The sequence below is a fragment of the Pseudomyrmex gracilis genome, unplaced genomic scaffold (assembly GCF_002006095.1).
Source record: "Pseudomyrmex gracilis isolate BER0280 unplaced genomic scaffold, ASM200609v1 scaffold_2, whole genome shotgun sequence".
In the NCBI taxonomy this organism is placed as follows: domain Eukaryota; kingdom Metazoa; phylum Arthropoda; class Insecta; order Hymenoptera; family Formicidae; genus Pseudomyrmex; species Pseudomyrmex gracilis.
In genome coordinates, this window is record NW_018020586.1 from 550,230 (window position 1) to 620,105 (window position 69,876).

Sequence of the window (69,876 nt, forward strand, 5' to 3'; positions counted from 1 at the left end):
ATGCGCGAAAAATAAAATTTATCAAATGAGAGACACGGTAAATGTTGGCAATTGCACATTTTAACGTTATACACATTTACGTCGCGCGAAATGATACGTCATTTATGTACTAAACATAAGTGGATAAGATGTGATCGACGTGCTGATACACGTGACATGTTGAATATAAAAACATTTTTTTTAAATTATTTTAAAAAAGTAAATTTTCTAATTTTATACATCAAAACTCTATGAAGATTTTTCGGACAGAAGTCAAAAAATTTATGATTGTTATTTATGTTGTTCGTTTTTTTTATGAGAGATCTAATTTATGTATTTCGTTTCTTGTTTTGCGCAGTTTTCGTGCATAGTCTAAAAAATTAAAACTTGATGAAGTAAAAAGTAACAGGTTATACACAAAGCTGCTATTGGAGGAAGAAAGTGCGTTGCAATAATATTGAATGTTTAAATTTAATATATCTGTTGTGTTATTTTAAGTGAGCAATTTAACGATAAAAAAAATATACATATACATATATATATATACATATTATGTGCAAAATTGTACATTGTGACAATCCAAATCACTTGGAGCTATATGTGTAAAAAAGTACTAAAACCAGAAAAGGGTGACACTGCAATTTGAAACAAAAACTTGTACAAAGAAGTGAAAAGAGAGAAAAATTAAGTTATATATCTTAATAAGAAGAATGTCTATACGCATTGTGGCAAGTATTAAAGATAAATGCATCCTCGTCTTCTGAAAACAAATTTATTCTTCCTGTAAATCATACGTTACATGTGAAATAGTACGTATAATAAGCACAAGGCGAACTTGTATCGCCGAAAGCAGCATGAGTAATATTGTTTCTCGTAACATTTAACTACTTGTCAGTAAGTATTATCGTTAAGAAATAAATCTATTGTCCTGACAGAAAAAAAAAAAAAAAAAATGACGACTCTGTGTTGAATTTTGATCGTCGGAACTCCTGAAATCCATTCCTCATTTATGTGAGTTCTGGTTTGTTTCATTTTTTTTTTGTTTACGTTTTTTATCGGTATAAAAAAGAAACACACTCTTGTTATACGTGTTGTTTATTATTATACTGTGGCTTACAAATGAAAATAAACGGATTAAGAGTACGTGTAAAAGTTACACACAAAACTACCAATGGTTCTGGTAGATTTGTGTCAACGTTTGTGTTAGTACATGTATAATTATATAAATATATTCACATTATTTTATATATATATATATATACTTATGTATATGTGTGTGTATATATATATATATGTTTCGCATTCATACTAAACAGTTAAACTGTTCTTTATATAAATGGGATTAATTAATTAACATACTAGTGCACCATATAAATAAAAAAACGCATAATATACAACATATATATGTTTTCTTCCAACTTCTCTCATGTAATATAGCGAATAATAAGAGATTTTTATATTTATATAATGAAAAGAGTAATGACTAAAATCACGTGATATATATATGTATATATATATGTTTGTTTTTAACGCGTTATTATAAGTTAATAATTTTATATTTTTCCTTAACAAATTTTACGTTCGTATTTTTTTAATCTTACATTTTCTATTGTACCAGCAAATTTCTCATTATTTAATTGTATCGCAAAGAGAGTTTTTGGTGAATATATATATATATATATGTATATATATTTATTTTTATACGCCAGCAAAACTCTCTTGTTTTCAATTACGTTAACGAGATACACCGCCAACAATATCGTTAAAAAAAAAAACGCAAATTTAAAAAGATGTACTAAAAAAAGTATCTTCTTAGAGGAGAAAGAGCAATAACTTCATATTTATAATAGCACACGATGATAAGAGATATACTGGGTACTGTGTAGATCAATGAAGAAAGATTTACAGCAGTAAGATTCGCAAATGTGATATAATTTCAAAAATACAAAAAACACATTTATTTAAAGCAAAATTGGACGTCAAATTTTGCATTCAATTGGAGAATTTGTTTTCCTATGTATAATTTAGCTTAACATATTGTTACAATGATTAGAGTTTGATTGGAGCATTTGAAGTTTGCACTTGTCGCAGATATTGATAAATTTGAACCAATAATTTTCTTTCTATAACAGATTAATCGAAACCGCGTGATAATGTTTCCTTTGTTATTTTATATTAAATTAAATTTTGAACATGTCCATTGTATTATCGCCAGCGACAATTGTGCATTCTCTTACATTAAGAAACAAAGAAAAGCTTTCGACAGATAAAAGCTAAACACGCACATTATGTATATATTATTATATTTAATTTAGTATTTTGATTATTATAATAATAATAATATTAACAACAATATTATAGCATTTTATGCCCGTAAGAAAAATTTTGTCAGTGAATCCGTTCACGGAACACATCTAAAAAAATCTCTCTCTTTCTCTCTTAAAATTATCAAATGAATATAATATATTATATGAATATATGTATATATATATATATATGTATATATATTCGATTATTTTAACATTATTGCGCTCGCCCAGAACATTTCACATTCAAAGTATCACTCTTTACAAACTAGCTTATTAATCGTTTTTACTGACCACAATTGAGACAAAGAAATTCAAATATGACACTGTCTGAGATTGATAAAGTTGGCTGGTTCCTATCTCACATCACATGTGTGTAAATGTATAAATATAAAAAGCAAGACATATATCCAAATTTATTTCTCGACATTCACGATCAGCCAGTTGTACAATGTTCAGTGCCAACATTTTTGGTTTTGTTCGCTCGCAAACAAAAAAATGTGCAACTGTAAAATGTGAAAGCATCGCGTGTTACATGAACAAAAAAGTAACTTGACATGGACAAGGTAATTGTCTTTACTTCACGCACACAAACACACCCTCTGTATACGTTTTGTTTACACGTCTTCTCTCATTCACCGAACCGATTTAGCTTAAATAATAACGAGAAAAAAAAAAATAATAATAATACAGAAATCAATCCGATCTCTCGACGAAGTGGCGCGTTGAGCGAATTAGAAAGATGTTCTCTAGTTTCCATTGCACGTAAAGCTGGGCTAGACATCGGGTAGAGATCTGTCGATTGGCGTCGTGTATGAGGACGCCCCCGCAGCCGCCTTGTTGTCCGTGTTCAGTTTCTGCCTGGTGAACATTATCTGTTCCATTAGCTCGTGATGGGCCTCTAATCGCTCGATGCAGTGCAAGCATGCGGTCTTTGGCAGCGGGTCGTTCATATTTATCTGCAACACAACCACACAGAACTTGTACAAACAGTTTTTAATTCATGTGAGAGAGTAAAAATCATCAATAAATAACACAATAATTTCGAAATATCAGAGCAGAGACGACATATACCCAATCGGTGTGTCTTACATATCTCATGTAGAGAACAGTGTGTACGTTCTCCGCTTATGCAAGATGAACAACTTAAAGACTGTGAGACTTGTATCAAAAGAAGGAGCGCAAGAGCGTCCGGAAAATTTCAAACATTCATTTGCGAAGCGGGTTTCGCATCGGCTTGAGGGGATGCGAGGATCTTCTCTCAAATGAGATGAAAACTGAGAGTTACTAATGAGATACAGAGAAACGCGGAAAACAAAAATTCAATTGCGGAATCGCTCGATGGCGATTTACCGAGATCGGCAGGTAGGTGTTGATCTTCTCGGCGAGTTTCATCCTCTCGCCCTCCTCGCCGTAGATGTGGATCACGAACCGATTCATCTTACTGCAGAGCCTGCATATGAACCCCGTGATCACGGCCTTATCCGTGCTGCCCATCTTCTCCTCGGTGTGTGCGGTGTGTTATTTTTTTTTTTTTTTTTTTTCTGCACACAGACTGCCGCCTTCCTCGCGTTAAACGTTCGCGCGACGTGTTCTCGCACAAACAGCGACTCGAAACGACGGGGTCTCCTCTCGCGAACCACACGGGGATCACACGGCGGACGATCGGCGGACGTGCGCGATTTCTTCTTTTGAGATCTTCAGAGTTTTGTTTATTACAGACTCCGCCGAACAGCAGCGCGCTCCGAGCAATGCCTCCGAACGTCTCAGGAACGTAGGTCGGCTCCGCGCGCTCCCTCCGGTATATTATTATTATTATTGTTATTATTGTTATTATTATTCCGGGCCACCCCCCCTGCGTTACCCCGCGGCGCGCAGTGTTTTCGAACACGGCGGCAAGCCTCGATTTTTCTTTTATTCGAGCGTCGCGTCGCAAAAAAAAAAAGAAAAAAAAACGAACGCAATCTCTCCCTCTCTCTTTATCGGGTGCAACAAATTTGTACAATCCTGGCGATCGCGATTGAAAAGAAAGCGTTGTCGAAAAGCACAGCCCCGGGGGAGAGACGGAGAAGAATCAGCTGTCTCTCTGTCAACGAATGTCACAACGACACCGCCGTACTTGAGAGAGCCGCGTCTCAATCAAAAAATTTATTTTTCCCCTTCCGGGAAAAAAACTTTCTCTCTATTGGTTATTCGTCAATTAAAACGCGCATAAAAAATTTGTCGCGCAAAACAATTAATAAAAAAAAAAATTGACGCTTTTGTGGAAATAATTAATCACAAATCGACGCGTCTTTTTTTTTCCTCTCTTTCGAGCGAGGAAACAAAGAAGGACGCGCCTTTGTTTCTCGCGCGAGATTCTTATCGCGAGATACAATTCTTATCCGTGAAAAAGAAAAAAAAAGAGATAAAAAACCAATTACGCGTGAAGAGAGTAAGGAAGTACCTTGTGTGTATAACCTAAAAATATAAAAAAACAAAAACGCCGCCGTGCGAGGAGCCGCGCTCTAACGCGGCGACAATCAATTAAACGGCAAACACGAGGGAAGAAACAGTACTCTCAATTTTTATATATATATATATATTTTTTTTTGTTGTTGTTGTTAAAAAACATTTCGTCATATAAAAAGTCACGAGCGCGTACAATACGCACACAATCGGGCGAGGTGTGAGAATGGATTTTTAAATCGCGACGCGCGCACACACAATCGCGCGACTCAGCATGGCGGCGATCAGCTGTCTTCTGTCACGACGCGCATCCGCCGCGTCGAACGTGCGCCGTGTCTGCGCCGTGTCCGATTCAACGCGCCTCGTTCACGGCCGTGCGCGATCGAATAAACGCGCGGCGTCCGTGAAATCCGGGGCCCGAACCGAATTTTCCCGGGGGGGGGCCCGAGAAACGCGCGCGGCGGCGTCACGACACGTGTTTCCGTACCCCGCCTGGTTGTTTTTTTTTTTTTTCTCTTTATTGTTTCTCTGTTTTTTTCTCCGGTGAGAAATTTTTGCGCGACGACGCGCGCCGTTCCTTCCCCCTCTCTCGGCGAAGCGTACGACGAATGGGACGCCTGGCCTGGCCGCACAAAAGCAATATGGTGGTACGGTCTAGGGGTAAATCGGGGCGCACACAACACGGGGTTGTTTGATAATACCGTGTGTCTTCTTCGTTGGGCGACGTGCGTGTTTCGTGATCGCGCGCGAGAGTAATGAACTTGACGTGACCGAGAGCCTCTCGCCAGGCTGGAGAATTCGGGAACCATGTGCGATGTGTGCGTCGACTTTCACGATCTTCTGCTTTCCTGTGAGTAAAATTCCTCGATACACACAGTGGCGTTTTTCTCGCCCGCACAATTCTCTCTTTCTCTTTCTGTCTTTCTCTCTCTCTCTCTCTCTCTTTCTCTCTCTCTTAACCTAACGCACCCGCGTGCTCGCGGCTTCCCTTCGCGAGGAACCGAACGACCCGACCCCCGTGTCCCATCGGGAAGACGTCGTCGGGACGTAATGTCGAAGAGTAGCGCGCGTTTACTCCTCGCTGTGGAGTGGAGCGTCCTATAACCTTAATCGCTCGTCCCCTTTTTTTGTTTGGGACACCTCGACGAGAGGCGTCGAACGCGCAGCGATTTCAGCGCTTTGTATTCGGCGAACGCATACAATCTCTCTCTCTCTCTCTCTCTCTTTTTGTCTCTCTCGCACGTCCACGTTAAATCGCGACTCCAGCACGAGGAAGGATTGCGGGGACAACCTTTGGTCTCATTGTTGAATGGCGGAGTGGAAATCTCGAATCGAACATGTGGCACGACAAGCGCAACAATGTATATAACGTTAGCGATTCCCGGAAACGACTCGCGCGTCGCACGGAAAAAAAAAAAAAAACAAATAAAACAGAGATGCAACGAGAGATTATCCGATGATAAATTTTTTTTACGTAACGAGGAGGTAAATTTTAATTTTGCAATTCTCGTTTGTTTTTGTTTTGTTTTTGTAGTTGACGAACGATCGTCGAAGGAACAAGATGCGTTGGCGACATTGTGCGTAACGGATGTGGACACGACGCTACATTATGTGAACCAATGGGTGCAAAGGTAAACTGATTTGCATTGAAAGAACTTTAACACAATTTGTTTCTTGTCAATCTGTTCGACGACGAAGAAAATCCACACGAAAAAAAAGATTTTAATGTCACGTCGCGTGTCTCGTCTTTTTTTTTGTTTTTCAGACAATGTATGTGCTGTTATCGCGAGATCAAGAACTTCGACCGATTCATAAGGCTGACCCAGAGCGTTGTGCTCTGCACGCTGCAACAGTTGCAAGCTATACAGCAAAATGAGCAGCGAGACGAGGCCGCCAAGGAGGTGTCCAAGGAGGGAAAGGATGAGGATGAGAAGAACGTTAAACGAAAATCGGGGGACAATGCGGATCAGGCGCAAGCGTCGGAAGTCAGCCCGACGAAACAGACCTGGTCGCAACAGGACAGAGAGCGATTGTTTCATCTTCTTTCGAAAATTTTTTTACTCAACTTCCCACTCTACATCGCCATGAAGCACGGCGGCGTGATAAATCCTCTTGCTCCTGTTAAGGTGAGAGAAGACAACGCTTCGCGTATTCGTCCCGCGGATTCACGCGTTATAATGCAAATCAAAATTCGCACTTTTTTGAAACATTTGACAGGACGAAGGCGGTTATTGCGAGCCGCACGATCCGGAAGTACCGGCGCCGCTGATTCGCGCGGTGTCCATATTTTGCCACCAAGGCGGATTTAATTTGATGTCAGCTTGCTTCGACATGGAAAGCACACTGCCCGTTAGCCTCGCGCACTCGATGGTTGCCGTTATTTGCAATCTGAAACTTTGGTTGAACTACGCGAGCGTGATTCAATTGTTTATACCGTTGCGCAGTCGCGTTATGAAGTACATGTGTCGCTTGGGGGACAAGGAACTGCGCACACCTGCCGTCAGAACCATGGCAGGTAAGTGTACAGACGTAAACGATATGAAAAAATGTACGTGTCTGCAAAATTGACTCTGTGGTGGTCTTTTTCTTTTTTTTTATTTCTCTCTCTGTCTGCCTCAATACACATTAGACTTATTTTTCTGTCCAGACTTCATGTGGAGCGCGGTGAAGGATCCGATCGACGCAGTTTTGCCAAGTTTCGATCGGGACGGACTTGATTTGGCATTTAAATATTTCACCAGCACGACCCTGACCATGAGATTGGCCGGTGTCGCGCAGATAAATGCTCACATTACCGCGTCGAACGAGCTCTGCAACAGCGAAACTGTTGCCGAGGTCGAGCAAGTGGGACACGCGCTCGCTGCCTGGCTGACGGAGAACAACATCATAACCCACATATTCGGACCAAATCTACACGTAGAAGTCATTAAGCAGAGTCATATTATATTAAGTTTCTTAGCGATGGAAGGTAGAATCACATCCTCGGACATGGACACCATGTGGCAGGCCGCGCAACTTAAACACTGCGGCCGTCCGGTGTACGATCTGTTGGCGCCCTTGGTCAAACATCTAGCCCCCACACCCGTGCTTCATCTGTACTCCCTTCTGGGCAAATTAGAACCCAAGGACCACACAGAACAAAGTTTGTTTTTAGCGTCAGCCTTGATCAAATTCATTTGGACGTCCGGTCGCTCGGCTTATCCGAGAGGTCTGGTGATGAAAAACAGAGAAATTCTGAGAAGCACCAGCGGAGTGGGCGGGAGTAGTAGTAGCGATCCGAGCGGGATGGACGGCAGCAGCCCGGAAGATGACGAGGAAGAACCCAGCCCGACGTTGTCCGACGGACCGTCGCCTAGAAAGCAAGCTAGAACTGACAGCAGCGACGGCGAAGGTACACTCGATCGTATTATCTCGCATTAGAGTAAATCTTTCACATGGTCTTTAAATTGAATGTGTGCAACATTTGCAGGTCATTACAAAGGGAAAACTCTGACCACCACCACGATCGAGTCGAGTCTCAACGAGATCGAAAGTCTGAATTCCGATAAATTTGAATATAACAGGGAATTGATTAAGGACACGTCGACGAGCGCTGTCCGAGACGAGGTAAAGAATAAACAAAGCGGATCGGACGCTGAAGCCGACACAGAAAAGTCCAATACGGAAGAGACCTTCGTGCACGAAAAGAAAAAGAGGAAAATCCTGCGCAAACGAAAGAGACCGCAAAAACGATCTTTGAGCGCCGTTGAGAAAACATTGGAAGACATCGTTGGCCAAGACGTTAATATGAAATCGAAGGATTTGCTCGCTGATGCGAAAAGCAGAACGGAAGATGTGTTGAACGGCAGCTTGGACGTGGGCGCTTTGGCTTCCTTGGACGAACCAAAAGGTATTGACGCGTTAGATCGCGTCAAGCAACAAGCAATGGCTTTGGATCCAAATGATCAACAAGTTCCCACTACGGCGGCGTTGCTGAGACGGGCCAACAAAAACAAATACAGCATGTCCATAGTAGGATACAACGTGGATCGAGCCGATTCCGCGGACAGTTCGCACGACGACGATAGTGATGTAGCCGGAGTGCTCGCCGCCGCGGACGGTCCGGGTGCGGTTATATCCGAGCTCGCTGGATTGGTGCATGCTACTGGTCCCACGTTTCTGCCCTCGGGGTTGGACGAGATGCTGTCTGACGAAGAGGGCTCGTACAGTAGCAGAATATCGAACAAAAGTGAGAAGAACATGGCCGATTTTGATGGCGAGGAAAGCGGCTGCGAAGAAGAACTGGCCCAGTTGGCTGCGCGTCATCTCACCGCCATCCAAATGCAGGCCTATCATCCTCATCATTCGCACTCGGCCATGACGACTATGAGGAGATCGGTTTGTCAACCGCCACAAGTGCGAGCTGCTCGACAAACCGCCACGAGGTTGAGCTCGCAATTTAACTTGGACACAGTTTGCAAACCGGGCAACACATTATTGTGGGATCTTCTTCAAGACGATAAAATAGGCCAGTTAGGAGAAGGCCTGGCCTTGGAAGCAGAGAAAGCTCTGTGCAATCTTCTTTGCTTCAATGTCGATCGCTTAATTCCAATGAAATTCATAGAAGGCTGTTTAGAGAATTTAGCGACTAATCGCTCTGTAGTAGTTTCTCTAAGACTGTTGCCGAAGCTGCTCGCGAGTTTCCAGCAATTCGGTGCAATGGACGCGCACACAATCACGACCTGGGCTGATCGCGAGCGTGGAATGATGAAGCATTTCTTCAATAATCTCAAGACGTACACTAGCACGGGGCCGAAAAGTAATTTATATTCGCATCAAACGGAAATACAAGTTAGGCTGCAATTTCTGTCGTCGATCTTCTCGCCTTTGGGTTCGCCCGACTGCTTTCGCTTGAGTCTTGAACAAGTAGACATATTGTGGCAGTGTTTGTCGCAAGACCCGATCTGTGCGGACGAGCTCTTCAGTTGGTTGCTCAGTCAAGCAAAATCTACGGAGCAACACGCTTTAGGAATGGACACGCTTAAACATCTGTGCATGCGCAAATTGCCGAGTTTACCACCGGAGACTATCAGCATGACGGGCTTGAGTCTGTTTCAACAATTGTGTAACCTGGCGCGCCTGGCCGCGGCGCATTTAGACAGACCGCTGAGGGACGTAGACTCGGTAGGCATGGACTTTCTGTGGCGAATCGCTCTCAAAGCAAAAAGCACAGATGTTAGTATGGCAGCTATACAATATCTCAATGGTTACTACATGTCGCGACAACTGACGCAAGAAGCAGAATTCGTTTCGCAGTGCATGATGCATCTCGCAGCGGCCAGCGCCGATCTCGAAACAAACGAAGAGGCTAGTTTACGCTGCATACAACGCGCTCTGCTTCTGCTGAGAACACATTTGGAAGCTTTTCGAAAACGATACGCCTATCACTTGCGTCGCTGGGTGCTAGAAGGTAGAGGCGCGGCGAGTCACGTAGCTATGAACACATCCGAAAAGGGCCAACAATTAAGAATCTTCGTGCAACCCGCTGGTATACCGGAAAAGACAAGCTTCACTCTCCTTAACACGGACTATGTGGCGGACCTACGTGCTGAAGTGGCTAAGTGGTGGGACGATACACAGAACGCTCAAGAAAAATCCACAACTTCTGCGAATGCTGCTCAGAACGGTGGATCAGTCTTGGGATCGTTACTTACCGACGGTCCTATCAGAATGATAACTCAAGGTCAAGAGTTGACCATCGAATTCGACGAAAAGACATTGCAAGAGATGGGTTTTAAAGACGGACAATTGGTATTTATTTCACCTGGCGCTAGTAGAAGTAACAGCGGCGGTGGTCGTTGCAGCAAGCGAGACATTGACTCGCCATCGTTATTACCACCTCCGCCTAGAGACTCCTTGCCGACCTTGCTGTTGCTTCGACCGCAGTACTTCGAGCAATTGTTCACGCTCATGAGGACTCTCAGCGCTATGAGAACGACCGTGAAAGGTGGCCAAGAGATTCCTCATACGAAGGCTCAAGTGCTCTCGCGCAGAGTTTGGGACACGCTCACCTTGTTGCCCACAAGTCCGACTCTGCTGCGAGGTTTTCAGAAACTCGGCGAGACATCTCTTCAGGAATTGCTCGATCCAGCGAGTCCGCAGAAACTGATGTACTCTCTTTACATAGTCGAATCCTTAAGCCGACGAGGCACAACGAATCAATCGTCGTCTAATAACACAGCCGCGTCGACTACGACGCACGAGGGTGGCGGAGACGCGGACGACAATCACGATGACAAAGAGAAGGACGTGGCTTGGTCGACCTTATTTGTGCAACACGGCGGACTGCGACATCTGTTCGACATCTTTATGTCAGGCTGTCTGGAGCAGGGAGACGGCAGCGAATGGCAGCAAGACTGCCTGGCCAGTTTGCTGAAGCAGCTTTGTCATCTTGGCGTCGTGAAGGAGGAGAAGAAACGCAACAAAGCAGACAAGCAGCCGTTGCTGGTGCCCAAACTCAGTGAGGCAATGCTGAGAATGATGAATGTCGACACTGTTATGCCGAGAATTACAAGCATTCTGAATGACGCTTCGCTGCCGCTCGATCCGAATCACTACAAAACGGGACTTTTCGGCCGATCTCAGGTGATACATTACGCTATGGCTTTGTTAGTTTGTTGGGTGCATAGCAATCCGGCCGTCAGGCAGTATCTGTTCTCCTCGTCCGAGCCGTTCGGGAAAACCTGGCTGCGCAGATTGTTGCTGGAGGATCCCGAGCCGGCGGTGAGACGCGAAGTCTGTACAGCTTTGTACAGATTGTGTTTAGGAACTACCGGCGAAGACAATTCAGACAATTCGGACCAATTGCCAGGATTAATAGTGCCCATGTTGAACACCTTGTTGGAGCATCTCGTGATCGCCGAAGCTATGCAACCTTCTCATCGCAAGCCGGATTTACCGCTGCACTTGCATCCTGCTCTGGACGACGGAAAAGAACCCTACGGGCCAGCTTGTAAGGACTATTTCTGGCTGGTTTGTCGCCTGGTGGATTCTCTCCCGGACGAAGCGATTCGTGACAGTTCGACGGACGAGACTTCCGGCACAACCATCGATCTCGAAACACTGGCTATTCGCGTGATCGACTCCGTGCTCAACAGAGAACATCTGGAGACGCGGCATAACACAGTGGAAGACGACGCCCTGGTCGGGTTGCTTAATCTCACTTGCAACATAATGACGCACAATCCTCCGTGCAAACAAGGCAAGATCGGACAAAATCTGCTGAATCAGGTATTTGACTTTCTGTTTGCGCTACCGAGTCCGAGAAGCAAGCACATGCCCAAGTGCAAGAGCCAAGCGTCCAGATCGGCTGCTTTCGACCTTCTGATGGAATTGGTGAAGTCGGCGCCCGACAATTACAAGATACTGCACGAAAAGCTGCTCGCCCAACATCGTCCAGGACCGCATTCGCCGTATCCGTGGGACTATTGGCCTCACGAGGACGGACGTTCCGATTGCGGATACGTGGGCTTGACAAATCTGGGCGCGACTTGCTACATGGCCAGTTGCATGCAACATCTGTACATGATGCCGCAGGCGCGCGTCTCCATACTGGGCGCGGATTGCAGCCGAGCGAACAAGCATCAGCTAACTCTGCGAGAACTGCAAAGAATGTTCGCTTATCTGTTGGAGTCGGAGAGAAAAGCATACAATCCTAGAAGCTTTTGTCGCGTGTACACAATGAATCACGAGCCTCTGAACACAGGCGAGCAGAAAGACATGGCCGAGTTTTTCATCGATCTCGTGTCCAAACTGGAAGAGATGACGTCCGATCTGAAGAATCTGGTCAAGACGTTGTTCTGCGGCGTGATATCCAACAACGTTGTTTCCCTCGACTGCGAACACGTTAGCAGAACACTGGAGGAATTCTATACCGTCCGATGTCAGGTGGCAGACATGAGAAATCTTTACGAGAGTTTGGACGAAGTTACGGTTAAGGACACGTTGGAGGGCGATAACATGTACACGTGCTCGCAATGCGGCAAGAAAGCGCGAGCCGAGAAACGAGCGTGCTTCAAGAAGCTGCCGCATATATTGTGCTTCAACACGATGCGCTACACTTTTAACATGGGCACCATGCTGAAAGAGAAAGTCAACACGCACTTTAGTTTCCCACTTAGACTTGACATGTCCGGTTACGTCGAAAAGAAGCTCATGCCGCAACACTATCAGGACGAGAAGAAAGCGGCGTCCGAGAAGAGAAAGGCCGAAACGGACGGACATCCGACGTCCTTGTTGGTGGACGACGAGGAGGAGGAGGAGATGGAACATTATCAGTACGATTTGATCGGCGTGACCGTGCACACGGGAACGGCGGACGGCGGGCATTACTACAGTTTTATCAGAGATCGCACGTCACCCAACAAGGATAAGTGGTTCCTGTTCAACGACGCCGAAGTTAAGCCGTTCGATCCGAATCAGATCGCGGCCGAGTGTTTCGGCGGCGAAATGACCAGCAAAACGTACGATTCGGTGACGGATAAGTTCATGGATTTCAGTTTCGAGAAGACCAACTCGGCGTACATGCTGTTCTACGAGTGGTGCGCCGATCCCGGCGAGCAGACGAAGGAAGAAGAGGCCACTGTCTCGAGTCCTACGGCCGATAATACCGATCAAACCAACAACACCGGTCGATCATCGACCTCGCTGGTGCGCAACAATATGAACAAGTTGCCGCCGTTAGAACTTAACAAGGAGCTCGAGGATTGGATCTGGCAAGACAACATGCACTTTTTACAGGACAAGAACATATTCGAGCACACCTACTTCGGTTTTATGTGGCAGATATGCGGCTACATACCGCAGACGTTGCTCTCCGTGCAGCCGGACATCACGGAAATGTCCGCCGAATTGTCCACGTCGTTCTTCATGGAGACGTTTATTCACGCGAAGGAAAAACCGACTATGGTGCAGTGGGTGGAACTGCTGACGAAGCAGTTCAACGGCTCGGCCGGTGCGTGCGCGAGATTTCTAGAGCGGATGGCTGGCGATTCGTGGTGGCCTATTCAGATTCTAGTCAAGTGTCCCAATCAGATGGTCAGACAGATGTTTCAACGGCTATGTATTCACGTGATTCAACGATTGCGATCTACTCAGGCGCCGCTGTATCTTCTGTGCGACGAGGAGAACGATGTTAACACCGTCGGCACGCGATCTTGCGTCACGCGATTCGTCAGAATGTTACTGTCGCTCATGGAACACGCTAAACAACACCTCAAGCATCTCACCGAGTACTTCACGTTTTTGTACGAGTTCAGCAAAATGGGCGACGATGAGGCTGTCTTTCTGATCAGAGTTCAGGCCATCTCTACTATGGTGAACTTCTATCTCGGACACAAGACGCACGAATTCGTTGACGCGATCAGCGAGGAGGAAGAAGAAGAGGAGATCGTGACCGTGCCTTCGGAGAAACTCCGACCTGCCTCTTTGGACAAGATGATCACGCTGATAGCGTATCTGGTCGAGCGCAGCAGAGGACAGGATCACAGACTGGCTTTGTCGCCGGCGGATCTGAGCGCAGTCGCGGGCGGCAAAGGCTTTCCTTTTCTTTATCAACAGACGCGAGATGTCATAAATCTCGCTCAGACCAGAAACTTGATCCAATCGTTGTGTCGTTGGAACGACAGACTAGCGATACACATCGTTACTATGATATTCCAGGCGATAATGAAACATACTGACGTTTGTCAGCCGTTCTTTAAGCTGCTGACGTTGCTGACGGAAAGCACGGGGTTGAGCGGATTGCCATGCATGACTCAGCTGATTCTAAGTCGAGTGTGGGAAGCAGCTAGAGTCGCTCCGCACGGCGCTCTCGAGTGGTTGGCGCTTGCTGTTACGAGAAGCAAATTGGCCCACGCTTGGGTGCTGCAAGGACTCGACAACTGGCTGCAACACTTTCTTCTCGAGCACTCCAATCAAAGAGTCCGTTCGGCAGCAGCCTTTCTCTTGGTATCTTTAGTTCCGTCTCCGCACTTCAGACAAGGTTACCGCACCTCGCATCGCGTCAATCTGGCTTGCAACTCCTCCAGAGAGCTACAACTGTCGTCGGAAGCTACTCTGATACTGCATCAAATATACACGGCGCTTCTGAGATTGTTGCAACCCGCGCGCAATTTCATCGACATACAGACTCACGGTACAATGAAGCTCACTGCCTACTTCGCTCTACTCACGTATTGCGCGGTCAGCAAGACCGAAAAGTTAATGGTAAGTAAACCATTTTATATTGCTTTTAAGGCAAAACTAATAACGAGAGACAGAGATCAATTTTCATTGATTACGCACGATTGCTCTTTGCAGTTCAGCCAGTATCTCAACGACTTGTGGACGCTTTTCCATCCGAAACTATCGGAACCGAGCATTCCCGTGCATCATAACAAGCAAGCGGTCCTCCTGTTCTGGTACCACGTTTGCTCCGATTGTCCAGAGAACGTCGCGATGATACTTCACAATTCTCATATAACCAAGAATATTGCATTTAATTACATACTGTGAGCACCGTATTTTTATCTCTCTTCAGTTTTTTTTTTTTTTTTTTTTTTTAATATAAAAATGATTTTTTGTATATTGTTTCTAATTTCTTTTTTTCTTGTTAATCGCAGAGCTGATCACGAAGACCAAGATGTGGTGCTGTTTAACAGAGTTATGTTACCCGCTTATTACGGCCTCTTAAGACTTTGCTGTCAACAGTCGCGCAGCTTCACAAGACAGCTGGCTGCGCATCAGAATATTCAATGGGCTTTCAAGAACATTACTCCTCATCCTACACAGTATTCAACGGTAAAAAAAAAAGCTCATTCGCATTTCGTCAAACGTTTATCATTCGAATGTGAAATTTATTATTCCATTAATTTTTGTTCTGTGGAACACAGGCGGTGGAAGAATTGTTTAAACTGATGCAACTGCTGGTTGCGAGACATCCCGATCAAACGGAACAGGAAGAGGCAGATATCGCATCCTTTAGAAGAGGCACATTGTCTTCTTACTTACAAGGACTTGACGGTCGTTCGTGTTGGGCAACTCTCATTTCTGCTTTTCGGTATACTACAATATTGTTGTTCTTCGGTAATTGTAAGGTTTTCATGTGCTTTTGTTTTTTTTTTTACGTGAGGGAAATGCCTACGCATACCCTTGGGGGAGGGTCTCCGCTGCTCCTACTTTGAGGCCGCGTGCAGGACCTCCACCCCGATCAGTCACGACCCGTGCTAACTTCAATGTAACAAATTATCTATGTTTCTTTTTTTTTTCAGAATTCTCATCGAGTCGGATGACGATCGTTTGTACGTCGTTTACAACGGCGGTTTGAATATGGCCCTCGAAGCGTTTCACATGTTGCATATCATGTATCACGAGGCAACAGCGTGTCACGTTGCCGGCGATCTCACAGAGTTGATCGCCATCATTGTCGAACTCGTGCGCTGTGTTCGCACGGCGCGAGACGGACCGGACGCCAGAAACATTATAATCAACTCCAAAGAATGGCCTGACGCATTGCGAAAACTTGCGACGCTGTTGAACACGTACAATCCACCGGACATGAGAAACTTGGCTATAGATCTTTTGAAGGAATTCGTCATGCTCGTTCCTTCCGAAGCAATAATGGCGTTAGCCCCATTACTCTCACACTGCCACGCGGCTCTTCAGGAGTCCCATGCGGCTGTCCCGCCTGGACCTTATCTTCCGCGAAGGTCCACTCCGCCCGGAAAGCTGGCCACCCGACCTACCAGGCCGATGGTTCAGATGGCGGTGTCGCAATCTCAGTTGGAAACGTCAAAAGGAGTAGATCCGGAGTACGATAACGCTTTGCTTGAGTTTTATTTGCCGTATCACGAGCTGATAGACGTCATGTGCAGATTAGCGATTAATCACGACTGTATGACAGAGTCGTTAGTAAATTTAAGCGCTATGCTTGGATTCGAAGGTGAGTGAGACGATTACGATTGATTCGCGCGCGCGCAAAAAAAAAATATTGTTCAATACTTGAATGTTTCTGAACGTTTACAGGTGTACCTTTGCACTTGCCCCTGTTCCCGAGACTGTGGTTAGACGTGCACGCCGCCACACACTTAGACAGAAAGCACATCACGTCTCTCCTTTGTTCTTCCTACACAGTTGATTACGTCGATTCTGTGTTACTTGACGAGAGATCGTCGTTGGGAGTTCCAGCGATACATTCTTTTCTCAAGACTTTCTTCCCGAAGCTAGCCAATCACGTGTTGACCGAGCAGACGTGTCTGCTCATCGACAATCTGGTCAGTTCGCTAACGGCGAAGGTAGAAGCGGTTGACGTGGAAGCCTCGGCGCACAGATTAACCGGCGATCTGCGCGCTCTGGCACTCGTTTACAGCAGTAGCACAAGACTGAAACCACCTGCCAGCCTGTTGCCGGCTCTAGAGACTCTATTGTCGAGAACTCGAACTATTACGGTGAAGGATAACTGTTCCTCATCGGAAGTGGAAACGTCTTCCAAGAGACGTAAGTTGTGCGGCGACAGTGAAACGTCCGATAAGGATTTATGCGCGCCGGCAAAGGACGTCGATATGGAGAACAACGTTTCCGAGGCGGAGGTCGACAAGACCGACACGGCGAACGACGCTTCCGATTCCGGGGACGACAAGGCCGCCAGGCACAAATCGTCGGGCAATAGTCAAGCGGAGGCGATTGCCACAAGCGGCACCGTGTCGCCGCCAAGTCTGGTCACGACCTCCAACAGTTGTACAAATCAATTACGCTCGTCGGCCAACGTGTCGTGGCTTGAGATGCTCGAAAAGACTATCGTCGATCTCCAAACGATCGTGCAAGTGCAAAGCAAGAACAATTGAAACTGTAATCGTGTAAAACGACAGAGTGCGCGATGATGCGGATCGTGTATTAGGTAAACGTCAGACGAATTTGATCGATCAGTTCTACGACGTGTAATTGTGTGTGTGATCTTTGTGGCGCCGATAGAGAGAGAGCGAAGTTTAACGGTGTGTTTTTATTTTTTTGCGCTCGTTTAAAAAAAAAAAAAAAAAAAAGTCACAGATCCAACTTGCGTAATACAATTAGTATATATATAATAAATCATTATATATATGTACATGTATATGCGTCTCTCAAAACCGCGATTTACTTTTTGGATATACGTAGGAGGATAAGGTATTTTCATTACTCGATTTGTTAAGTTAACATTAAAACAAAAAAAAACAAAAAGCCGTACATTACAGTCGTATATCTGACCCGAAGTTTTTCGTCTAAAAGTAAAAAATAAGATAACGTTTGTTAGTGCTGTGAGATAGATTACTTCATCATTTTTTGTCTCTTGGCAATGGGGAAAAAAAAAAAAACAAACAAACATAATGCGTGCACTTGATGCGTGCAATAACGTAACCTATCCAGTATTCAAGAAAGCGCAATTGTGACTGATAGTAAATTTTAAGATGAATCCTGCGGCACTCCTCGCGCGACGCTCGCACATCTTGTGAATTGTGTGTGTGTGTGTGCGTGACGTCGGAGGCGAGATAATTTAAAAACGATCTGTCGAATTGAAAGTGAGTTCGCGCGAAAATCAAGGTTGCAACTTTGATGTGTGTACTTTCGCCTCCGACCTCACCCCCCTGACGATCGAGCGAGTGTCGAAGAGGTCGTCGATAAGAAAAAAAAAAAAAACAAAAACAAACATCGCTATCGAGATAAAAATAAACTACGTTTACGCCGCAAATTTATTTCTACACGTGCTCTTCTTACCGCGTGTGTGTGTGTGTGAAAGGGATCACAGGGTTTTTTAAGAAATCATTTGAGAAAAAAATCGTTTAGGGAAACAAAAACAAAAAAAAGAACGAATAAAGACGGTGATGTTCGATCAATCGATGAAAAATTTATTTTGTACATGTATATCTTACTCTGTATGTTTTATCCTTTTTTTTGTCAAAAAAAAAAAAATAATAATAATAATAGTATGTTAAAATATAATGAATTTTTTTCGCAATATTTTTCTCTCTCTCTTTCTTTCTCTCTTAGGCTAATTTTTTTCTTTCTCGTCGGTGTAGGAGAACTCGGGGGGTGGTATTTGTTTTTTGTTTCTTTTGTTTTTTTTTACTTCTGTTCACAGACGATCTGTTCACACAGACATCCAGAAAGGAAAGAGGAGACAATAACGATTTGTAATCGTGTTAAGTTAATTTGAATGTAATAGCCGTAAAAAAAAAAAAAAAAATCCACATGCGTCGAAACGTCTCTGACTTGTTGGAGTTTTAGAATCTTAAGTTTCTTCTTTTTTTTTTCTTTTTTTTTTTTTAGCGACGAACTGACGAATGTAGGTTTGTAACAAAGTTTGCCACAGAGAGTGTATATTTTATTTATTTTTAATACGTCCGCGCGAATATTGTGCGTTGCGAAACTCTCGAGCGGATCGAACGCCGTTTCATTTCTTCTTCGATCGCCGCTCAATTATTACGCTAAGCCTTTTTCTATCTAACGATCGTTAGAGCGAGTTGTGTGTGTATGTATGTGTGTGTGTGTGTGTGTGCGTGTCACACAAACGATTGTTGATCTTAACTTTCTCTTCTTTGCAATCGCCTTTCTCGCGACGCACACACGTCTCACATCACGAATGAACAATCCGGTCGCGAAACTCCCAGCCGCCGAGTGAGCGTTCCCGACATATCTGTTAAAAAAAAAAAAATCCACACCGCGGTCATTTCTCAGCGTTTTCACGCGATCGTCGAGCTTGCCGTTTCGGATTACAACGGCACTAAATAAACCGCGATTCAAAGGGAACTTCTGGAGGATCGCAGGTCACTTACATGACACGTCGAATAGCGAAAAATCGCATAAAAATTTCTCGCACGATTTGTTTAACATTTCATGCGTAACAGAACATGCGTAGAACTACCTTGTACGTACAAATCAGTCGAACGAGTCAATGGGAATAAATTTTTTTTCCACGTGCAAAAAACGAAGAATTTTGCTTAAATTTTCGCTTCTGACGAATTTTATAAGATTGTTGCGGAAAAATCGTTGCCCGAGAAGAGCTCTGCATTTCGATCGGGAGAAGTTAAAACAATGGTTTTTTGTAACAAGTCCTCGGAAGTTCGGTTCCTCATGATCGGAAGTTTCGATTTTTCGACGACGCTTGCTAAATAAATTTGTGATAGAAATACTCGAAATATTAAAAAAAAAAAAAAAACGAAGCTCAGAAACGAGACAGTCTGTGTATAAAAAAAAAATATATATATATATATATATATATTGGTCGAGACTCTGGGGTGTTCGAGACGCAGAGGAGAATCTTTTCCACATTACGATACCAGCCACAATTCTCTCTTTTCTCATTCTCTAAATGTCACCTGTATAAACGATCCGTATTGTATAATTGTTGATCTATAAAAAAGACACACACTACGAAAGCGCGTTCGATAGACGATCGTTAAGAGATGCCTATCCCTACGCTTTGACGCACGTACACTATCTTTAATGTCGCTACATCGATGTATAACTTGTAAACAAAGAGTAAACAAGAAACAAATCGGGAGAAATATCGGCTCTCTCTCTTTCTCTCTTCTCTCTCTCACTCTCTCTCTCTCTCTCTCTCTCTTTCTCTTTTCGAACAATACAGCGCGTTATGATGTGTTCGACAATCGCGATCACAAGTTTACGGCGATTGTAAAGTCAGGTTTATTTTTTTCTTTCTTTTTTTTTTTCATCCAGGTTTTGCGCGCGAAACACGTTGCGCGAGAGAGAAAGAAAATAGTATATATATAGAGCGTACGTAAGACGCGAACACGCAGATCTTCAATTGCAATCAAATCTAAAATCGAAAAAAAAACTATATGTACAAACATATAAATGTACATGTAGTTTTTACATTGATAAAAAAAAAAAAAAAAAAACGCGCCGTTTAGAGGCATCTTTACGATGAGGTAGAGACACATCTGTATGTATACACACACGCACATTTATCCACGTACGGAAGAAAAACACGCAGCAGACGTTTTTCCTTTGGTTTTCCGCAAGAAAAATCTAAGATCCAGACGGCGCAAGAAACATCCCGAGGAGAGAGAGACGACAATGGCTAATATCTCTGCGCTGTCCGGCTTTTGTTCAGAACACACATCAATATTGTATTGTATATCGCGCGTATATATACATACATATATATGTATGCATATATTATTAAGAAAATTTCGTCGATACGAGAAGAAAGAGGATGAAAAACACGTCCGTAAAAAAAAAAAAAAAGAAAAGAAATCGCATTGATTAAGCATTTTACGAGTATTATTACACACATACGTTTTGATCATTGAGACGCGATTGTATGTTGTGTAAATCACAGTCGCGGTGTGTTTTCCCGCGACACGGTTTTTGCGCGCGCGCGCGCGTGTCTCTCTCTTTTTCTCTCAGAGAAGAAAATTGTATCGCGATTTCTTCAACGAGACCGAAAGGCGAAAAAAAGAGCACTCGCGATTATTAAAAAAAAAAAAAACTTGTCAAGACTGTATGTAAAAAAAAACAAAAAGAACTTTTTGAGCGCGTTGTGATTCTTTTTACTTTCCGGATCATCTCACCGTCACGTGCCGCGTTTTTCCGCCAGATTTGTATGTCTTCAGCATGTGTGTCTCGCATTAACCCTCCCGCATTAACCTGCGTATCTCCTCATTATCTCATTTTAGATGTGTATAGTTTTTCGAGCGATAATAAAAATCTCTTCATTTGAAAAAAAAAAAAAAAAAAAAAAACAAAACATCTGTACATTTTCTTGTTGTCCCTCGAAGAACGACATGTGATCCAGAGAGATCTCATATTGCGAACGCACACTACTTATAATTGTTATCAGCGCGACAGAAATTTATTTACAAACGTTCTATCAGTACATATATATATATATGAAAATAAAAAGGAAAAAAAGATTAGAGGAAAAAGCGCCAACAGTTTTCTTACTTCTACGTAATTTGTTTTTTACTTGTCTCTTTAAAATTTGAGACAATCCACAATTCCGTCTTTCCTCGCGGACTGGTTTTTTTTTTTTCGTGACTAATATATATTCACAGTTTTATTATCACCGCCTGAGGATTGTATCAGCGTGTCCTCAATCACAGGCAATAAATTGGTGTGTCGATCGGCGCGTTGCGCGACGTTTATACGTGGCAACGGATATCGAATTCCGTCCTTTTTTTGATTTATCAACAAAATGCGTCTTTTTGTTGTTCCCGGTCGAGAATACGTTTAAAAAGCGCTGCAAGTGGAAGTTATTTATTGCATACAAATTAACTACATATACATATTATGGATCATGCTCGCTCGCCAATGGATAACCTCTTCAACATGCTGTCGAGTTTCAGCGCCGGCCACGAAAAAGCCCTGAAACAGGGCATCTACAACTCCGTCGCGCTTTTCTTTCTGTGTCTGGTCTCGGCAGCCGGCTACGGCCTCTATATCATACTCAGACCCTTCGTCAAGCCGCTTGTCTGGGCTCTATTGTGCGGTTCTGTTTTGTTCCCTTTCAAGTGCTCACTGGCCACCACAGTGCAATCCTGGTTCACCAAGAAAGAAGCCTCGCACAGTCCCCTGATCGTCGATGTCAGCCTTCTGCCTGTACACATATTTGACAATGTGTCCGATAAGTTGGGTTCCTTCCTCTGGTCCCACATCAAATATATTATTGGTACGGTCACGCTGGTGTTAGGGACTGTAGGTATATATCACTATACTCCCACCATACTGACATGCTTCGCTTGGAGAATCGTTCAGGCATTTACAACTGTCTCGGGATTCTTCATTCTGACATGCAACATTTACACGGTACACAGTTTTGTCTTAATACACACATGTATTCGGTCTTTTGAGTACTTACTTGAATTTTTTATTTCACAGGTTTCCACAATACTTATAGGATATTTGATAGTTCTGTATGTTCACTGGACACCAGCGAATTTCACTCGTTTCCGCTACATGTCTTTTGTGATGTGGTTCATTGTCAGTATGTACCTATCAAACATAGCTGGTGCCTACAGAGTCCTGGTCTTCGCCATTCTGCAAATTCTATGCGCAATAGGATTTGTTTACGAAGTGTTGCTGATCATGGAAACCCAAGAGCTGATCAATGGCAGTCCTATGACATTCTCGGAGGCTGCGCGTTTTGCTTTAACCAATAATCTGTTGCCAAGCCTGCAACAAGAGGACAAATTAGCTCCACTGAAGAGTGACGAGCAAACGGATGATTTGAAAAAGAAAGAAAGTACCGATGCATCAGCTTGTCCTAAAGAGAAAGAGGAAAAGTTTTCCAGCGTGGAGGAAATCAAAAGAATTGCCAGCACACCGAGACTCGGTGTAAAGTCGATATCTCTGGACACGGACGCCGCTCTATCCGCGATGCGCAAACGGCCTGCGAGTAGCGCACAGTCTCGCGCAAAAGCGCGTTATTTGCTCGGCAAACTGAAGGTCGAATTCCGAGGATCATTCGATATGCGTGACGATGAGGAACTTGTCGATACCGACAAGTACATGTACGGAGCGGTTTACGCGTGCATCGGTATGCTTCTCTGGAAATACTGGTGGATCGTGCACATCCTCGTGATCCCTTTGGTGTATTATATCGTGAAGCAACTAGGTAATTACTTTGGCTTCTGGGATATGATATACAAGTATTACGACTGGGTGCTACAAGCGGTCAAGTCGTGGTGCCTGGAACGACATCAAGCGCTTCTACCTTCCAACATCAGAGGTCTTTACAAAGTGAGCATCATCGTGGACGAGAAAGTGAGGAACATTTTAAAAAGTTCCGTCGACGCGGTGGCGACAACAGCTGTAATATTCGGCCTAATCATCTTCATTACTTTCACGTCTATTTTTATAACGATACAGGTACAACGCATATATGTTAATCATATGTTAATCCGTACGACGGATCTATTTAACTATTGATTTTGACCTCAGGTTTACGCGGAGGGTATACATCTCGTTCAAGTGACAGGAGAAATATTGAATTCCTCTTTGATGAATAATCCCGATATCGAATGGATGCCAGAAAAATGGGAAGAGTCCGTCAACAGTGTTTTAGATAACGCTTACACGTACGGACGGAGCGCCATATCCGACGGAGTGAGATTTATTTGCTTGTTTTTGTTTCTCTCAACGCGAGTTTTCCGGGATTTAACACTTGGTGTTTTAATTCAGATTCGAGGTCTCGTTAAAGATATCGAGCCGACGAAAGCTGAGCTGATGGAGAAGAAAGTTTTGGAACTCTGGGATCGTCTTTACCAGGCGTGGATGATGTCGAATGTGGACGAAACTTTCGTGGGTCCTACTGTAGACATAATGACCGCGTATTCCGCATGGGAGAATTTCAAGGAAAGCGTCGGCACGCCTTTCCGTAAGTGTTCTGTTTCCAAGGATTTGTGAAATGTGAGGAATATGATCTGTTCTTCTTTTTGAATTCTTTGGAACTGCCATTTTTTCTGGAAAATATTGTATTTTTATTTTTTTTTTAATCTTACAAATCTGTATGTTTTTGTTTCAGATTTGTTCAATATGGAAAGCATGCAGAATTTCGTCAAGGAAAATATCGGCATCTTCATGTCCGTGCTCGATTCTATCTGGAGTATTGTCAAAGGCAATATGTCTGTGATACTGACAATTTTTACAGAGTTATTCTACATCGTACTGATGAGCGGAACAGCCGTACTTAATTTCGTTCTTAGCATGGTACGCGCCAACTCACTTCGTGAAACTTGAGAACAAAACAAAGCAATACAAGAATTTTTCTATTTTCAGGTTGTGTTCTTCACAACTCTATTTTATCTCCTCAGTTCTAGCAATGAAACTTATAAACCCATCGAATTGGCAACGATGTTCAGTCCCATCAGTTGTTACAAGTAGGTATTTAAATATTTCTTTGCATGTATCTTGACAAAAAAAAAAGAAAAAAAAAACGTCCTAATTATGTTTTACTTTTATTTAATTAAATTTTCCAAGAAATCTTTATTTTTTTGTTTTTATACAAGCGCACGTAATACGGATGGGTAAGACAATTTTTGTATATAATATACAAGTGTTGATGTTCCGCGTGTGTGAGAATAACATTTATATTTGCAAAAAAAAAAATTACTTCAATATCCTTGAGAATAAGTAAATTACCTCTTGTCAGGTTCGCCGTGGCGCTGCAAGAAGCGGTGATTGGCGTGTTTGCGGCCACTTTTAAGCTCGCCTCCTTCTTCGGCATGTGGACGTGGTTCATTCACAACTTGTTCCAAGTGAAGATCGTTTACTTGCCGTCGGCCTTGGCGACTATGCTGGGAGCGGTGCCGTTTTTAGACGCCTACTTCGCTTGCATTCCGGCCACCATTGAACTTTGGTTCACTCGCGGCTCGATGACTGCTATCTCGTTCTTTCTTTTCCATTTTCTACCGTGCAACATAGTTGTGACGGAATTCTACAAAGAAATTAAAGGGTAACATTGTTATCTTTTGATACGTTACTTTTTTAATTTTACAAATTTTTTACGTATATTTCGCTTTCAATTACAGCGGCGGACATCCTTATCTAACAGGTCTGTCGATAGCAGGCGGAATATTCTGTTTGGGTGTGGAAGGAGCAATTTTTGGCCCTCTGCTCCTATGTTGCATCATGGTCGCCATTAATTTAAGTCGACGTTACCTGCACACGCCCGAGGAGGAAGTTATAATTCCAGCGTATTCTTCCAGCGTGATGTAGTCCAAAGTGATGTTACAATTTTGCTAACAAAAAAAGATCTAACTTTTGCTTAATTAATACTATTGAGTGAGCTACGGGCTTGGCTCCAGCGCTTTATCTTTTAGAGATGAGAAACTTTGATAAATGTTTTACGAACGTTAAATAATGCTGCACAATGGCTGGAACATGCAGACAGTTTATGTGAAAGTCGCGTTTTACACATTTTCATGTGATACAGAAGCTAATAATAAGATTTAGAGCGCTTGCGCTTGATAGATCTAGAAATATTTAAATTTATAACACACAAGAGTGAAATATTAATTTATTTTTTTTTAATTTTAATATTTGTTTTTTTTTTAACGATTTTTCAGTTTAGATATATAAGCGATATTTCCATAGTCTTCCGTGTTCCTTAAAAGATACATTTAAGAGAAATGCACTAATTTAATTTGTATTACACTTATTAATCGTTAAGATTGAGAAAAAAATTATTTATTTCAAGAGCACCATATATATTTACAAATATGTTAATGTTTTGTTTCTGATATATTGAATTTACTTTTTTTTGTTGCGTGTAAACAAAACATATGTTAACAACATGTGATTCTGACTTCAAGACTTTAATGTTTTACGCGTATATATTATTTTTTAAGTCTAACCGTGTAACCAAAGATTATAATAAATTTTTTCAATATTTTCCGTATTATGTTTTAAATTGCACAGTCCGTAACGATCGCATTGAGAGCGATCGAGGCATTGTTTTCGACAACGCGACACACAAATGTCCGATAATCAAATGTACGTAACATGATAACCGTGATAATTAGTGGAACTGTAATTGTGCTCATTATTCTAATCGGATACGAAATTTATTTGCACTACGATAGTTACTTTTCGTCAAGCACGGTCTAAAGGGTACAAAAGTTAAAGATTAAATAAGTTGAATTCGAAAAAACTTGGTGTGTGTAACGTTGCTTCTTAATTGTAAACAATTTTAGAGATGTTTTACGTACAACTGATACGTATCAGTTCTTTTGTGCAAAATAAGTATTATCGAAAGAACTGTCGATGTAAACGTCGGACAACGTGGTGAGCACTATATTTTGTCGCAACAATTCGGCCGTTGTTGCTTCCTGCGAATAGAAAACAATTTCTTTCTCGCTTTCAAACATATGGAAACCATTTTCGGAAAAGCGACCGCGTATATTGCCCACTTCTAACCACACGAACAGCGCTATGTTATCTGTTGATAATGTAAGCTTGAAGTCCGGATAGTTGGACAGTTTTCCGGGTAAGTGTTTCTTCTCGACTCGCATCTGAAAACCAAAATGTTAACGGTACTTACGCGTCGAACGCGTTTTACAACACAACATCAATTATTTGCTTACAGTGACATTGGCTGTTGGTACATTTGCATCTTTCAACGCGTCGGGATATATGTAATTGACCGGCGCGATTAGAGATCCAGTTTCGTCCGTGAGAGATAGACTGGCCACGCAGGATGTTTTCGCAGATTTCAATGATCCGCAACCAAGTTGCGCTAGATACGCGTTCAACCAGAAGGATGTGATTTTCATGGCTTTGTTTGATTCCTTGAACGAACAATACAATCAAACGAACATCCTGTGTGAATACATGAAGATGCTATTACTTACTATTGTAATATCGTCAAAGGACATTGTGAATATGGGCGTTATGGATCTCCAGTTGTAAACGCGAAGTTTCACCGAACAATTTCTTAACGTGTGCAATCGGTCGGATACAATATGTATCGAAATTTCATTGGAAAGAGATAAATATGACGTAACGATAACGGGTGCAAAAAATTCCTTGGCGTAGTAATGGAGCATCTTCCAGCGACCGTCGAAGTCTGTAACACAAGTGGATCTTTCTTGTGTGAAAATGATCGATGTTTTCTAATTTCTCTTGGTTTTTTTTTTTTATAGTTGGTCATTTTATCAATTACCTATGGAGGACCACGAAGGGGCTTGCCAGACGTCGTTCAGTTGCCAATAAAGGGCTCCCATTGTCATACCCTCGCCCACGGAATTCACGTCGGATTTGGCTTGCCTGAAATTTTCGGTTTCTATCTTTACGGAAACAGCTTGATTGATCTGGCTGAGATACACCAAGTTCTTGAAATCTCGCACGCTGTTGTTACTTTGCGGTATAACAAAGTTGTGCGAGATCATCAACCGCAGGTATTGATTGCCGAATGGCAAATGTTGCCGATGCTTGACGAAGTCGCTGTTCATGTGAAAATCCTTGAGAGTTTCCACGGCGCTCGCCAGTGTGTACATCGACGGCCAAGATTGAAACCCGTACTCGGAGCAAAATCTCGGCCGCCAGTATATAGTGATGTCCCATCCGTTTCTGAGATAGTTGTAATAATGAACTGTAAGAGAGACGGCAAGCGTTAACACATTCGAATTTTTAGAATTTCTCTTGTGTACGTATATTGCATATATTACTGTCGCCGTAAAAATTAGAATAGGGATCTACGCCGGTGTAATTGTACGTTTCCTCGTACGCTCCGTTGCCCGGACTAGATACAACGAACGGTCTTACGGGATCCAGTTCTTCCACTTCTCTCTTCAGCAGATCTACGTAAAGCTTGACGTAATCTTCTCTGTAGACCTGAGCGGAACCGGTGCCGTACCAATTTCCGTAGAGCGCCGCCTCGTTCTCGTTATTGCCGGCCCATAACACGATGCTCGGATGGTTCTTCAAACGTATGACGTTCTGCGTCACTTCCTCTCTCACGCTCTTCAAGAAGGAATCGCTCGTGGGATACATGGCGCACGCGAACATGAAATCCTGCCAGATCATGATCCCGTACTCGTCGGCGAGATCGTAGAACAATTTGGATTCGTACACCCCGCCACCCCACACCCTCAGCATGTTCATGTGCGTCTCTTTGGCCGACAACAGCAAGTGCCTGATCGTGTCCTCCTTAGCGCCTAGTTCGGGGAAGACGCTGGCTGGTATGAAGTTGCTGCCTTTGGCGAAGATCGGCACGCCGTTTACACGAAAATAGAAACTCAGTCCCTTCTCCATGGGCTCTTCCACCAGCTCCACCGTTCTGAAGCCCACGCGGTACGCTCTGGATTCGCGATCGTTCGCGGTTGTTACGCAAAGATTTAAATCGTACAGACGTTGATCGCCGTAACCGTTCGGCCACCAACTTTCAACAGCGTCCTTGCGGAAGAAGAAAATAACGTCACTCGGATAATATGCGACAGAAGATGCAAAAAAAAGAATTGACTTACCGCAGGCACAACGAGCGAGAAGTTTACTTTTTTGCGCTGTTCACTTGTGTCGAGCACGAACGAACTGACGTTGGTGACAATTGCGGTTCCCGCGTCTTCTAACGTCACCTGACAATTGAATCTTCGATTTTCTTCGTTCTCGTTTCGCGTTACTTTCAGAAACAACGTAACGAGAACGTTCCAGTTGTCAGCTTCTTTACGTATATCGGTTGTAACGTCACTGATCAATACGTCGTTTACGGAAATCAATTCGACGTCTCGCCTGGAGAAATTTTAATTCTAGAGATATAAAATTATCTTTGAATCAATTTTTTGTTTTTTATTCAATTTGATGTTTTTTTGAGCCGTACCAAATGCCGAGCGAGGGAAAAGCGGGACCCCAATCCCACGCGAAGCTCGCTTGCATTTTGCGAATATGATTAACGTGACACTGCCCGTTGTATTCCTTGGGCACGCACACAGGTGGAACAACGTAATTCGTCTTTTGTTCGTTGTACAAATCCTCGGCAACTTTAACAGCCGAACGTAACGCAACTTGCAGCAGATTCGGCCCTTCCTATTCGCATTTCGAATACACGAACTGAGTAAAGAATTCGAAATGAGCAAACGCGCGCTTCCTTCCCCCGCACAATTTTTTTTCTTACTTTTATGTGATCCGTCACGTCGAAAGTGTATCTCAGAAACATGTTCGAAGTCTCCCCGACAGCGCGATCGTTCAAAGAGACATTGGCGAATGTGTCAATTCCGTGGAAAATCAAAACTATCTTGCGAGCGCTCAAAAAATCACCGCTCACTAAAAATTGCATTGTTTTGCGGATTTTATAAAAATGATTTTCACTTCTCACACGCAGAGAGGGAGAGAAAATGTAGTGTATGCTTTTGTTTACTTTACCGTTGAAATTTTTTGTGTAAATGACGGATTGATTCCCGACCCAACGATTGTTGACATCGTTGTTTCCCAACAGATTGTTTTCTATTACGCCATTTCTGTACAAATCTGTGTAAATCCCGCCAGGAACAGTCGCATCAAAGCTGACATCTATGATATTCAGAATATTTATTTAGTTTATTTGTAGTTTATGTATGATAAAATTTGTTTACACCGATATTGTAAAAAGAATCGTTTATCTGACGACACGTAACAAACTTCCGTAAAGCGATTTCTTACCCTTATCGCATCTTCGAGATAAGTTTTTATCTGGAAACAACACTTTTGTTATATAAATGTTTGCTTAGTGAAAAAATATACACATCTCTTGTGTTTATTTGTTAATATATAAATATTTAAGTACGCATTTATTTTTTATGATAATATATTTACCACAGATATTAATACTCCCTCTCCAGATGCCATTCAAACTTAGTTTGTCACAATATACATTAGTAAAAATTAAGATACACAATGTCAAAAAGAAAAGCTTCATTTTGGCTGCGAAATGCGTACGACGATTGTCTGAAATAAAACTGAAAGTTTAGTTTAGCGAATATATTTCATAATTTTTATTTATATATAAATGTAAATAAATATCTTTGCTTTTTTGTATACTAGCACAACACAGGCGCGCGCTACGCGCACGCTATTGTTATTTTTATTTCACGTGTGTTGTCAGTGAACACAACCTGTTACCGCGATGACAGATAGTATATACGTCTTATAAACCATATAATACACATATGAGAAATGTCAGAAATAACGCATAAAAATCAAACTCAAAAAATAGTGAGAGAGAGAAGTGGAAAAAACAACACGTGACAGGGAAAAGGGTAAAAAAGAGAATATTATATATATTATATGTAATATTCTATATCTATATATAATACACACACATACGCATATATGTGTATATATATATATATATATATATATATATATATATATATACCGTAATCACGTGACCGGGGTCAATGATCCCGTCAAGGCCGCGCGGCCGAGGTCAATGACCCCCCCCACCAAGGCCGCGCGGCTGAGGTCAGTGCCCCGCCAAGGCCGCGCGGCCGAGGTCATTGACCCCGCCGCGGTCACGCGACCTTACGGTAGTATGTATATAATTATAATAAATTATATGTATAATATGTATTATTTAATATATTATTTATATCATATATATTATTTAATGTTATGTATAATATACATTACAGTCACATTACCTCAGTCACGTGTTGTTTTTCTACTCTTTCCTGTCATGTGACTTTAATCATCGATAGAATCGATTCTGATTATTTTCACACGCTTTTTCTGGTAGGAATATATAAAACATACACCAAGTTGCAACAAATACAAAGATAAAAATATAATTACGGTGACCTAGTAACAATTTACAATCGTCTAGTCTCAATAGTCGCAAACACTTATTGTTAGTAAATTGGAGAGCCGCGTGTCGCGCTTTGGATTTTCCGTCTGCACAGAGTCGTCCGCGACTGACGGCGGGTCTCGCACTACGGCGCGCGTTATAACGCATCGCCGTTCTTTCGCTCTGCACGGAATCGCCGAGATCCCGCCGGGACACGGGGGGTACTTATTCCGCGCACGAAGCGCCCCGCAACCCGGCGGAATATAACGGTTGCAAAACCGGTTTATCAATATTTTTATTATTATTATTATCAATTATCATTGTTTTGATTACGTCAAGCTTATCAATCCGTAACCTTGATATAGAATAACGATATTTGCGCCACAAATCGGATTTATGAACACAAACTTCCGTCACGTACAGAAAAAGAAACAAGAAAAAAGTATAAAAATATTTATATTTACATATAATTTATACACACACTCACAAACACATATAATATACGATATGTACATAATAACATACTGGAGTTTGTTTAAAAGTCAAGTAAATTAAATTAAAAAAAAAAAAAAACGTTGCCAGCTGATACTGCGTTGATTTATTTGCATGTGTTATATCTTTTATTCATTTGCAGGTGTTAAATTTTTTTATTGCGTCGACGTGTGATCAGATTCACAGAATTCACATGTAAAATACATACATATGTATGAGTTGTAGAATTACAAAACAATGTTTTGAAATTTTTACGCGACGCAACTTTTTCTTACTTTAATATAGAAAAATAAACTTTTATTTATGTATTGCACATATAAAATGTACATACTTACATGTTTAATAAGCGTGAAAAAATGCATGTAACAATATATATATATATGTATTTATCATCTTTAGATTTTTTGTGTTTTTTAAAAAATTAATGTAAACATAATTTTCAATTCGTCAAAAAATGTAATGAGCTTTTCTATATTCTCAATATTTCTTTAAACTGATTTATTGTTAAGAGTGAGATAGAGAGTAACAAGCAAATTAAAAAAAATTAGAAGTATATAGAATATATTTTCAATACATAGAATACTTAATGGTTATACGCACACGCGCGTATTTTATTTCCCAGCCACTTAACAAAATACTTGCTACGTAGAAAAAATAAATGAAAAGTACTGAATAATGGTTTACAAGTGGTCTCTCACGTAACACCTTTTGTACATGTGTAAGTACTGATAGGCATAATCCGAAAATGTTATAAATAAATGCATATATTAGTTATTAAATATTGTATATAATATATCGATCGTAATCGATTTAGATTAGAGAATCGGCGAGCTTACATTCGCGAAAGTCCGCGAATCCAAATCAGATCTTGTGAGACAAATGAGAGAATGCGTGTCACGAGATATGTTTACGGCATTTGCAACTTCTTCCGTAAAACCGCACGTCGTACCTACGTATAAAGAGATTCGTTATTTAGAAAAACAAAATGCATATTGTGGAATTCTATGCAATTGTTCCAAATATTTATTGCCCAGAAGAAACGGGCGTTAACTCCAGAATCAGCTGGTTTATCAACATGTGGTCAACATTGCGCGCGACATATTGATCAATATTTAATCATAAATAACAATAATAATGCAACAATATTATTCATTATTTATTTATACGTATAGACCGGGCCCGATAGTCTCGCAGCCAAAGTGCGGGGAAGGAAGGTCTCGAGTTCAAATCGACACCTTCGGATTTTTTCAGCCGGTCTCTTTCACTCGAATTTACCGACTGAAATGCAAACTATAAATCGGGATTTTACTTTAATCTTCCAGTTTAGAGATTGGGCGATAGGCTGACAATCCCTTGCCCCGTAAAAAACTTGTATTGAATCGAAAGTTTAAGCCTCGAAGCTTAATATACATTTCCGTGGTGGTTCGGAACCCACCTAAAATCGTAGATCCTTTCTCGCACCCCATAATTGGGAGGCTAAACTTCTCTGAGGCGGCCAAAACCCACAAAGGGTTGTAGAGCCGGAAGAAGAAGAAGATTTATATATATAACCATTATCATTAATAAAAAAATTGAATAATATTATTCATTATTATTATTATTGTTATTATATATATATATATATGTGTATATCACCTGCGTAGATCATAAAGAGTTTCAAAGCAATTTTATCATATCTTACTTATAAGAATGTGAAATCAACGTTTTCTTTTTCTATTGGTATTTGTTTGTTTATTATTATTAGACGAAAATTGATTTAAATAATCTATCTCGGAATCTTTCAGTTCACTGATTGGTTTGAAGGTACGAAAGGAAGTAGATGCGGTTTCCTCATATTCTGTGAAAAAAAAAAGACTACAGTTTTTAAGAGAGATTTTTTTAATTTGAGCATCGCAGACAGAGAGAGAGAGAGAGAAAGAGAGAAAGTTGATTTGTTTCTCAGAAAGCAATCCAGAAAATAATATATCGAACACAAAAATGCCTTTTGCTCCCGAAATCATGATAAGATAATATTTATCATAAATCAAGAAATCAAGAATTTGAAAATAACAAATTATGTAACATCGAACATACCGTGTGAGAGCTTTTTATCTTTCTTCTCGTTTATGCACTGTCGAACGTGGTTTTCGTATTCCATTCCGTTGTTTGTTTTGTACTTGTTACATATGGCGCATTCGAACAAATTTTTCGCATCACTCTCATCGCCACTTATTTCGAATTGATCGCAATCAGCAGCATGATCTTCTATCTCGTTTCGCAAAAACAACTTGTTGCATATTGGACAATTTACTTTATCATCGCTCGTCGAAGAAGATACTTTATCAGTCTGATTTTTATTTCGCACATCAGACTCCTACATAAAAATAAAAAAAAAGTTAAAAAAAAAAAAAAAAATTTTACAAGTAGTCGCAAAAACTTGTAAACCTTATAAACTTACTCGTTTTACTTCGAACAGGTTATCATCATCGTCCGATAACAGTAACTGATGCTCCCAGCTTGCGTTTCCATTCTCCTCTACCTTTTCGCCAGAGTTTTGCTTCTTTTGTTCCTCATCAAGCTTCAGCTTCTTTTCTCTGTTCCGTTCCCAGTCGCTACCTTCACTTGTCACCGTTTTCGTTTGTTTAATCGTTTCTGATGACAATAGTTTTTCTCGCACTTCTTTAGATAGCGGCAGCGGTCGAATCACCACGTTCTTTTCCGTTGCGTCGTCCTCTTTGTCGCTATGCCAGTCTTCCAACAGTTCCTGACGAATTTCTTCGTCCGTTATTGAGGTATTTTTACTCCGACTTTTTGTTTTCTCAGCACCTTTGTCGACGCCTTGCGTCTTCAAAGACGGCTTCGACGCGGCGGCGTTTCCTTTTCTTAGCCTAGACAAACTTAAACGTCCTTTGGGATTAGGAGGCACTATCCTTCTCGGATACGTAACCAACTCGGGCGACACTCTCTCATCTTGTTCGTCGAGTTTTCTCTTAGAGCCTAGAGATTTTTTATGTTCAACGCTTGACTCTGTTTCGTTATTATTATCGGTGAGGGAATGAGCGATCGTATTCGACATTGGTTTTTCGTGACTGGCGAGCTGACTCGCGGCACGATCCACGTTACTCGACTTACTATTGGACTGCCTCTTTTTCTTAACACGAGCAGAGCCGTGCTGCTGCTTGTCTTCTTCGTCGTCGGTTTCTTCAATTTGATCGGAATATTCTCTTATGAGAAAATTCGCTTTACGTTTACTAACTCGCTCGTGACTATCTTTGTACACGTATTCTGCTTTGACTTGTTCAGTCTTAGAGTCTGTTAATGATGTTCTATCCGAACTATTGTTAGCAGTGCCGACCTACAGAAATAAGGATCAGAATCAGAATAAATTGAAGAATAAACATCCGTTTTGTTTTTTACACAAATATAATTTATTCAAATACGCAGTTTACAGTTTATTCAGTAATTATGGTTTTGTAAACGCTTACGTACACATGACGCGTATAAATTCTTTTTTTAAATATATATATATATATATATAATTAGTGAATATGTGTATAAATGGAAGTATCAAAGGTTTCTCTTCTCAAGTCATCAATGTTTTCATTTGGCAACAAAAAAAAGTGATGTTAATTAGTCGACAAGTGATTTGTAATATGTGTATACTGACACAAGTTAATATTATATATACATTGTTAAATAATATATATGTATATATGAAAGATATACATGCACATTGTTAACATATAGAAATATAAATGCGACTTCTTGTTCATAGTTTATGTACTATAATATAAATTGTACTGTGTATTGCATTTTATGATAGTTTCTTAAAGGAAGATGCCGAATCATCACAGATTTGACAGAAAAAAAAAAAAAATAAACGATAATATATCTTCGAAGGAGTACAAGATCTTATATCTAAAAAAGAACTAATACGCACTTATTGCAAAATAACGAAATAGAATTCAGACTCTTATTAATTGGAAAATTATTAATGTAAAAATTATGATAACATATTATGATAGTGCTCTTATCCTTAGTAAGACACGCATACATAGCTCCAGGTAAAAAAGAAAGAATTATCTTATACATTAATTAACGATACGAACAGTATGGAAGGGAGTATAGGGTGGTACCGACCTGGATGGGTGACCCCCATTGAAATACCGAATTGGAAGAGGGACGCCAACTGTACCATAAGTCTGCCATTTCCTTGAGATGCTGACTCAAAGTCCGTGCTAATTGTTCGCATTCGTCGATCGTTACAGCTTTGCAATACTCGAACGGTGCACGTTCTCGAGCCAAAGGCCGATTTGGCTGTCGCAAAGGCACATCGTTTTCGTTGTCACAGACATCGAGCGGATTTAGCTGCCACCTTTCTAGCTTCTGAACAACTTCGCCTTGTACATCCGCGTTCTTCTCCACGGTATTCTGACATTCCCGCAATATGTTTCCAGATCTCAGTGAGAGAAGTCGTTTTGTACTGTGGGTCGAATTGGTGCTCTCTTGTTGTTTCTCAGATTGTGTCCCATCGTCATCCGAGTTCTTGCATTTGTATGTAGGATTCTGTATCTCAAAACTGGGGGATTCCGGACTGTTGGAGCGACGAACGTTTTTACGTTCCGATATGGTTGAGGAAGTTCTGTATGAGAAGGTTGGTCTGGGTAGTTCTCCATCTTGTGAATCTTCTTGTGCTGCGTTTGTGTCAGACTTATTAGTTTCCAGTAGGCACTCATTGTTAGAATGTTGTGTACCCTAAAAAAAACAGTTTGTTGAGAAATTGTAACTTTCTACTTGCTTTGTCTTAATTCAATCCAACAATGTTTGAAAAACTGGACAAATACACCACGTGTGTATAGTGCAATCACTATCTTCGTCATATACCTTCTGAGTATTTTTAATATTCGAACCAGCATTTGATGTATCCTTAGACTCATTGATAAATCCAATTATCTGTTTCATTTGTCCATATGTAATTCCTTCTTCATATATTCCAATGTCTATGAAATATAGTCAATAATTATTGTTACAATATTACTATTTTGCAAATCTATAAAAATTGCAAGAGCCCGGATCAATATTGTTTACAAGAATATTTTGAGAAATTTTATTTACAAGTGAAATAACATTCTATTAAAAAAAAAAAAAACAAATTAATTCTGCAACTCCAGATGTTAAACAAATTTGTGTCTATTGAACTTATTTGTTTTTATTATTGTTTGCTACATAAAATTACATAGTTTTATTATCTCTGTCAAGTGTGTAAACAAATTACTATTCTGTTATTTCGAATACACAAATGTTTCTTGTTTACAAGAGGTAACATTTCCTTCTATACACAAAATGTTCATTCACATTCAATTTTGCAAAATTATTTTTCAAAAGAGAACTTACCCGTGAGTTCCTGCTTCATTTTCTCCTCCTCGAGCTTTTCCTCCGTGGTTAACCTCTCGTTTTTTTCTCGTTCCATGATACTCAAAATCTCTTCGAAGAATTTGCAAAACAACAAATTATTGCGATCCCTTTGTTCTCTACAAACGCAATGGCATGATCTATCGCTGCGCAAATTGATCGTTGACAGAGGTGTAAATAAATCTTTTTCTACATAATTATGCACATGCCTAGTAGTTATCTTCTTTCTCTCTCTCTCTCTCTCTCGCTCTTTCTGTCTCACTAGATCAATATTTGTGATGCTGTAAAAACGATGCTACAAAGATGTCTTTTTTTTTTCTAGAAATCGGCGCAATTTCCTCTTGCGCGAGCAATATTATTGAAAGCATACACCGACGGAGCTTTGACTCTGTGTTACTTTTTTTTATGTATCAACAACGACGATTATCAAAATTTTATAAATTGATAAAGAGACACTGCCTCTTGTGAAAAAAAAGGTACTAACTTAAAACTAGACGTTGGATATTGGACATCCAGCGTCATCTTGCGAACGCGGAGACGAATTACTATTAAAATACGGCGTCATCTTGAAAATCGCTCTTTTCTTCCCTCTTTTCGCAAGTAAAACGAACTTTTTCTTGTCTTTCGAATGTAAAATAAAAATTACTCCTTTCCGAATAATAAATTATTCGGTGATGACGCTCATTTTTTTTACTTAACGTAACGCGCGCACAGCGTGAAATGTCAGGTTTTGCAAACGGGGGACGCGATTTTCTACAAAGAGTGTATCGGAAATTAAATAACACGTGCAAGAAAAACTTTCTTCACGCAATTGTGCAACTAAAAATGTGCTGATTTTATTCGAAATAACGCCAAAATAATTACCTCAACGACCACTCGCTGTGTCCGCTCGACCAACGTCGCCACGAGAAGCGTCGCGTAAGTATCGACACGTTTTTCCCGAATACGCGGGATCCATTCCCATTGGCCGTTATCAATCATCTGAGTTCGGGAAAACAATTGCGAGTTGTCATCCTTGTCAATACTCGACACGTTTGATTCGTCAATTACTGCGTTCAGCAGAAAAAATTGATTCGTAATAATCGAACGTGATTGGCTCTTACTTTTGCAATCTCCCAATCAACGTCGAGTGTTCACAAGACGGCTCAGCAATTGTTCTGCCGAACGCAGCCAGTTCTGCTCGACGCCAGCGACATCTGATGTTTGTTTGCTTGACAAATAACTGAATCAGCACAGGTGATTACGCTGCTTGCTAATTTGCTGAATTGACAGATAAGGTACTATTTTTCTTGCGGTCGAGTGATATTTTTAGTGTCGGTTTATTTCAAAAGTCAATCAAATCAGAGACTTAGATCGTGTGATACTTTGTGATGATCTAATGACATTTCAAGAAATGATTCTTTCTAGGAGATATAAGATCTTATCGCAATAAACGCATCTAAGATAAAATCGGTATACACAAGTGTATAGATTATTCTCAACACCCTTGGCTCAACACCACTGCTCATAAACAAATGTCAGTAGTATAAGCTAATTTTGAGAATTTTCTTCTCTGCACAGTTTATATGGATATTTAAACGCGCTTTTGAAAGTCTGAATTATATTATTTATGAAGCCAGAACTTTCAGAAATTGCAAGATGGTAAGTTGAATTTGTTTAATTATAAAAGAAAATTTTTTTGTATGTAACATGCTACATTTTTTTGTTAAATTTTTTATTTTTTCTAGGCAACAGTGAAACATGATATAAACCTGCCGAACAATATTCCACAATTATTACTGGAAAAACATGCAAATTATCTCATTTCATACGGAACCAATAAGGATGAATATGTGAGTCTTTTTTAATACTTCTTAAAAATTCTTTGCTCTTCTTAGTAAAGAACAGTGTTATAATTTTAGTATCTAACTATCAAAATTAACTAATATTATTCATTTTCAAAGACAATAATTTTTCTTGCAATTATATTTCTTTACACATATAAGATAAAAAATGAGGATTGATAATCAATTTCTTATGTTTCAGACCTATACTCAGACTGAACATATGAGAATGTCAGGCATGTATTGGGTTCTTACAGCTCTAGATGTAATGGAAAAGTTGGAAGAAACCAATAAGGAGGAACTGTTAGAATTCATTAAACTGTGTCAGTGCGACAATGGTGGCATTGGTGCCAGTGTACACCATGATCCACATTTACTTTACACACTTAGTGCTGTACAAATATTATGCATGTACGATGCGCTAGATGTAATAAATATCGACAAAGTTATAAGTTATGTCAAAGAGAGACAGCAGCCAGACGGAAGTTTTACGGGCGATCAGTGGGGTGAAGTGGATGTCAGATTTTCGTTCTGCGCTATCGCAACTTTATCACTTTTAGTGAGTATTGCAGAGTATTATGTAAATAGCAAAGTTAAAATATTTGAAAGTGAGAATGTCAACTTTTCTTATGATATTCGCAATATTTCTATGATTTCAGAATCGTTTGGATGCGATAAATGTGGAGAAAGCAGTAGAATTTATATTAAAGTGCATGAATTTTGACGGAGGATTTGGTTCAAAACCAGGATCTGAGAGCCACGCTGGTTTAATTTATTGTTGTGTGGGGCTACTTTCGATAACCGGTATACGAAAACGCAAGGCATCTATGCGGTCTCTAAGTATACATTTGAGTCTTAACCATAGAATTTTTTTTTCCAGGACACTTGCATCTTATAGATGCCGATCGGTTAGGATGGTGGTTGTGTGAGAGACAATTACCTTCGGGTGGTTTAAACGGCAGACCAGAAAAGTTGCCGGATGTGTGCTACTCGTGGTGGGTGTTGTCAACGTTGACAATCTTGGGCCGCCTCCATTGGATAGACAAAAAAGGCTTAGTGAGTAAACGTATTCTTATCGCACATGCCATTTGTATTATTTTGTATTTCAAGTAGTTATTGATCGACTGATGCAACTAATATTAATTTTCGTGTCTTCTCATTTTTCTCGTTCCAGGTTGATTACATTTTGACGTGTCAAGACGTCGAAACCGGCGGTTTCAGCGATCGACCCGGAGACATAGTCGATCCTTTCCACACTTTATTCGGTCTCACCGCGTTATCGTTGCTGGACGAGAACTTCTTGCTGAAAACGATCAATCCTACTTATTGTATGCCGCAGTATATAATTGATCGTTTAGGTCTCAAGCCGTCACGACTTGATTCGTGATTGTACGTTCAACATGTTTTACGGCACATGACGCAAAAGCCAACGCGCTAGAAAAACGAGAAGAGTAGGACACAATTGTGTACATATAAATTTTGTTTATATCTTCAATAAATAGATGATTATAAGTTTTTCACCAAAAATATATGCTTATAAGTCGCACATACATGGGAGTTTTAAGTACGTCCTTTCTATTTTGTTGCAAATTGTAGAACGCAATTTTACAATTTCTGCAACAAATCCGAATTATACGATTTTTTCCCCAAAAGTTGAGCAAAATGCAAACTATATAATCTATATATACTTGTTTTTTTTTCAGACAAACCATTTGCAAAATATTTATTATTGATTTTAATTTTTATTTCATCATTCGACAAATTATATACGGACCCGTGTTTCTTCATCGCGTTTTTGAACAATATATTGAAAATTTCCAGTATAGAATTATCCAAAATTTTAATATTTTTATAATTTCTTCTCATTTGTAAGTTCTTTTTTTCAAAGATCATAATCTTAAAGTTTTAAAGAAACTTAGAAAAAAAACCATACATTACAAGTGAATAAATGACGCGGAGCACGTCTTCCGAGAAAAATACAGCTCTGGAAAATTTATATCCAGTAACATCTCCAGTGTGAACCATATACTCCTAGTACACACATTACAAGTAATACGAATTGCCATTTTGTCGGCGAGGCGCGAGGCGTAGCGACACGCCTCTCGTCAACAACCCCGGACGAGGAAGGCACTTCGCCGCGATTGGTTTATCTTCCCCCTTCTCTTCCCATCCTTAGATCGGCGCGGTCACTGATCGAGATTAAGTTTGATATCTCGTTAACTGGAAAACGACGGATCTCTCTCTCCCGCGAAATCTTCTCGATCAGGAGTGTTACAGTTTTGCCAATGGCGCTCGAGAAGTCGTTCGGAAAAACAGATCAGTTCAGAACTTGCGACACGCGAAACGACGTTTCGTATCGTAAAATATTACAACTTTATACGTCATGTTAAAATATTGACGTTACGAGACACAGAGACAGTAAAGATTGATAAATAATTTGTTTTTATCTAAAACACAAAATCAGCAACGTTTTACTTCTTTGTACGCAGAATTCTTGCAACCGATGGAACTGGAGTATCTCGAAGTCTTCCACTTTGAGACACGTAGATCACGAGATAAAATTTATTTTTTTACTGTGTTCTCAAAAAATCGCGTATCGTCTATTCTCTTTGCTATTATCTTATTAAGATTTTCAAGGAGAAAAAAAAAGGAAGATTTGTAAAATCACAAGCAGATGAGGAGGTTCGTTTCGAACTTAAAATGTCGAACAGATCACACTTCGCATAAGATAAGTAGACTGTTGCGGCTGCCGAAACGTTTCGACGTTCAGAGATTAGATTCTAATACACACCGGGCGTGATCGCGCGCACTTGTTTCAATCCACGGAACGAAAGCACGCCGGCGGAATCGATCTCGCAACGCGCGCGGGAGACGTCTTCTTTCCTCGTCCCTCCCGTCGCTATACAACGCAACCCGATACGATGCACCCGGTACTCCGATGCACGTCGCGAGTGGGCGTGTCCACGCGGAGGGTTAATCGTGACGCGCGATCGGATTGGCTGGCGCTCAAATGTTCCCGTTCGTTCGTGGGAGGCGACTCGCGGCGATATCAAAAACACGAGAACCCCGCCTCTCGCACGGTCGTTCGAATGGACGAACGACGACCTTCTCGTAGGTCACGGGGCGAACATCGGAAGTGGGGGAAGCACGCCGCTGCCATTGGACGATGATGGGCGGTCGTGATCGCGAACAGGGACCGGCTCCAATCCGGACTACGGCGCAACCGTGCTCGCCTGGGTAGGGGAATCCCCGTTGCGGGGGTGTGGGTATAGATCGGCCGCAGTATCCGCGGAGACGTGATCGCGGGTACTCGGGTGTGCGATCCGGGTACCGTTTGCGTTGTTCGCGGAGACGAACGTTGCTCGAACTAAAGGGGGCTCGATCGCGTCGAGCTCGACGGAGTGCGTTACGACACATGTATACATAGTCGTTGTATGTATACGTTGCGAATTGTGACATATTGTGAGACACGTGCACAGCGAAAGCGTTTACCCGCCTCGGCCGGCCGCGGGAGGTAACCCTGTTACTGTCCCCGTGGTTGGGTCCGATGGAGATTCCGCCGTCGCGTTCCCGCGGAACCCGGCGAACAGAGAGGAGGATGTTGGATGCCCGCGAGCACCGATAAATGTAAAAAAAAAAGAAAAAAGAAGTGTATGTAGAGCGTTCGAGCGCATTGTTTCCTGAAACGAACGACGAGCTGGCAAAAAGATTAAAGAGAGGGACTGCTCTATTCCACGTTTGATCCACGTCGCTTGATGATGCCGCGGCCCTCGCGCGATACCTACGGTGACCAGAAGCCGCCGTACTCTTACATTTCGCTCACGGCGATGGCGATATGGTCGTCGAGGGACAAGATGCTCCCTCTTGCCGAGATTTACAAGTTCATCGCCGATCGCTTTCCGTATTACAGAAAGGACACGCGACGATGGCAGAACTCCTTGAGGCACAACTTGTCGTTCAACGACTGCTTCATCAAAGTGAGTTCAAATCCGCGTGTATATATCTTTTTTGCGATATGTCTCTGTTTTGAGATTTATACGTACACCGCGTCAAAGCGGAGATCTTATGTCCAACTGTGATCAACAATATAAGGCAATAGTCCCAATGGCCGGACATTTTATTAAAGAAGTAATTGTAACGAAGTATTCATTCAAATGTAAAAGTAGAAACTGACGTTTAAAAATGTAAATTAAAAGTAATTAAACTGTTGTGAGAATTGTCATGTTTAATATTTACATGTCTAATAATTATTTCTCTAACAAACATTCACTGGCACACACCCGGTCACTGGGACAGTTACCTCAGATCGTTACAAAGTACCAGTTTTCTATCAAATCTTGGTAAAAATATGTAGCGAAGTTAATATATTAATTTTTGTAAGAGAAAACTTGTTTTAAAACTGTGTACACGCGGAGAGAGAGTTTTTAGACGGAGTTTGTGTCGAGCAAAGTCATTGATCGCCATTTCGCGATTGAGGTGAACAATAATTGTATTACAGACATGATCACAGTTCGTTTTTTTTTTTTTTTTTTTAACAAGACAGATCGGTGTCAGAAAGTTGGCGGCGAAAAATGTCTCAGATCTCGTCGAGACGTCGAAAGATGTGAAGCGCGTGACAACGATGGGCGGAATGGGATGTCTTTTCATTCCGGACCCCGAGATCGTGTCTTTTCAACGCGAATGTCGTCACGACGCAAGGTGTTTGGTTGTTGTATTATCGGGCCATCTGTTTCGCACCTGCCAACGCGTGCGACCGCCGCGATCACAGTCATGGCGCGTACGTTTCTCGCACGCGGTTCCTTGAAAATTACGAAATAACGCGCCGGTTCTTTCGTCGCCCGGTTATCGAAAAAAAAAGTCACGGGGTAAAATCAGTCCTTTAACACCACCGTGTGTCCCTCTTAACGTGACACAGTATTCCTGGCCTTTTAAAGAGAAAACGATTTTCTGTGATTGCTTTGAAAACAAAAAATTATCGAAGTTACTTAATTTTTTTAATCGAAAACGCACGCGGTTCTAAATGTTTAAATCTGATAAAAATTTGTTGCAATTTTTTCTTCCAAACTTTCTCGCCGCAATTGCTCTCGCAATTTTCATCAAAATTATGGAGAAAAGAAATATCTGAATATTAGCGACGTGCAATCTGGAACGACTGTCAATAGTTCACGTACATTTCTGGTGATTACAGTCTCTCATTAAAATAATATATTCGCGCGAATGCGTAGAGACGATGATCTCAATCGAAATCACAAATTTTGACATAAAAAGTAAGGAAGATAATGTTTGCATTAAACTAAATAGACTATTTTTCTCTTACATTGGACCTGATTTTCATCCTGATGCATCTGTTTACGTGTAACGAATGATAATTATCGTCGCTAGAAAGCGTGAAACTATATAAGCGGAAACGATGGAAAGTAATAATGTCTCTGCGAGAAATTTTCGAGAAGATTTCATTCCGGAAGAACACACGGACGCGCGTCTTCTATCGATAAAATTGTTTGCGCAATCACATACACACACAGACGAACAAATTACAGTAGTCATCAACAAGGTTTTACGTATATCTGCGCATATTTACGGATTCACAAACTCGAAGGTGCGGTCGTGTTTGCGAGAGAATGTTCCCGGTATGTTTTTTCTTTCGGATTTCTTTATGCTAATTTAATGTTTTAAACGCGCTACCGCGTTTTTTTTTTCATACGTCTTTTAAATAACCGCTAATTGTCAAATTAAAATATTTATTAAGAAACCGATCGTACGTCTCTCTGTATCTTTTTGAGAAAATATTTGGTTCGAATTCTCAAAACACGTTAATTAAAATTCGAGATGATATTTTGCGTTTTTGACAACAAATTTAAAAATATCTTGAGATTTCTGCCGAAGAACTTCCCAGCGCGTTTGTTGTTTTTACGTGAAAATAAATGAGACAATCGTATTGTTCGAGTGGAGACAAGATAGAATATGACTGTATTGTGACTCGCGTTCGACGGACAACTATAACTGGTAACGAAGAATGTTGGTTTCAAAATATTATATACACGAACATAAATACGCGGACATTTATGAAGGTTGTGTGTGAGAGCACGTACATTTGTGAGTTGCTACGTCAAGCGAGAGACGAACACACGCCTCTGAGATAAGATATTTGATAAATTTGTTTCTCAGTTCGAGTGTGTTTTGCCGAGACAAAATATTCAATTACTTTTGTATCAATTATTAGTTTTTCCGGCGAATTATTGAGCGTAATTTCACGCTTTCATTTTTTTCTCAAACTGTTGCTTTAACAGGCAACGTACATATATATATATATATATATTGCAGATTTCTTTTTCAATTCTCTTACTTAATTAAATAGAATTGGTCTCGACGAGATTTTGAAAGAGCGAGAGGTTTGTTATTGTTGCATCAAGTCTGCTTCTATATCGTGTTACATAAAATCGCAAAACCAATTGAAACAATTTTCAACATAACTCAATAAACAACAATCATATTTTGTACGGGTTGTAAATATATTTATCTCGCGTGTGTTCGTCCGTTTCATTAATTTTTATGTGAAAATTAATGCAAAATAATTCGCAAATGTTTTCTTCGATACACGCGTCGATGTAAACACATCGATTTGTAATCCTTGTGGTTTTCAAGAATGCAAAACTTGTCGATTCATTTGCAAGAACTTTTTATATTCGCACACATTTAAATTCCAATTTACTCCAACTCTTCGCGACATTCTCTCTCTCTCTCTCTTGCGAACGACAACTTTTGAAATGTCCAAACTGTTATAATCGACCGAGAGAGACACGACGATCTTCCTCTCGTTCGCTTCTCGTCTCGCGTGTGTGTGATACTAATAACAACGTCAATAATAAATATATTTTCCCGCCGCGCGCGAGAACTGTCCGAGTTGCGCGCCTTTTCCCGATCGAATTAACTCGGTCTCGATCGGCGAGATAATCGTTTCGCGTTATTAAATGTAAAACCTGCTTCGGCGAGTAATGAAGCCCCCGGTCTCTCTACAGCTCATCAATCGCGCAACCGCGTCTTATAAACTATATATACACCGGCCATCGGTCGTGACGACGACGTGGTGAGATAGCACCTACATAGAAGCGTCTTTTAGCGCGATGTATGTACGTACGTATCGAGAGAGCGAGGAGGAAAAACACGGGTCTAACTCACACCCGAGTGTGTAACACGAGCGACCGTGTGCTTTACGGGAATCGCGTAATTGCTTCTGGACAAATGTTTTCCCAGCGTTTTAAGCGACGACAACAACGATGATGACGACGGCCGGGAATCTCGATCCCCATCTCATCGTGATATCAATTAAACCGCGATTCCACCGCGCGTGATGTACTCATCAAACCATGAACGGAAACGACGCGGACCTAGTTCTTCAAGCTGATTTCGAGTTTTCTAATCGCGACGAATATTGGCGCGTGTACCGTTGATTCTAAACGATACGTGTAAATAAAAATTGAACTCGGTTTCGAATCAAAGACACTTAGCAAAACAGCTGGACGGAAAAGGTGAGACTTTCTTCGAAGGAAATCACAACCGCAAAAGAGGGAAAGAGGAGTTGATGCAGATTTATTTGTTGGGAGAATATTATGTAAAAAACTGAAGGGATAATTTAAAAAAAATTAATGATAATAAATAAAGTTCGAATCACATGTTACACACGCTACAAATATAATTTTAATTAGATCAAATTAGAATCACCTAACATTTTAATTAATCGCTTCGTTTTCTCACATTGAGCAAATGTCGTGCATACACACACACACACACACACACACAATGAGTCGGCGCTATCACAACGTGATAAATCGGATGACCGGGTTTCAGGTACCGCGCGGTCCGCATCGGCCGGGAAAGGGGGCCTACTGGGCGTTGCATCCCGCTGCCCTGTCCATGTTCGAGAACGGCTCGCTTCTTCGCCGACGGAAGCGGTTCAAGCTGCACAAGCCGGACAAGGAACTGCTCAAGTCCGAGTTGCAGGCACTTGCGTCGGCGATGCCGCCGCCGTTGCCGCCGCCGCCGCCGCCGCCGCCGCCACCGCAGCCGCAGCCACAACCGGAATCGGTCGCTGCGACCGGCGGGATCGTCGACGCGACCTGCCCCGGCAACGGCCTCAGCCTGGCGAACCTCCACCGTCTGCGGGACGATCTCCTGCGATGGGAGATACAGGAGAGACGGATGATGGTGACCGCGTCGAACCCCGGTGACTTCGCCGCGGCCAGCTTCGGTCGATTCGACGGCGCCGCGACCGGACTGCCGGGCGCTCCCACCGCCCCGGAAGCGGTCACCGCCGGCTACTATCTGTTGTCACCCGAAGTTCGGCAGAGACTAGCGGGCGGCGCCGCCGTGGCTGACGGCGGCAACGACATCCTAAGAACGTACGAGGCCGCCGCGTTGCTGCACTCAGCCGCTTCCTGGAGCTTCCCCGGCTTCCCAACGGTCTCGCCGTCGTACGCGCAGCTGCCGTATCTTCAACAAACCGCGAGTGGCAGACAAACCATCCACACGACACGGGAGATCCGGGACGAGCGTCGCTTGTCGAACGATCGCGCTCTGGAGAACGGCGGGCCGGTGATCGCGACCGGTCGAGAGAGCGAGACAATTTTCACGGGTGAGAACACTTACGAGATCACGGCCGGCTACACGCGCGACAAGCTCGCCGAAGAGGAGCCGCTCTCTTCGTCCTCGTCCTCCTCCTCGTTGTCCCGGATAAACCTCTATCGCAGCCCCGCTTCCGTGACCGTCGCCTCCTCGCCGCCGCCGCCGCCGATGTCGCCCACCTCGCCGAATTCGCTCGCGTCCAAGTCGTCCTACCGTCACCTGTCGCCGATCTCCAGCCTCGCGGTGGAGGTCGAGCGCACCCAGTTGCCTTCCTGTCGCGAGGACTCGGGTGCGACGGTCGTTCTGACCGCGAACACCGAGAAGAGGGTGAAGAAACCGTTCACCATCGAGAACATCATCGCGCCGGACGACAACAACGAGAGCGGCGGTGACGGTCCTGGCGACGAAGAGGCTTTGAGACTGTCGGACGAGTCGGTCGCGAAAAAGTCGTCGCTCCTAGTGCCGAGACCACTTTACGCCGGATACACGATGTCGATCGCGACCACGGGCGTTCAGAGGCCTTCATACGGCACCGCAACCTGAAACACAGACGTCGTTCTGTCCCCGTCGTTATCGAACGAAACAATGCGACAGTCATAAAGACGTTTGAAGGATATATCTTTCTCCCTCAAGACATCCTTTTGGCGTCTTTGCCGCGTCCCTCGGACGTATTATTGCGCATATATACACATTCCGCCCTTCGCTTGTCTAACATTCCTTCAGGAAGAAAACGAGCAAACTACTTCTCGCTCCTCTCCACGCGAAACGAGACAATTTCCACCAGCCTCGCGCGAAACGCTCGCAAATCTCCGTTTCGCGAGAGTGTGAGAATTTAATTATCCGTTCTCTCGAAATTTCTTCGAGTGAAATCTCGAAGAGCGATAGTGAAAATGCCCCGCCACTCGTGATTGGTGCGGAGAACTCGCGGAAAGTGAAACATGTCACTCGTGAATAATTTGTATTATTGCAAAAAAACAAATGTCTATTCTTGTAACCTTAAGTTTCTCGGGTTATAGTTCTGGTGTTAACTCGTTAGAGAAAGAACCGTTGTGTAAAAGGACTCGGAACAAGAATCGAATTCGGAATTTCCGCTTGCTAGGCCGGTGCTCCACTGATTCAACTGCCGAGACCCTCGACAGTTGCTACTTACAGCGAATGTGCTCGCGCGTTCGCTCTTGAATGATATAATATTCGAGCGATTTACTCATTTTCTCTCGAAGAAATTCAGGGAGATGAGATTAGACGAGCGAAGGGATATAATACACACGAGAACACGTCGAAGAGAATCCCCGAGAATTTTCTTTGGTAAATTTTAGTTGACGTAGAAGAGACGGATTTCTAAAAAAAAAAACCTCTGCCGTTTTCTTCAGAATTGATGTTGGTTTTTTTTTTTGACGAAATTGTGAGAGGAAACAATCGCGGATTCCTTTCGACTCGACGCGATCCAGTTGCATGTAATTGCTGCGAATCTTTTGTTCAATTTGTCGCGAATCGACACGACGCGGACGTAGATAAGCTGCGTGCAACGTTAAACGTTTGCAAAATTTTTGTATGAATTTCCACGTCATTCGTTTGTCCGCGGACATTTTTCTGTCGTTCGAAAATCGAATTTTCTCTGAAAAAGGTACGTAACAAACATTCGATTAAGTTTTCTCAAATATCTCGAAGTTGATTCGAACGTTTCGATGTTGTACCTCTTCTATCGCGCGCGATTAGGTTCTTTAATTTAAAAACAAAAAAAAAAAAAAAACCACGTAGACAAATGACGCGAAGATTTTGCAAAAATTCGTGCAAAGCGTGTCACGCAGCCGGGCGTAGAGAGATATCGCATAGGTGACGTTAGTTCCTCGTTTTCGTAAAAAATACCGTCTTCTTGTCGGGTCCGCTTTGCCGATACCTGGCTATTGTTCGCGCCGAGAGTTGCGCGCTCGGGTCGCGAGAGATATAACTTCGACCGCGAGTAATAGTTTAACTAGAGTCGCTACGGGCTAATCTGCGGTTTTATCTACGGACACGCAAAGACGATCAATCGGTTATATTGTCGACTGCGACACCGAACGGACGGCCGGGTCGCGACATCGGTGTAAAACGCGAAGATAACGATTCTAAACGTTTTGCGCGATGTTTTGTCGCGGCTATTTCCGTCTGTATAATTAATTATAGAGGATCTCTCTTCTCTTTCTGTTCCGAATGACCAGAGGCGCGATAACATCGACGTTACATCGACAATACGCGCTTCGACGTTAGTTTTTTTTTTTTTTTTTTTTTTTTTTTTTTTTTTTTTATTATTTTAACTAATTGGAATGTTCTATACAAAAGGAACGCGCAGATGTCAATTTTAACCGCCGCTAAATGGAAAGATACACAAAACATGTTTTCGGAATATTTACACTGAAGAGAAAGATCGTGTGCTATTCAAAGGTTTAACGAGCTGTTTCATTCGTCTCTATAAACTACTAAAAACACACACACACACACACTTACACAGCGAACAAACAGTAAATATGCGTTACGTTTATGATATTTGTTTACTTGTTCTTTTTTTTGTAAAAATGTAAATACGTTTATTATTTAGGGTTAGTGTGTGACTAACTTATTAACGATTTGAGTTCTTAAGAGCAATTCGAGATTGCGCTGGTCTTTTAAGAAGTAGATTTAAGATGTACCTTGTTGATGTAAATTTAGTTTTTACAACACTGTGTATTATTTGATATACAAACACGTGTTTCGAAATAAAAATTTTGAAAATCCAATATTTCGATTCCGAGGCGAATACAACACGAAACAAAAAACGAATACAATAAAATTCGCTCGACTCCTCCTTTTGTATAGAACACGTCCAATTAACGATATTCCCGACGTGAGATGTGATGTGAAATCTCGCGCAGCGCATCGACTCACATACATTTCTGTTGCGAGATCGAAATACTAGACAGAAGAGAGATATCCCGCGATTCCCCCCCCTCCCCCCCATTACGTAATAATCCGTCGAATAAATTATTCGAAGCCTTTGCACTCTTTCATGAAGAAGAGGCTGCTCTCGTTTTAAACACATTCGTATGTGCATTTTAGTGCATTCCCCATCATCTAATAATATTCTGTACTCATAATCTCGCTCGCGCGAGACCGATTTGTAAATGTAGAAGCGATTCGTAGCGAAATAAATTATTGTATATATATATACAACGGTAGAACAACGACATACAGACGAGTGTTGTTATTTTTTTCTCACTCTCTTTACCGAGAGAACACACAATCCCTCTGATCATTCTCCCATCTCTTGACGTCATTCAACGAGAATAGTACGCCGATAGTTTCTACGTGACTAAAAAAATTTCTTGCAATTTCGACGACGTCTTCGCAAACCGGTAAACATCTTGCGCCGATTACGTGTTTCTGACATTTCGAATATAAATATAAACGAATAGAAATGTCAGTGTTTCAATTTTGTAATGTAAAAAATTTATTGTAATTTGTTTTATGTAAATTTTTTTTCTCTCAAGCGCATGCGAACTTCGCAATCTCCTCGTGTGCCGCATATAACGCACTTTGCAAATTGGATAAAAAAAAACTACTGCAATATTTTACGCGAGATGTTGCACAAAATTTCCGATAGGTAGTATATACACTTAAGAGAATCTCCTCTCTCTTCTCTCTTTCTTCCTCTTACATCGTAGTCTTATAAGATTTTCCGCGCCGCAACATATGGCGAGCAGATTAAAATCCCGGGTGTCTTCTTCCTTTTTTTTTTTTTTTGTTCCTGCCTGTTCATGATTCTCCTGGGAGAGATGATTGTTTTGGCACGAGGTAACTCACTTGGAAGTAACATGGCTATATTAATCATTATACTCGGTGTATTATAAGTTATAAGTCATGTTTGGCGGTCTCCGCTCGTCGTCCGCGGGAGAACACACACGTATACGTGGGTACGGGGGTACAGAGGCGTGTGTTTGTCAATTAAGTGGAAAAACGTGTTGATTTCACGCATGGCTCGGGATTACGGGCACAATGGAGATTGTTTAAAAGCGCTTTGTTGTCGGGAATGGGAAGCGCGGACCACCGTGCCGCGTTGAACCGTGGCCGCGACCCATCTCGACGTTTTTTTCAAACGGAGGTATACCGGTTGCCGCCTTTTTCTGCGCTCTCTTTCCATGGGAGTCCGCATGGCGTGCGTAATAAAAAGGATTATCCGTAATTTCTGCCTCTAATGGGGACGGGGGAAGATTTAATAAGGACTACCTCGGCGAGTCACGCTCGTTGGTGGGTCTTGTTGCGTCCCGCGCGATATATACACACAAAAAGAGAGAGAGAGAGAGTGAGTAGCGTTATACACTGCGAAACACAGTGTAACAATTCTTTCGATTATCCCCTTCGTATCGTAAATACGGGTCATTAAACATAAGGAGGAGATTTGGAATATTTTATATATATTTGTGCGCCCTTCCTTCCTCCTCTTTCTCCGATGAAATCACTTAAGCGAAATGCTTAGGAGAATCTCTTTTCACGAAAAACCAAAAAAAAAAAAAAAATCTCCCTAACAACAAGAAAGTATGTAATTCCTCACAGTTCGTGTCTGACAGAGAGTCGGTTTATTGGTAAAATTACAAATTGTTATATTTGTTTACGAAAAAAAAAGACTCGACAACGAGTAAATAACTACGTATATATATATGTACGTATAATTTTTAGATTTCTCTCTGTGCGTTGTCAAGTGGAAAATATTCGCGGCAAATAATATATCCGCGGTAAAATATACGTTCGTAATATTTTCAACTCGGTTACAGGAATGTGTTTCGGTTCGATAATGAAACAGAAGGAACGCGCGCGCGCGCGCGCGCATACACAGAGACACACACAAATATTCCCAATGAAATAACCAACTATCGGAAATATAAACGAATACGCGTACGAGATCATGCATGTACGCAAAGCAGCTAAATAATAATGGAGACACGATAGCGCACTATTACCACTTTCTATTGAGAGCGATTTATCGAGGGAGCGATAAAATTCAAACGACAGCGCATCGACCTCGCGCGATCAATCATTAACGCTCCGCAACTACACGAATCGATTATCGTTAATAAAGCTCGTTAAGGCAGTGCTCGGCAAACAAGTCGGTATAGAGTATAAGGTGGTATAGTCGCTCGCCTAGAGGTCACCCGGACTTACCAGCGCGGTAATCCGGTTTACGTCAACTTGTACAGCAGCTCGATTTAACGTGCACCGACCAACGTGTATACGCTATGAAATATTTAGACAAGAACATCACGAGCGAGACGCGACGAACGCAATAGCTGCTGGATGTACTTTATTTCTCTTCCTTTGCATGTTGTGTGGATGAATATATACCTACCTGCCTCTGCCTACCTACGCTCAAGTGGGTAGCAAAGTGACGACGTCAAAACGCGACGTCCGTTTTGCTACTTGTGAAGTAAATTGAAAACAATGTAATATAAAATTGGTTTTCAGAAAACCCAGGTCGGAAATTGGTTTATTTACTTTTTGAAAAATTTGTTACGTGAATAACGATTGAAAAGTTTGTTTGAATAAAGCTGGTGGTTACGAATTAGTTTTGAAATTAACTGGATCAGAAAATAGCTAATTTTTTTGTATATATATATATATATATATATATATATATATATTCTATATTGTGTGTATGATACAAAACATATATAAATTAGCTGCTGTTTTCTCATCGATTTTTTAATTTAAGTTCTCTGACTAATTTGCAACCAATCTCATCTAAGCAGACTTTTGTGTACATTGTGTGTAATAGAATATTATAAAAATTGGAGCGCGCGTGCAGGAAGATCGAAGAATCAACGTCGAGAGTCGTTTATCCGATTAAAATTAGCAGTGGGATTACGAATGCGTGTGTGTGTGTGTGTGTGTGTGTGTGCGCGCGTTTTCTCTCTCTCTCTCTCTCTCGGGTCATTATTTGTGCCATTATGACGCGGGCCGAAAGCAAGGACTTAACAAGGCTTCGAGCAAATTCATGCTGCTGCAAAGAAAAACGACGAAAGAGCCGAGAGAAGATCGAAGCCCGTGGTGGTGTGTACGTGCCCCGGCCGGAGCGGGGATAGAAAGGGACAAACGGAATTACCTCCCCGCCTCTAACCCCTCAGTCCTCTCGTTGCCTTCGCGCGCGCTCTTTTTCGCTCCTTTACTTCTCTCCCCGCTCTCTTACAAGCTGTTCGTCTTTTATTGAAAGCGACGCGGCCGTGCTACGTGACTCGGTGATAACGCACTCTCCGTGCGATACATTGTGCAAATCGACGAAACCCGCTCGTTACTAGGCAAACATATCGACTATGAGGCGAATGGTGTAAAGACTATCTGCTTTTCAAACGTGCGTATATATAAAATTTTAAATCACACAAAAACACAAAGCGAATATTTGCAAAAACTAAGTACTTGAATAAACAATATATTTTCTACAAGAAATTATCTTTTGTTTTTTTTTTAACAATCAACTTTTTCTCGATTAATCCTGAATTTACGGATCTTTGACGTTCATCCTTTGAATATTTCTTCAAAATTTGTCAAATTACGTAAAATTGCTTCTTTTGTTAAATAAATTACAGGACGTATCAACAGACACTCGAAAAAGGATAACAGAATTTTTGCAAAATATTTCTGATGTCTTGAAGTCGTAACGCGTCAGAAGATTCACTTTTGAGTGACCAATAAAAAACGGTTCAGGATTAAGATTAAAAAAATTAACAGTCTATATGTTTTCAACGTACTTATCAAAGCAAAATATATTAAATATAGCAAATGTACCAAATGCAAAATTTGCCCGATCGTCCGGAGCAGCCGATCCTCGTCAGCTTTAATATGCGTGTCTAAGTTCCATGTTCGAGATGTATGTACAATATACATACAATATATATTTTGAATTGGCATTGTATAGAGTTCGTTGCGCTTTCGCGTTCGCGAGTAAACAAAAGGCGCAACGGAAGCGACGGAAACCTCAAATGGTCCGACGGAGAAGGAGAATTCGCCTAATTTCGTCGCGGCACGCCACGGCCGGTCTTTCGATCCTTTGTAACTCTCTAAGAGCGCGGGATTCCTCTCTGAACTTCGCCACCTCGAAGGCGCGAGAAAACTCATCTCGCCGACCACGCACGTTTAAACGCTCCGCTTCAACTTTCCACTCGAATGATTCTTTTGTTTTTTTCTCAAACGTTGTAATAAATTATAGTCGTATTTTTCAGGATTCTTGTTTTTTTTTCAACATTCTTCTCTCAATTATAAGACAAATAACAAGGTCATTAAGCGAATAGGTTTTTGCAATGTAAATTTAAATGAACTTTCGAGAATTTTTATCTCCAGTCTCGGTTTTTTTTTTCTCATTTAATATTTCGCTCAACGCGATGAGAAACAGAGTTGTTGAAACGCGACACAATCGACTCCCGGAATTACAGAGATCCCCGTCGACGATTATCCTCGCGGGATAGAAATCGGTCGGAGTCGATATCTCTCAGGGAAACCGTGTGTTAGAGGAAACGAACGAAGAGAAGAGAGCTCCCGCTGCGGGGTTTTCGGTATGGGATTCTGCGGCGCGTTCGAAGACTCGCAGAAGAGAGCTGGGGAGAGAAGAAGCCTTCGCAGCCCACCTCCGGGGCCCGCCGCCGCTTCTCTCCCGGCCGGGGAGGATGTGCGAGAGAGCCTCGGAGGTAGAGAAGACAAAGATGAAAAGATGAAAGGCATCCCGCCTTCAGCCACCGGCCGAGCCGCGGCGCGTTGCTCCTGCCGTGGTGCAAGTCTTCTCACTCCTCATCTTCGTTGCGCTGCTCTTCGCGCGCTGGCGCGCGGTGTCTGGTCATCAACACCTGAATATCCCAAGAGCGTTTCTTCCCTCTCGACTTCGCCGCTCTCTTTCTCGCTCTCGCTCTTTCCCTCTCCCTCTCTCTTTCTCGCATCTCCTCTTTGTTCCTCGCGCCCATTTCGTTCCCTCGTCCGTCGCGTCTAGCCTTAAGGTACTTCGGGGCCAGTTTCTCTCTACCTCTATCCGAGGGGGCCTCCTTCGCCCCCTCGACACCCTCAGAAACGTTCCATCTCTCACGCGTACACACGCACGCGGATCGCGTACGGATTCGATTCGTGCGCGTCACACATACGCACGCATCGCCGCTTTCTTTCTCTCTTCCCTCCGTCTCTCTCTCTTTCTCTGTAACTAACGCGGCGTAATCTAGGCCCCGACTGATGGATGGAATTCCTCACCGAGAGAGGTGCCCTCCGCCGCAAAATCGAACCAGAAAAAATTGCCGACGGACCGAATGCTTTAACGCCGCTTTTGTTGTCCGCTCCGCCGCGTTCCGACTCGATCCGAGCTAAAGGGCTTAAACCGCTTCGGCGCTCGCGGCCAAATTTCGCGACGAATTCGAAACGGTGGTGTGCGAGAGAGAAAGAGAGGGATCTCTCTCGTGTGGTAAAAGTCGAAGTAAAAATCGATACCGCGAGCTTGTTGCGTTCCGTGAAAACTACGACGTAAAAAGACACCGGTTGAACGGTAACGTTGAAGAAATAATGACTTTTTAGGCACACACACACACACACAAATACATCACAAGAAATGCGCCAGTTGTGTGTATATGCGTGTGCAAGTCGAGGCCCGAAGGCACACCTGTGACCAGAGCCACGCTGTCTGGAAGTCTCGCTTGCCCGTTCTCGTTTCGGCGTAGCCCCTTTTATACCGAAGCTCATCCGAAAAAAGAAGCGAGAGATACGCGGACGAGAGAAAGAGAGACCGGAGAGACGAGCGGCTCGAAAGAGAGGCTTTATTAATATTGTGGGATCGTCGCTTTCTCCGTCTCTCTCGCTTCGGCCCCCGTCGAGAGTGTCTACACAAGAGGGTAGCATATTTTATATCGCTCAAACACGCCGAGTGTTGACTCGGCCCGACTATGTGACGAATAGTACCTGAGAGTTAACTACCGCTAAGTCCCACAGAATGAGATCTCGGCTGATATGTTTTATACGCGGTTATTGTGCGGTCGAAATGTTTTCCGATTTAAGGCGACTGTCCCGACTTGTCGGATTTGTTTATCAAAGAAATAATTTTCAACGAAAAATTTGTGCAAAAAATTAGAAACTAAAATTTTAGTCGTTATAAAATACGTATAACACGTGAAATAAAATATACACACATAAAAAAATATAAAATATTGACGTAAAAATATTTCTTTAAAAAATATTTAAAACCTTGAAAATTGTTATGTATAATATTTACATGTCTTCATTTCTTGAATAAATGTCTGGGACAAGGTGTCCTATTACACACGTACGAGGACTGCAATATAATTTTGTTTACATGTGTATATATTATTTATAGTATTTTACATAAAAACAAAATTTTTTATTTCTGAAAGTCGAAGTAAAAATTTAAGGAACTATACGTATCGTTTGTCTATCGTAAACCAATTGTCTGGCCTGTATGTTCATTTTTTTTAATATTGAAAAAAATATATAAACGTTACCTCACAGTTTTACCTTGATTCAATATTGACTTGACATCAAACGAATCTGTTATTTCTGGACTATTTTCTCGATCATCTCTCCCTTTATTTTTCATATTTTCCACCTTCGTTTTCCCAATGTCAAACAGGAGTTTTTATAATTTTTTTTCCCCCTTTTTCATCTTTTTGATCCGAGACCCGACGTAATATTGCCTCTCTCGCGCGCGCGCGCGCGCGCGAGACTCCGCTACCGGTTTCTTCCACGTTCTGCGAGATCGAGCTGCGTTCTCGAGTCTCGTCGTAGAGCGTGCGTGTATCGCTCGTCGCTGCCCGCTCGTATAGAGCGCATTGAGGCAGCGAAAGGTCAGGATAGGTAGATAGGACATCGGTGCGCGTACACGGAGGCGGGAGCACGAGAGCTGCTCGTGGTTTGGTTGGCTGAATGCGAATCGTGCCAGATGTCGGAAGAAAGGCGGCGCGCGCGCTCGCGCTACTCGCACGCGGTTGGGTTAAGTTCGCCAAAGAGAGAGAAAGAAAAAGAAAGAGAGAGAGAAAGAGCGCGAACGTATGTACGCGCGTCGTCTCCGCCGCGTCGTAAAGTCGACAATGTTGCTCGCGCGCGTCCCGATTGTTATCAAACTATAATACAACCCGAGAGAGGAGCATCGTTTGTTTGTTGGGGTATATACGAGAATCGCCCCCTTGTACAACTCTCGGCTTCTATTCCCTCTTCACCCCCCGTCTGGAAATTCGCGACGGTGTATCCGCATATAAGGGCTGCCGTTCGGGGTTGAAACGATTACGCCCTACACATGTTCGGGGTTAATGGTACGCGAATATTACATTCGCATTTGAAACACTCCCGACGATATGAGGGTGGAAAGCGTACCGTAGTGCTTTGGCACTGGTGTGCGTAGGAAATCACGGCTGCGGGGGTTGAGCGTCGGGGGAGAGAGAGAGGCGGTTGTGATCTATCGCGTATACTTCGGAACCGCTGGAACTGCTGGAACTTAACGAGCCGATACATTACGTCGTACAATATCTCGCGATAGAGGAGAGACGAGCGAGAAGATGGCGACCCGACGCGCGGCCGCGACGACGACGCATTGCCGCGCGAGCGTTTCAACCCCCGGCGGTTCATCTTGTTGTCTCGCGACAAAGGGGGTCACGGTTTAAACGGAGACAAATTCGCTTTATGACGATCGTAATTGGCGCATTGTTGTGTCGTGCCCACGAAGGGTTCGTTTGCGCGTAAAAAAGAACTACGCTTGTTAAAGGGATTTAATGTGTAAAAGATGAGCGCCGCGCGTTGCAGAAATGAACAATTCTATGAATGTTTGAAAATAATGTGCGCACCAATAGAAAAGTGAGAAATAATTTTTTTCTCTGTCGCAAAATAAAGTAATAAAAAAAACTTAAGTGAAATAATTGCAGTCGAGACAAGGCGCAGAAAAAAAAATATACTTTATAAATAATATTTTTTATGCAATTATACAGTGTATAATCTTTACACCACAGATCCCGCGATGTTTCAAACCCTCGTTCGAGTCTCTTTTAAATATTCGCCCTTCGCGACCCTTTTTGTTCCGAGATCAGTGACAAAAAAAACTTAAAGTTTGGAAAACAAATTGATTCTCAGTCAGTGATATATACATATATATACACATACGCACGTTTGTTGTAGTCTCGGTTCTCTTTACCGAGAAGCAACCGCGAGAACAGCGGATAATAATTACGAGGTGTGCGGTAGCGCGCGAGAACCCGGAACGGGACGCGTCCTCTCGCGGTGTTTCCGCGGCATTTGCTTACGTATATTATATATTATACATATATATATATATATATGTATATAGGCAGTGCGGAGCTCTAGCGAGCGTAACGATCCCGATAACAGCGCTCGTTAATCGTCCCATCCATCGTGCTTTAATTATACATCCGTGACGGATGTTCCTCCGCAAGTAGGCCCCGCCGGGCACGGCCGGGGCTATAAACTCCAATGCTATAAACTAATATTTCGCAGCGCGGCGCGCACACCGTTTCCTGGACGATTTCCTGTGCCTTTCCCTCGCCAATGAGAGCGTTCGCGCGCGCACCGCGAAAGGATTCTCTTCCTGGCCGTCGTGGAACGAAATTACCGTATAACAACGCGGTCGACGTAGGCGGAGACGATCTCGGTAAGCGAGTAGTAGTAGCCCACTTTAACCGCTTATTTCTTTCTTTTTTTTATTGTTTTCGTTCCGCTCGTACGCGAGCGAGAACGATGAGACCGACTCGATGAACGTTTGTGGTTCGGCTTTTTTCATCTCCTCTTCTCTCTCTCTCTCTCTTTCTCTCCCCGAACAAAAACACTCGAGAGAAAATTTGTGCTATTTTTGGAATATTTATGCAAAGATTTTTTATGCGAATTCCTCGCACACTGTGTGTGCGCGTCAAAGCAAGAGAACGGGTGAGAAACACTTTTCTATTTTCGTCGCGTCTTGTATAATTTGAAAATTTCAACGGAAGCGCATGATAAAAACGTCTACCCGATACGCGCGATTCGAGAGACGTAAGGAATCCTTTATACCCCCGCGAGTGTGAACACGAGGGCGCGAGCGGGGCGCGATATGTTTTGCTTGCGCGTTCACCATCGTGTCGAATCAGCAGGCGAGGGCTGAAATCGACAATGCGAGCACAGTATATGGGGAGAGCGCGCGATACACGCACAGAACGGGCGCGTGTATTAACGGCGGGGAGAAACGGAGTCCATTATATTCGAATTACGAGCGCGCTTCGGGGTGACATTGTACGGATTGCACCTCGCGCGGCGCGGTCGGTCTCCCCGCACACAGTGTATATCTCTCCCCCTTTTCACCGTAAGGGAAACAAGGGGGTCGCGCGCTTCTATCTATCTCTCTCTCTCTTTCATCCCCGAAACGCCCGTGACAAATCGGCCAATGAATCGAGCGGTTTTATTTAAAATAAATCGCCCGTAGTCCCGCTATTCGTCATCGATCGCCCGCGACGGTTTAACGTCAGCGATCAGAGTGATCGAAAGATTTCCGTTATCTCGCGTTTGTTATTACATCGTTAATTGAGGCTTGATCGAGACATCACGAAATTTCGCGACAGAAAATTCAAAGACGTCTCTTATAATCCTCTCATCCCCCCCTCACGTACAATATCCATGTGTTTGTTGACAGATTGGAAACTTCAATCAAGGATACGAAATCGATATTTCTGGCCAAATTTTTCCGAACGTAATTCTATCAGGGGTGTTTTACACCCCAAAATTATTTCCATCGTTCTGTCACTAAACAAATGTTGGTTAAAAAAAAAAAAAAAAGAAAAAAAATGAAATCTTTAGATTATAAAATGATAAAGCGAAATAAATTGTCAGAAATTTTTGCGATATTTTCGCAATATTAACATCTGCTCTCAGGGACAAGAAACTCGAGTCTCGTGAGAGATCTCGCGGGATTATTCGGAATACAATCTCACGACTGTTATTATTGTTATTACACTTCGTCGACCGTATAATTCTTTTCGAGAATCTCTCGCGCATGAGAATCTAAGCGCGCGTATTGCATCTGGCAAATAATTCTCCACTCTGGAAGCACGAAGACAAGAAACTTCCACATTACACATTGTGCGGCGGCGGCGGCGGCGGCGGTGGTGGCGGTGGCATTAGTGAAACGTACATACGAGCTTGCAAACCGCGACGGAAACCTACAGCGTACACAAAGAGCGCATTAGCCCTGGTCATAAAATAAAATAGCTAGCACCCATTCCCCTATTCTCTCCGTTCATGGAGCTATGGGGAATACAGCGTGAAGAGAGCGCGCGCGCGGGCGCGAGAGCGTTTGCTCGTTCGGCGTCGCGCTCGTTCCCTAATGCGCGCTTCGACTTATTTACCAGCGCACACACGCGCGTGCGAGCCACATAGCGCGTACTCGGACGAATCTACGAGCATATACGAGCAACCGTAATCGTAAACGAGTTATGTAACGTGTGTTCTCCCTGCCGTGCACGGCAGTGTACATATTACATACGTATACATACAAAGCCGAGATAGAGAAAGAGAGAGAGAGAGAGAGAGAGAAAGAGAGAGCCGGCCATTATTACCGGGCCGCATCGGGGCTCCGCTTCGCGTCGTGCCGCGAAAGATGACGACGGCCATTTTGCGCGGGCAACGTCCGTGACGACGCGTACTCGGCCCGGCCGCGTCGGTTGGTTAAAAGAGAAACAATTAACTTCCCACTCGGGCTTCGTATTCTTTCAATTTCCCGTCGGGTGGCGAGCCACCGCCAACCACACCACCGTCGCGTCATCGTCGTTCGTCTTCTCGGGGATCGGTTCGAGCAACGGCTCGATCCTCTCGTTCATGCCCTCTCCTCCACCCTTCTCCGTACACAACGACAGGGAGCGCGATACGCGTCGCGGCGCTTCTACATCGCCTTGTACTATACTTTCTTTTTTTCTTTTTTTTTTCTTTTTTATTCCGAGGGTTTCGTCGAAAAAAAAGCGCGGACGCACACCGCGACAACAGCAACGATGACGAAGGAAGTGAAAGAGAAATCTCGAGTCATCGTAAGACGCTCGGAGAGAGAGAGAGAGAGAGAGAGAGAAATCGTTCTCCTTTTCTCTCTCGCATCGGAACACCGATCTTTTATTATTATATTTCTTCGGGCATTGTTATTAATTCTTCACGGCGGGGGCGCGGCTAAGAGCGTAAGCTTGTCACGTTCGAGGACCCGTGACCCACCCCCGGTCGGCCGAGAAAGCGCTGTGTTTGCAGAATTCATTGAATCATTGCCATTCCGCGCGTGGCACGCGCCCGTCTCGTTCCCCTCGTCGGTGTCCGCGCGGAGGGGGGGAGCAATTTTTCAACGGGTAATCCTCCCTTCGCTCGCGCGGGGGCGAGAGATCGCGAGTCGAGCTCGAAAACTAACCCCGGGAACGAGATTCCCGGGATAATTGCCACCGCTGTCCTTCCCGATAATTCATATTCCCGTATATACCTACTATATATAGTTATATGAGATAAATCAGCTCGGGGGATACGCGTCACACGTTGAAAAATAAAGGGAGGACGAGTCTCTCGAACGAACAGATCTCTTTCTCTCTCTCTCATTCTCCGCGTTACCGTTGCGAGACTGGAACGAAAGGTAGTTTGTCGTGACTTCCCACGCGATTACGTCCGGTCGACACGCTACTCCGCTTTTTTCAGGGGGATTCCGTGGACCTACCGCACGCGCGCGCGCGCGCGTTACTGTCCCGCGGTCTCTTAAAACGTCATTCGCGGGAAAATTGTTTTCGGCGTGAGGTAAATATTGCACCGAGGTAAACAACACACTGATATTCGATCGGTAACATTACCAAGAATGGAAACATTGAATTTTCGCGCGATATCTCGCCCCTTTGATGTCTATTTCGTGCAACGCGTAAAAGTGCGAACTAATAATTAAAAATCATATCTTAAAAAATACTCGGCAACATTATGGGAATTGTCAACAATTGTGAATGTTTTGTTACGTAATTATTTCTTCAACAAACGTCCGACCATGCGTACGTTCGGTTTGCAAGGGGGTTATTAAAAGCTTCAAAACGCGCCTCTCCGAGAGTATAAATCACGTTTAGGAAGATTTGTGTGTAACACATTCGGTAAGAAACGCGTAAAAATATACACACCTACAATGAAGTTTCTTTATTATATATTACAGGGTCGCGGTTCTCAAACGGAAGAATAGAATTTGCGCACAACGCGGCTGAAGCGACGACATCCCGCGCGCGCGTCGCAATTATTATTTGTGAACGCAGGATGCGAACGATCCGCTTGTTTCACCGCGGGATACGTCATTCGCCACGCATGTAAAGCGCATAAATTAATATGCTTTGCGGAGCATCCTCCTTCTCTCCGACGGCCATTGTTCCTTGCGCACGCACTCGCGACCCGATTCCCTCCGTCGTCGTCGCGCGTCTATGATTACGTCTTTTTTTTTCCGTGCGCTCTTTCGGAGAAACGAGTCAATTCCTCGACTCTCTCGGTCATCATCTCGGGGAGACCCCGCTTTACCATTAAAAACACGACATAATTGCATGGTATTACGGCGGCTACCGTTGATACAATAACGATTCGTGCGGCATTTACTCTTTCGCGAGTTACTCCTATTTAAAGTTAAATCTCTAAATTTTTCACACGAAAAAGAAAAGGAGACACTTCAACTCGTGTTTTCGCAAAGCGATCGAAAAAACGCTGTTCGATACGATGCGAGTAAAATTATTAAGGAAATAATGATTTAGATATGTCAATCGTAACGCGCGCGATTCTCAATGTTGTAAGTGCGTTTTTTCAAATTTTTTTTCATATCTCTATATTTTACAACACTTCTAAAATTTCAGTTTTTAATTTTCACACACAAAAAGATGTGCGACGCGTGAAATATTAGAGCCGCATATCAGAAGACCCGATCACGAGCTAGTTGTTAGTTTCGTTGCCGCAATCGGGGTTATGATACGCACGCACACACGCACACGCGGACGTGATACGCGTCAATATGACGAGAGCTCGTCTGATTTGATGTATACAATCACGTTCCGCTGGTAGCGGATACAATAATGTAATTCGATTTTCGGAGCGACAAAGGCGGAAAGGCAGAAAGGCAAGACAGACAGGCGAGAGCGCGCGGGCAAGGAAGGAAGGAAGGAAGGAAGGAAGAAAGAAAGGATCATAAAAGAGAAAGAGGGACGCAACACACAGCTTACGAGGATCAAAGATTACTCTCCCGGTCGGATCGGACATTGTTGCGAGCGAGAACGGCCGCTCCGAGTTGTGGGCATAAAAAGGAAAGGGAGAGGAGAAAACACCTAGAGTCCGGCATTATAACGAGGCTTATTATTTACGCTGATCATTATTTTGACGGCGCTGATCGGCCACCGTCCATCACTTTCGTTCCTCCTCTTCGTTCCCCCTCTCCCCCCTAACCCTCGCGCGCTATTCTCCTTTCTTTCAAGGGATCCCCGCACATCACGAGAGCCGCAGATATTCCTCTCTCTCCCTTCCCTCCCCCTCCTCCCCCCCTCGGGTTATTTCTCTCTTTCTCTTCATCCCGCGCACACACCAGCCGCTCTTTTATCGCCCTAAAACTCTTCGTAAGTGTCACGGCCGAGACCGATATCATAAATTCGCTGCCGTCCGAAAGAATCACCGTAAAATGAGCCGCTCTCGGCTAGACGGAGAAAGAGAGAGAGAGAGATAGAGAAAGAGCACCGAGAGTTATTAATTAATTGCAAGTCCGCTCGGAAACGTTCTTTCTCGCTGCTCACCCTCGCGGAATCGTCAGGCCACCGCGCCGATGAGATTGTTAGGCCTTTTACGGACGACCTGTGATTGCTAAATCGACTACCGCGTGGAGGCCGATGTTGTATGCTTGTTACATGGGTAATTCTAATTATTCTCAGACGCTTTGTTCTGAATCTTGAGAATATTGATTGTTACATTTCGAAAGAGATGGAAAAAAAAAAAGAATACGAAGCAAGGATTCTCTTCTCTCTGACGTACGTTTTGTATGTTAGAATTTAAAACGTGATTACCGGCAACTGGGAGTTCCTCCGGAAAATACGTTGGCATTGCGTTGAAAAATTCGTTCTGTCAAATTGCGACCACGAGACGTGATATTTCTCTCGATTGCGTAAGAAAATTAGTAATTAGCAAATAATCCAAGACGAATCACAGTCCGTCAGTTCTTACACCGAGAACAAAAAAATTGACGAATCAAAGAGAATCTTTGAGCCAACTACTCGCCGCGGTCAGGTTATCAAAAATATTCGTTAAAAAAATTATCGTTATTTTTAATTATTGAATTAAAACACAAGTAGCAATTGACTGCGAACTAACTACACACTTTGTTGACACCGCGGTATATTTTTTTGTCAGTGTACGAAAATACAGTTGACGTCAGACGTCGGACAAAATGTCTTTAGGGGGTACTTTATCGAAAAGGATCGTTTTTGTGTGTGTTGGTTGCAAATCACTGTGTTTTCTCTTCTTATCAAAGAAATTAATATTAATGATGAGAACGCACGAAAATGTAAGTTTTCTTGCGCGAGGTATAAAAATGTAAAAACACGAGAGAACAGAGATACCCCTAAGGCGCTCTCTTCTCTCTTCTCTCTCTCTCTCTCTCTCTTGTCGACGCGAAGGCAAAAACGCGCGAGTAATTTTTTATTTCCCAAGGCGTGGTCGCCATGATTGCGCCTTCATTTGTCAGAACGTAAACGGTAAACCGGGGCTGGCAGCTCTCCTTTGATTCGGAGGCTTCGCGCGCGTTATGTCGTCGTTACGCGTCGCTCGCCGACAAAGTTAACAAGAGCGCGAGAAAGACAGAAATTCGAGAAGAGACAAACGCAACAATTTGCACAACACGTGCTTCATGAGCTCTCCGTCTGTAATAAATAAAATTCACTTTCGAGGCAACGTGAGCGAGACACGTTGTGATCGCGCGATTCGAAAATAAAATTTCTATGCCGGACGATTTATTTTCGCGCAGCCGCGATGATTCCGTTCCCGATATCAAACCACCTTCCCGCTGTGTGCCGTTGAGAAACGCGAGATTATTCTATGATGTACGACGAAGAGCCGTCAGCGACATTATCGGAGTGGGAATTTCGTATAATCGTCGCGAGATACAAGTTCGACGAAGGATCACGATCTAATGATAGCGATGAGGCGGCGAGAGGAGAGAGAGAAAGAAAGAGAGAGAGAGAAAATAATATTAATAGTAACGATAATAACGCGGCGGTAATTACCATTGCGCGGGATCCATTACGGGCCCTTAGGATCGTCGGATCGCGTGCGTCCCGGCTGCTATCTGATCGTTACAAATACAAATAACGGCGTAATAGGTATTGCGTGTGCGCATTGATAACGTTCCTATATAAACGAGTACTTGTTAGTACAGCCGGCGAGCTGTAAAATACGGCGAGCCCGAGAAAAATTTATAATTTATCTGTTCTTTCTCGCTTTTCTCTCTCTCTCTCTCTCTCTTTCTCTCCCCATCGCGGTCCGCGGAAAAGCGCCAACGGGCGTGGAGAAAACTCGGCGACTATTATATAAAAAAAATCTCGAACCAACGTCTGTAAAGAGATCTTGATGGGGAAACAAATCGCCGTTATTATTTTGTCATGTCTCGAGATAATGAAGAGACTTATCTCTTCTCTCTATCTGATCGCCGCGCGATGTGATCGCGTGGGCCGAGAGACGGCGTCGTGAAAAAAAGAAAGTCCCAGAAGTTTTCCCCGCGAAAACTTGCCGCGACTCGAGTCGCGTGTGCGTGTTTTTTTTTTTTTTTTTTCTACGGTTGTTGTTCGCACATGATACACGAGACATCGATTGACGCGCGCGCTCTTATCTAACGACACACACACGCACACAATTTTGTTATAAAAACTACACATTTTCATAATCAAATGTAAACGTAAGATTAGCTCTTGTGATTTCCGAGGTAGTTATAATAATGACGGATATAAAAAAATAGACGTCTATAATTGACATTTGTGTCGACGTCAATCGAGAAATGGTAATTTATTTAATTTTTTTTTTTTTTTTTTTACTGTGAGAGCACCTGCGTGCGCAATTTACATAATCCGAACACAGCACAGATCGCGGCGCTTATCAATGTACATATATACCTGCCGAATGGGTTTCCGCGGGCTCTTTCTCTGTCTCTCTCTTTCTCGAACCCGTCGTAAATAGATATCTCGTAAATAAAGTTCTCGAACGGGATACTATTAGATGCGCGTATATAGCACGTAATCGCACGGCGCGATCGGAACCAGGTCTCATTATACGCACGGGTATTGAGTCTCGGGCTACTTAAGTAAGGGTGGGAGAAACGAAGAGAGAGAGATGGGTGGTGGTGGTGGTGGTGGTGCGCCGATCATCGGCCCACGGGGTTGGTGGTAGGCGTGCGGAGAGGATCGAAGGGTATACGTTTACGACATACACGTTTGCCGCAGCCCGTGCCGAGAGAAGGATGAATCCTAAGCAATTTCTCGCTGGTCGGAGCTCTTTGATGCTTTGAACTCTCACCGCGCTGACCGATCCTCGCGCTGTAATCACGCGGAGCTTTGCCACGCCCCGAAAAACACCTCGGACCCTTCGACTTCTCTCTTTCTCTCTTTCTCTCTTTCTCTCCCGTGCGCAACACCACCATCACCCCTCTCCTACCCCTTCCGACCCTCTCGCGCTCGCGCGCTACCACCTTCTTCTTCTCTCTTTCCCCCCGTTTTCGTCGTTCCTACCCTGCAACCTCCATACCTCCATAGCTCCTCTATCACCTTGACTCATCCCGTTCCTTCGGACCCCGTTGCGTCCGCGGCTCTCATCGGCGTCCTCTTTCGCTCCCTACGGTCCCTCTCTTTCTTCTTCCTCGGATAATCTCGCCCGGAGAATCTGATTATTCTAAACTCTCTCTCGATCGGCACACGGGATTTACACGGGCTCTCGATTCTATCTCAACGTGTCTGTTGCGAGAGACGTGCCGCTGCGAGGATGGCGAACGTTTTATCGTCGCTCCGATCGCTCTCCAAGTGCGAGAAATCGCCGCCGCTCAACGTCGAGATCGACGGTTCGCGAATTTTTGACGCATTTTCAGATTATTAACAGCTGATGCGCGAAATACGGTAAAGTAAAGGATTCACGTCGGAGAGGATATGACATCGTTGCGAACATGGCCTCGTAATGTTTCGAACACAAACGTGTGACACGATTCTATCAATGTTGCAATCGATACCGTAAAACTAACGATAATTCGCGACAAATCCGCTTATTAAGCTCATTACCGGTAGATGCAACGCCGACGTTGCAATCGGATAGGAGGTTCGTAACCTACGCGCAATGACATATCAATTTGTCGATACATCGCGATTATGTCATCGATACGCATCGACCTGACCGCGCGCTACAGAGCTGGTGAGGAAGAATAAAAAAAAAAAAAAAAAAAAAAAAAAAAAATAAAAAAAAAAAAATCGCCGGTACGCGAACAAGGGCACGATTGCCGACTAATATAACGTAGACCCGTAATGCTTCGCCCTCCCCTCACGCAGCATCCGGTGGTATCGAGAGGTCTCACCATTACACCCTATTACGTACGCCAGTGATCATGCCACGGGATCGTTGATCCACCACTCCTCTTCTTCGCACTCGTTCCCGATGATCGGAGCTGCCTCGCAGTTGCGCGGCGCGGTTGCTAAGAAGAGAAACCGAAGATAGAGACGAGAGAGAAAGAGAGAGAGATAAAAAGGAGAAGAGAGAAAAGATCCCCTCGGAGAGAAACTGCGGTATTCTTGGGGTCCATGCCGGGGCGTGAGGTTGTACTCTCTCTCTCTCTCTTTCTCTTTTTCTCTCTCTTTAAACCGCACTATAATACATCGGGAAGAATAGCGAGAGAGCAAGAGGAAGAACTCCGCGTGCAACGGAGAGAGCTCCTAACGTCTCGCTTCGTCTCGCTTTATCGCGCGGCGGCTCGCTCGTTTCACGCCTTTACCTTCGCCTTCGCCTCTCCCTCCGCTCCTCTCCCGAAGATGCCCCGAAGGTGGATGTTGCCGAAGGTGGTATTAATTGGCGAGGAGCTCGGTCGCTTATGATTAGCCCGCGCAGCCGCCGCGCCGATCTTCCCCGAGGAATCGACCTTGTATCTACTTACGTCCTCTCGCGCGCGTGTACACATAGACGCGCGTAAGTAGACGCGTACACACTTGTTTGATCCGGGGATATATTCGCCACCGTCGCGGAAATCACGAAAGGAAGAGGGAGGAAAGAAAGAGCTGCAGAGTACAATATGCGATATTCAAAAATTGTGTGCCTGTGTGTGTGTGTGTGTGTGTGTGTGTGTCGGCAATATTATTTCTGGGATATCACTTCCAAGATATCGCGGCACCCAGTTTAGGATCGGACGCCTAATATACAGCTGGGCAGGTAGTGCATGCCAAGGCGAGATAATTACAGAGCGCGGCCCGGCCGCCAAGTCAAACAACCTAAAACATCAACCTGCTGCGGGGCCATAGGCGCCCGAATCCGTGGACGGAATATTTTTTCCGTTTCAAAAGATATGTACATATATGTATATGTGTGTGCGTGTCACACATATGTGACGCGCGAGAGATGAGAAGAGAGAAGAGGAGCTCGCTCGCTCGCGCGTTAACGTGAAAGCATTCGTAAAGCAGGTAACCGCGGGGACGCGCTCGTCTCTCCTTGGCGGGATAGCAGCCGGGGCCTTTTATTCCGAGTCCGAGATCCGAGGGGCGAGCTAATCGATTTGAAATTGGGCCCGTGACGGTCTTCTTTGGTTGTACCTCGTGCTCGTTCAATTTATTTGGTGGCCACCCCGGCGCGGCCGAGGCCTCCGCATTGTTCGTAACGTAACACCGAACAACAGTGCCCCGCGCAACTTTTTTTTTTTTTTTTTATTTTTTATTTTACACGGGCATCGAAGACGAATCACCGCCGTCACGGTGCTCGCGCGTACCGAAATATCTTTTGTCGCTCGCAAAATTGAAAACGTCCGTAAACCGACGAAGCGACTGCGGGACCAAGCGGAGCGCGGCGCTGCTTTTTCGCCTCTCTCGCTTTCTTTCCTCCCTTCTTTCTTTCTCGAACGGAGAGAGCGCGACGAGGGGGAATTTTCGAACCGCGCGTTTCACGAAATTAATCGCAAGTTATCCTCCTTCTTTCTCCGAGTCGCCGCGAACGAGAGAAAGAGAGGATGAGGCGTACTACTTTTTATATATATATATATATATATATATATATACACACATAGGAGGGCGGGAGAGGAACAAGGGGAGAGCGGGGGCGAGGTCGTTCCTCGGGTCGACCACAATCGGCCAAATTAGTCGGGTTTCCACGGGGTGTGGCTTCGGGTTAGTTACGCTTTAGGTGTCGGGCGGGTTGGAGAAACAATTTGTTTGTTCTGTTAGCGGCGCGCCACGCTAATGACACGTTACGTCGGCGACGCGCGAGGGACAAGGTAACTAAACCCCGAAGAGTGTCCCGAGAGTGGAGTGTAATCCGAGTAGCCCCTGACAGTCGGTTACCGGGGAAC

At 43.0% G+C, this 69,876-nt stretch overlaps 7 protein-coding genes across 11 annotated transcripts in view; 5 read left to right on the forward strand and 2 right to left on the reverse strand.

The window, feature by feature from the left end:
• Positions 1-2,964, forward strand: part of LOC109854646 (AT-rich interactive domain-containing protein 4B) — a 13,679-nt gene extending 10,715 nt beyond the window's left edge. For both annotated transcript variants that reach the window (XM_020427955.1, XM_020427964.1), the window contains one exon: positions 1-2,964. This exon is cut by the window's left edge and continues 2,290 nt beyond it. The gene's annotated coding sequence lies outside the window, so the exon portion shown is untranslated.
• Positions 1,891-4,122, reverse strand: LOC109854653. The gene is made up of 2 exons (XM_020427980.1): positions 3,639-4,122; positions 1,891-3,244 (listed from the first exon to the last, which is right to left on the reverse strand). The coding sequence occupies exons 1-2, from the start codon at positions 3,780-3,782 to the stop codon at positions 3,062-3,064; spliced, it is 327 nt and encodes a 108-aa protein (XP_020283569.1). The 5' UTR covers positions 3,783-4,122; the 3' UTR covers positions 1,891-3,061.
• A 1,246-nt stretch (positions 4,123-5,368) lies between these two features.
• LOC109853184 (ubiquitin carboxyl-terminal hydrolase 34) lies at positions 5,369-18,616 on the forward strand. Of its 3 annotated transcripts, XM_020425061.1 has the most exons (11): positions 5,369-5,583; positions 6,268-6,364; positions 6,499-6,859; positions 6,951-7,248; positions 7,381-8,124; positions 8,203-14,978; positions 15,072-15,262; positions 15,374-15,551; positions 15,644-15,810; positions 16,022-16,692; positions 16,776-18,616. In XM_020425061.1, exons 1-11 carry the CDS (start codon positions 5,541-5,543, stop codon positions 17,591-17,593), a joined length of 10,344 nt encoding a protein of 3,447 aa, XP_020280650.1. In that variant the 5' UTR covers positions 5,369-5,540; the 3' UTR covers positions 17,594-18,616. The 3 variants fall into 3 exon arrangements, with proteins under 3 accessions (XP_020280650.1, XP_020280632.1, XP_020280642.1); XM_020425043.1 differs by lacking the exon at positions 5,369-5,583 and having other exon boundaries at positions 5,594-6,364; XM_020425053.1 differs by lacking the exon at positions 5,369-5,583 and having other exon boundaries at positions 5,594-6,364; positions 8,215-14,978.
• A 3,036-nt stretch (positions 18,617-21,652) lies between these two features.
• Positions 21,653-25,811, forward strand: LOC109853197 (transmembrane protein 245). 2 transcript variants are annotated; one of them, XM_020425074.1, is made up of 9 exons: positions 21,653-22,550; positions 22,623-23,612; positions 23,685-23,849; positions 23,925-24,120; positions 24,268-24,452; positions 24,522-24,622; positions 24,752-24,769; positions 24,895-25,197; positions 25,274-25,811. In XM_020425074.1, exons 1-9 carry the CDS (start codon positions 22,035-22,037, stop codon positions 25,458-25,460), a joined length of 2,661 nt encoding a protein of 886 aa, XP_020280663.1. In that variant the 5' UTR covers positions 21,653-22,034; the 3' UTR covers positions 25,461-25,811. The 2 variants fall into 2 exon arrangements, with proteins under 2 accessions (XP_020280663.1, XP_020280671.1); XM_020425082.1 differs by lacking the exon at positions 24,752-24,769 and having other exon boundaries at positions 21,654-22,550.
• A 140-nt stretch (positions 25,812-25,951) lies between these two features.
• LOC109853251 (beta-mannosidase) lies at positions 25,952-37,163 on the reverse strand. The gene is made up of 18 exons (XM_020425149.1): positions 36,865-37,163; positions 36,355-36,470; positions 35,611-36,225; positions 33,929-34,825; positions 33,565-33,844; positions 33,194-33,328; positions 31,008-31,223; positions 30,030-30,161; positions 29,877-29,906; positions 29,601-29,747; positions 29,353-29,501; positions 29,059-29,264; positions 28,709-28,970; positions 27,911-28,637; positions 27,406-27,834; positions 27,095-27,309; positions 26,828-27,031; positions 25,952-26,755 (listed from the first exon to the last, which is right to left on the reverse strand). Exons 1-18 carry the CDS (start codon positions 36,938-36,940, stop codon positions 26,465-26,467), a joined length of 5,127 nt encoding a protein of 1,708 aa, XP_020280738.1. The 5' UTR covers positions 36,941-37,163; the 3' UTR covers positions 25,952-26,464.
• Positions 37,164-38,077: 914 nt separating this feature from the next.
• On the forward strand, positions 38,078-40,242 carry LOC109853217 (geranylgeranyl transferase type-2 subunit beta). Its single transcript, XM_020425107.1, has 7 exons — positions 38,078-38,159; positions 38,290-38,523; positions 38,610-38,714; positions 38,908-39,264; positions 39,365-39,509; positions 39,586-39,761; positions 39,880-40,242. Exons 2-7 carry the CDS (start codon positions 38,521-38,523, stop codon positions 40,090-40,092), a joined length of 999 nt encoding a protein of 332 aa, XP_020280696.1. The 5' UTR covers positions 38,078-38,159; positions 38,290-38,520; the 3' UTR covers positions 40,093-40,242.
• Positions 40,243-42,010: 1,768 nt separating this feature from the next.
• LOC109853209 (forkhead box protein B1) lies at positions 42,011-50,473 on the forward strand. Its single transcript, XM_020425094.1, has 3 exons — positions 42,011-42,682; positions 46,554-46,699; positions 47,054-50,473. Exons 1-3 carry the CDS (start codon positions 42,461-42,463, stop codon positions 47,868-47,870), a joined length of 1,185 nt encoding a protein of 394 aa, XP_020280683.1. The 5' UTR covers positions 42,011-42,460; the 3' UTR covers positions 47,871-50,473.
• The last annotated feature ends 19,403 nt before the right edge of the window (positions 50,474-69,876 follow it).

Excerpts from the sequence above, each read along its gene's own strand:
- LOC109854653 (XM_020427980.1), bottom strand. The coding sequence starts at position 3,782 with ATGGGCAGCACGGATAAGGCCGTGATCACGGGGTTCATATGCAGGCTC. Across the intron at positions 3,245-3,638 it reads ACACCTACCTGCCGATCTCG|ATAAATATGAACGACCCGCT; the intron begins GTAAATCGCCAT and ends GTTGTGTTGCAG.
- LOC109853184 (XM_020425043.1), top strand. The coding sequence starts at position 6,093 with ATGTATATAACGTTAGCGATTCCCGGAAACGACTCGCGCGTCGCACGG. Across the intron at positions 8,125-8,202 it reads TGACAGCAGCGACGGCGAAG|GTCATTACAAAGGGAAAACT; the intron begins GTACACTCGATC and ends CAACATTTGCAG. Across the intron at positions 16,693-16,775 it reads CGCTATGCTTGGATTCGAAG|GTGTACCTTTGCACTTGCCC; the intron begins GTGAGTGAGACG and ends GAACGTTTACAG.
- LOC109853197 (XM_020425074.1), top strand. The coding sequence starts at position 22,035 with ATGGATCATGCTCGCTCGCCAATGGATAACCTCTTCAACATGCTGTCG. Across the intron at positions 23,613-23,684 it reads CTATTTTTATAACGATACAG|GTTTACGCGGAGGGTATACA; the intron begins GTACAACGCATA and ends TTTTGACCTCAG. Across the intron at positions 24,453-24,521 it reads TTAATTTCGTTCTTAGCATG|GTTGTGTTCTTCACAACTCT; the intron begins GTACGCGCCAAC and ends TTCTATTTTCAG.
- LOC109853251 (XM_020425149.1), bottom strand. The coding sequence starts at position 36,940 with ATGGAACGAGAAAAAAACGAGAGGTTAACCACGGAGGAAAAGCTCGAG. Across the intron at positions 29,265-29,352 it reads ACGTGACGGATCACATAAAA|GAAGGGCCGAATCTGCTGCA; the intron begins GTAAGAAAAAAA and ends AAATGCGAATAG. Across the intron at positions 28,638-28,708 it reads TCTCGCTCGTTGTGCCTGCG|GACGCTGTTGAAAGTTGGTG; the intron begins GTAAGTCAATTC and ends TTCTTCCGCAAG.
- LOC109853217 (XM_020425107.1), top strand. Across the intron at positions 39,265-39,364 it reads TCGCAACTTTATCACTTTTA|AATCGTTTGGATGCGATAAA; the intron begins GTGAGTATTGCA and ends CTATGATTTCAG. Across the intron at positions 39,510-39,585 it reads GGGGCTACTTTCGATAACCG|GACACTTGCATCTTATAGAT; the intron begins GTATACGAAAAC and ends TTTTTTTTCCAG.
- LOC109853209 (XM_020425094.1), top strand. The coding sequence starts at position 42,461 with ATGATGCCGCGGCCCTCGCGCGATACCTACGGTGACCAGAAGCCGCCG. Across the intron at positions 42,683-46,553 it reads TCAACGACTGCTTCATCAAA|GTACCGCGCGGTCCGCATCG; the intron begins GTGAGTTCAAAT and ends ACCGGGTTTCAG. Across the intron at positions 46,700-47,053 it reads AAGGAACTGCTCAAGTCCGA|ACTAGCGGGCGGCGCCGCCG; the intron begins GTTGCAGGCACT and ends AGTTCGGCAGAG.